Source organism: Scomber japonicus, chromosome 7 (assembly GCF_027409825.1).
Source record: "Scomber japonicus isolate fScoJap1 chromosome 7, fScoJap1.pri, whole genome shotgun sequence".
In the NCBI taxonomy this organism is placed as follows: domain Eukaryota; kingdom Metazoa; phylum Chordata; class Actinopteri; order Scombriformes; family Scombridae; genus Scomber; species Scomber japonicus.
In genome coordinates, this window is record NC_070584.1 from 414,687 (window position 1) to 486,775 (window position 72,089).

The following is a 72,089-nucleotide window of genomic DNA, read 5'->3' on the forward strand; positions in this document are numbered from 1 at the left end:
GATAAATGTAGATAAAGTAAGATTATTATACATGTTGGTGGAAATGACACCCGACTACGGCAATCGGAGGTCACAAAAGTTAATGTTGAGTAAGTATGTACATTCGCTAAAACAATATCGGACTCCGTAGTTTTCTCTGGGCCCCTGCCTAATTTGATTAGTGATGACATGTACAGCCTCATGTCGTCATTTAACCGCTGGTTGTCGAGGTGGTGTCCAGAAGAGAGAGTATAGGTACCCACTAGCTGTCAGTTTTTGATTTATGACCCTATGATTTATGACCCCTGTCATGATTTATGACCTGTTGACCTTTTGACCTTTTGACAGGATATGAGGTGATCAGGTGTGATCAGGTGTGTGTGTGTGACCTGTGTGTGACCTGTGTGTGAACTGTGAAGAGGTGTGTGTGTGAACTGTGTGTGTGAGGTGTTGTTAATGTTGTAAATCTTCTTTACAACAATAACTTTGTAATGAACAGGTGTGGTGAACTGTGTGTGACCTGTGTGAGAAAGTATTTAGCAGGAAGTCCCTCCTTATTTCCCCAGGTTCTGTGATATATATATAAGCTTCATTTTGGGGGTTTTAAAAAAACAAAGTTAAAGAATGGCTCCTCGTTTTGTACAAACTGTTTTACAAGACATGTTGTCTAACTTGTCAGAGGAGGACTATAGCAGGTTTTGGCGAGCTCTTCTTGATCGTCCTGAAAATGTTAGAAGAAGCAGGGTGGAAGGTAGAGATTATATAGACCTGGCTATGTTCATGGTTTCGTTTTTTACAGAACCTTTAGCTTTGGAGGTAGCTGCGCAGACATTGAATGCAATTGATTGCAACGAGACAGCGGCTGTGCTTCGTTTACAGGAGGTGAAATGGAAAAGACATGAAATCTTAAAGTACTGTAAAATTGACTTGAAAAACATTAGATGTTCTCAGTAGGGTGAGGAAGGGTGGAGGGAGAAGAGGGAGGGGTGAGGGATCAACCAATGAGAAGAGACGTGGGAAAATCCCTAGCGCATTTAAGGAGCGGATTGAGCAGCAGTTTTTTGTACTCACCATTTTTTGTACTAGCCATGGATCAAGTAACACTGGATGCGATTCTTATGTATGAAGCAGTTTCTAGGCCTTTGGAGGAGGAAAAAGGCGCGTCTTCTGCTACGAAGGATACCGCACTAAAGCCTGACCAATGGTCCTCTTCATTGCTGAGTCAAACGCCTGTAACCGTCTATCAAGACCCTGTGGAGGTACCGGGCGCTCCTAAGAAATGTACGATGTATCTGTGTCGTACCCAGATGCCTCCGCCATCACCTCTGCATGAAGAATGGCCTCTAAATCCCTGGATGAAAGGATCGTGGGGGTATGTGTTCAACTATGCGGCGGGTGAACTGTGTTTGTACCAGTTGGATGAGGGGGAAAGTCTGGGTCCTTTAACCCCTATGACAATACTGAACGCAGATGACTGGGGTGTGATGAAGATGATGATAAAGATAACGATTACAAAGAAGAAGAAAGAGGAGAGTGAAGAGGACGATTCCGATAAAGAAAATGTGGATGTATCGGTGTCCGAGACGTATACTTGTGTGAAAGAGGAGGAAGAGTTGGTGGATGTAACGGGGTCCGAGGAGGAGGAAGACGAGGAGGAGGACGACGAGGAGGCAGAGAAGGAGAAGGGGAAGAGAGTGGGTGGTGAAAGTGAGAATCCTCCTCAGGAAAAACGTCCGAGGATAGGTATTCAGTTTAACGACGTTAACCTGGCAAAGACAAAAACCATTTTAGGAGCAACTTGGCCCTCCACGGCCACCAGCACTGGTAAATGGTTCACTCAAGCTAGTCTGCGATCGACCGAAGATGGAGGGAAGAGATCCGTGGACATTTTTGTTTTGGAGAGATTTAATCCTGACTGCGGGTTATTTCGCACTAGCATGGTCTTACCAGCGACACAATGGCTCTACAGGATGGTGGAGATAAAGGAAAAGGTGACTTCTCTTTTTCACAACAGTCGCAGTTGGAAAGACACTGTGGTGGCGAGAAAAACTCTAATTTTTTGAGCCTCAAAAAAAACAAAACCCCACCTCTTTGAACCTCCCACTTCCAAGACACACCCCTCTCCTCTGGTATTAAAAAGAGCCCGGTTCAGGGCTTTGGCAGTTTTCGAGATGGAAGCCTCAAGACCACATCACCTCCTTCGTTCTCACTCTTTTTCCGAATTCAGCTACATCGGCTCAACGGATCAACAGATGGACATGATACCTGCCACGCCTCCATGTTCGGAGGATGATGACGTGATACCTGCTACTCCTCTTTGTTTGAAGGATGCTGATATGATACCTGCCACGCCTCCATGTTCGGAGGATGATGATGAGGATATGATACCCTTGACGCCTCCTTGTTGGGAGGCTGTGAAAGAGAAGAGGGACATGATGGACGGATGTTTGTCTTCCATCGTCTTTGACGGTATCAAATCTGCCGTCTATCATCTGCTGGACCTGACTATCCGCAATTATCGTGTGGACAGGTGTTATGGTTGCAAGATCGATCATCCTAGCCAGAAACAACACGAATGCCTGGAGGTGTTGGAGGACGACTTTTTCCAGAATCACTATTACCGTCTCATTACAAAACTCTTTACCCCTCGCTTTATTCCTGCAGTTCAGCATCTGTTGTTTAACAGACGCTACATTGTGAGTGATCGTACAGTCCGTGTGGCCGCACAGACTCTCCTACATGAGTTGAAACCGGTCAAGAGAATTTGTGAAGAACTCTCTGCTATGTATGAAAAAATGGACCCACAGGAAATTGAACTGTTGCAGGGCGTCAGCGACTGTTACACCAAGGGTTGCTAGAGTTTTGATAGCACAAGTTTTTGATAGCATGTATTTTAGAGTTAGTGTTTCTTTGAGTTCCTGTATTTCAATTTTCATTGTTTTCATGTATTTTAATTTTCATTGTTTTCATGTATTTTAGAGTTTGTGTGTTTCTTTGAGTTCTTGTATTTCAATTTTGATAGCATAAGTTTTTGATAGCATGTATTTTAATTTTCATTGTTTTCATGTATTTTAGAGTTTGTGTTGGTGTTTCTTTGAGTTCCTGTATTTCAATTTTTTTCATGTTTGTGACTATCTGACTTTTTTTTATACAAATAAAAAAAAAATTTTTTTTTCAAACAATCTTGTTTCTTCTTTTTCTTTTAAAAAGGCTAGCTCACACAGAGGTTTAGAACAGACGCTGTTAGGAGGTTGACAAGATAGGATGGCTGAGAAACGGTTGATGAAAAAAGTGTATTACGACCCGCTTCACCCAGGTAGCTTTGGAGGAGTGGAACGCCTCCGCCAGGGTGTTGAAAATGAAAAGGATGGAAAAGTCAGTGTTCACGAGCTGAAAGATTTTTTATCAGAGCAGGATGCTTATACTCTGCATAAACCAGCTCGAATACATTTCAAGAGAAACAGAGTGTTTGTCACAAAACCTTTAAAGCAATTTCAAGCCGACCTGTGTGATATGCAAGCCTTAGCCGATCAAAATGACGGTTTCAAATATATATTAACCGTCATTGACTGTTTTTCAAAAAAAGCCTACGCGCGCGTCTTGAAGAAAAAGACGGCGTCTGAAGTGGTCAAGGCTTTCGAGTCGGTGTTTCTAGAGAGTCAAGTACCTGAAAAGCTACAAACAGATGCGGGGAAAGAATTTTTTAACAAGAGTTTTAAGGCTCTGATGCAGAAACACAGTATCGTACATTTTAAGACCGCTAGCGAGCTGAAAGCTTCTATTGTAGAAAGACTGAATCGCACCTTAAAAACGCGAATGTATAAATATTTTACGGCTCACAACACCAGACGATACCTTGAGGTTTTACCCGACTTGTTGAATAGCTACAACAACAGTTACCACAAGAGTATAAAAATGACTCCTCGGGAGGTCACCTCTGAGAACGCCATTCAGGTTTTTCGTAATCTGTACAGTACAATCTCCTCTCGTCCTAAAATTAAGATGAACTTTAAGAAAGGGGATCTGGTCAGAATATCCAAGTTGAGAGGAGTGTTTGATAAAAAATACGAACAGAGTTTTACGGACGAAGTGTTTACCGTGACGAGTGGCATTCCGCGCGCACCCCCGGTATACAAACTAGAAGATTACGACGGCGAGCCCCTCCAGGGTTCGTTTTATGAAGAGGAGCTGCAAAAAGTGAAAATGACCGCGGACAAATTGTTTCAAGTAGAGAAAATCTTAAAACATCGCTTTGTCAAAGGTGAAAAACAGGTTTTTGTACGATGGAAAAACTGGCCCGAGAAATTCAACAGCTGGGTGAAAGCCTCTGAGGTGGTGGGTATATAAAAAGAAAATAATTTCGCTTCATTTCATTTAGACATTTAGAGAGAGAGAATAGTGAATCATGGAAGATACAGGCGGCGAGGGGTTTTACGTGACCCTACCCTCCAACGCCAGTAAGGAATTATTTAAGAGTAATACCAGCAGTTGTTACACTGTGGATTTGGCTAAACCCATTGAACTGAGCGGGGATTGGCTGGTGGGTCTGTGTGAATTTATCTACCCTCGTACCTGGTATAATTTACCCGAGCACTCTTCCTATTTTGAACTGAACCAAACGATAGACGGACCTCAACCCTTAATCAGCGTTAAATTCAGTAAGGGAGGGTATTACCATCGTCCTAAAGAGCTCCTGGAACAGATTGTACCGGCGGTCAAAAAGTACGACCCCTCCTTCGAAGCTACTTTCAACAACGTGACTAAATGCATAGAGGTTAAAGGCAACGGTCGCTATAAAATGCGAACCTACCCTCCTCTGGCTTATATGTTAGGATTAAAAGTCAACGAATGGTGGAATCTGTCAGGACGTTCTCCCCCCTACCCCTGCGATTTAAACGGCGGGGTATATAACCTCTTTGTATACACGGACATTGTTCAGTATCAACCGGTCGGGGATAGCTACTCGCCGCTGCTGTGTGTCGTAAACGTGAAAGGTGATTTCGGAGACGTGGTGAGTCTCAGGTACAATACGGTGCATTACCTACCGGTATCAAAGAATTACATCAAAAACATCCGCATTGAAATTAAAACAGACCGCAACAAGCACGTGGACTTTGTTTTTGGAAAGACTATCGTGAAGCTCCACTTTAAACCCGTTCAACGTTCTTTGCCTCTTCATTAAGGACAGTTATGCAAAGTCTCAAAGAGGATCCTCGTCGCTTTATCAATTATTATGAAGGTCAAGTGGGAGGGAATCTACCCGGTTTTTACGGAGCACCGGTGATGTACGGTAGAGGTATAGGCTCTATCTTTTCAAAATTATTTCGTTTTATATCTCCTCTACTGAAGACCGGTTTTACCATGGCAAAACCTCATCTTAAAACGGCAGCCACCAACATTGCCTCCGAAGCAGTCAGACGTGTGGCGGGGAAACTGTCGCAACAGGGGAATCAAGAGGGTTCAGGAGGTATGCTGGTTTTATCCCGTAGAAAGAGGAAACGCCCACCAGGAGACAGAGTTTTTTCCCTTAAAAAACGTCAGAAACAAAATAGGAGAAAATCAGTAGGGAGTGACGGGACCAAGAGAAGGAAGTCCGCGCAGAGCTCCGATATATTTTAAACTATTTAAATTTAAAGAACAACAACAAAATTAAAATTTAAAAAAAAAAATAATAATAATAAAAAATGGCTCTTTTACATCAGAAATCACCCGAGTGCACCCTGGCTGAATTGGATCTATTTTCCGCTCCCATGACACAATTACCCATAGAGGAGAAAAAATATCAAGAATGCCAACCCCTCTCAGCTCTGACCGACAACTCTCCCATAGAATTTTTCATCCCCGGAGACGGTGAAAAGTATCTGGATCTAAACGATACTATGCTGCATCTCCGGGTGAAAATTACAGAGAGGGACGGGAGCGACATTCCACCCGACGCGGGCGTGGCGCTCATCAATTATCCCCTCAATACAATTTTCAGCCAATGCGACGTTATGCTGGGGGATAGATTGATTTCACAGTCCAGCGCTACTCATCCTTACAGAGCCATGATTGAGACTCTGCTCAATTATTCAGAAGATACGCTAAAGAGTCAATTTAGCGCCGGTTTGTTTTATAAAGATAGCTCTGGTTCTATGGACAGTATAGTTATGACGAATGGTCCTAACAGGGGGGTGGGGCAGAGAGCCGTATTCACTGCTGAATCGAATGAAGTGGACCTGCTGGGTCCCCTCCACGGGGATATATTTTTTAGCGAAAAACTTTTGCTAAACTCGGTAGATTTGAGAATTAAATTAATACGCCACAGCGACTCGTTCTGTCTGATGGGGGCGCGAGACTCTGACTTTGTTCTGAAGATCACAGCAGCCTCCCTGTTTGTCAAAAAGGTCACAGTGTCCCCGGCTGTCAGGCTGGGTCACGCGGCCGCGTTGATGAAAGGAAACGCCCTCTACCCTCTCTCACGCGTGTCAGTGAAAACCTACTCTATCCCCGAGAATTCCAGAATCTGTAACTTGGAGAATCTCTTTCTAGGCGCTATACCTAAATACGTGGTTCTGGGTATGGTACACCACGACGCCTTCACGGGCAGGAGGGATCTGTCACCCTTTAATTTTAAACACAACGATCTAGAGTACCTGGCGCTCTGTCAGGATGGGCGTCAAGTTCCCGCTAAAGCCTTTCAACCTCAGTTTGACCGCGGGAATTCAGTCAGAGAGTTTTACAACATGTTTACCGCCACAGGGAGATATCTCAAAGATTTACCTCTGAGTATAGATCGTCGGGATTTTAACGACGGGTACAGTCTGTTTGCTTTCAATCTCGAACCGACCGAGGATAGCGATGCTCTGTCTCCCATTTCCAACGGAAATTTGAGAATGGAAATGAGGTTCAGGGTTCCTCTGCCTCATACCACCACACTCATCGTCTACGCCTGTTACAATTCCATTCTGGAGATCAATGCTAAAAGACAGGTGTTGGTAGATTATTACTGAGACTGAGAAAAAAAAAAAGAAAACCAAAAAATGGATAACCATCAGTTGGAAAACATTCTGCATCGTGTATTGGGAGATACATTCTGTGGGGTGTGGCCGTCAGATCAACTGGCTTTGCTAACCCGCGAGTTTCAAACCCCCTCCTACTTTATCGTCAACACTCACCCTTCACACCTGCCTGGAGAACACTGGTTAGCTCTGACCCTAGAAGAGGATGGCTCTGCCAGCTTTTTTGACTCTTTTGGATTTCCGCCTGATTTTTCACACTACCCCTCCAGCATCTTGGAGTTTCTGGAAAACCGCGCAGAGAAAATACTGTACCATAACCGTCAACTCCAACACCCTCTTTCGATGGTTTGCGGACAGCATTGTGTTTTTTATCTCTGCCATAGGGCCTGCGGATTTTCTTATAAAGAAATATTGTCTCTGTATGACGACGACGCCTTAAAAAATGATCGTATGGTGTCTCGTTTTACTCATCATTATCAACGCTGCCTCACTCGGCATCAACGAGGACAGAATTTTCATCACGGGGCATGCTCGTTAGAAATGTTTAGAGAAAACCATAATTAAAAAAACAACGCTGTAACCATAAACTTGTAATCAATAAACACGTTTTATTCTTTATTATTGATGCAATTTCATTCATTTCAATTCAATCCCACTTCATCCATTTTGGAGATAGGACTGTTCTCCTCTTACGCAGCCTCGGTGTGGCTTTTTCATCTTCAAATTGACTTTCTGTTCCCGTTTGGAGATTCAGGTATTCCTCGCGCGCATGACGGTTATTTAGCATAGATAAGGGGATGTTTACTCCGGCTAAGGTATTTAAAAAACTCGTCCAACCTTTTGGAGGAGATTGGGGTTTCTTTTTATAGGTATAGGAGAGGTTTTTGAATAAATCCATGATATGAGAGCCTTTGATCACGTTGCCCTTATCCATAAATTCACCCCTCGAGGTCCACTCCACCCCGGCTTCTGATAATTTCTGCATTATGTAGTTAGCCTTTTTACGATCTCGTGAGGGTAGGTTTTTTATCACCTCGCTCGTCACATCTTCAGGTTCTGAAGATTCAGGTTCATTCTGAACAGGTTGTGTTGAAATATCTGTTGAAATATCAGGCTGCAGCTGCAGAGTTACCCGACGTTCATCTTTCAGACCCTGTCTCATCAAAGTGAGATATCTGTGTAGCAGTGCTTCATACCTCTTCACTTTTTCATAGGAACTCAAACCTTGCTCGTTGAGTACAGCTCTCATTTTATCATCTAAATCATCTTCAGCCGTCTGTCTGATGGAGGAGGACTCTGTTCTGGTTAGCCTGTCCATCTCCCGAGGTGTAACGAGAAACATTTTGTTCACCTTGGCCATCTTTCTTTTTTTATTTTCTCTGAATCAAGCCTCCTAAAATATTCCCTAGTAGAGGTACGGCTGCTGCTAGCAGAGGAAAAATAAATCCACCCGTCTGTTTCTTCAAAACAAGCTGTTTACGTTTTAAAGCGATTTTCTTATCGGCCAGCAGTCTGATAATCTTTTTTTGACGTTTCAGGGTTTTGTATTGAGAAGGAGAGAGGGGAATGTTCCCCTTTAAAAGATTAAAAGCTATCTCACACAGCGCTTGGAGAAAGTCAGGGGAGGCGTGGGCGAGTATATCTTTACGTTTCTGAGGCGTAGAGTGATACAGAGCTTTTAGTAAGACGGCGTTCCTTTTTATACGCGGCGACATAGTGACTTACTTGGATTTAGGCAGGTAGATGACGGGTCGTTGCTGAGGAAGTATACCCGTCCTCACTCTGTAACGGTCTGGACAGGAAGGTGTGAGATCGAGGACTAAATAACCGTGGGGATCTATGGTAGCATCTTCAAAACTTTCCATGAAAAATGTTTTTTGCGAGGGGAAAACTTGCTGAGCTAGAATATTCATCTGTAATTTGTCTCTGGGATTTTTAAACAGCGTCAGATAATTGCTGTTTAAACTGATGGTACGGCTGTATTTTCCCTTGTGAAATACATTCTGAGTGAGCATCATGACCGACATATTTTTGTGATGTCTGTATTGTGTGAAAATTTTAACCACTTCAGGATGATCCGAAGCTTGAAAAATGACATCGTCCAGGATGACCAGATGACTTTGATGGGGAGGAAACAGTTTTGCATCTTCAAAAGAATCAGGCAGTCCTTCGACGAATTTAATCTTTTTATTCATTTTTTGCAGTTCAGAGTACATGGGTTGAAAAGAAGTATAAATCCACACAATATTTTCAGGCACAGTATTCATCACATGTTCACAGTTTTCCAGTACAGATTTTACAAAATACGTTTTGCCAGATCCACTAGGTCCTACTATCAGACAGGAAAAAGGAGTCTTCCATCTAGGGTCAAATTCAACCTCCTCCATTACTAATAACCAAAAGGTAAAGTTGTCCCGTCAGGCAAGAGTCTTCTTTTGTCATACACCACTCGAAACCTTTTCTGAAATGATGCGTTTTTCAGCACAAACCCTTTTTTATCCCTTCTGATACTCTGCTGAGGAGTCTGAAGCTCCGCCTCCTTCATACCTCCGAGGTAACCTTCCACCAAGTCTCTCAAGCTGTCAAAGTTAATGTGTTCACAACACTCGCGAGTCTGGGTTATACCTTTAACTTTCACAGCAACTTTTTTCTGATTCCTGGTCTGGTAGGCATAACTCTTGGGACCTGCAGCGACAAATTCCTGAATAGTGTCACCCCCCAACTCATCAGTCAAATCCCCCAAATAATGACCCATTTCGAGAGGGGCCACTCCGTCTTTCTCTACATAGATCACACTGTCTGTATCTGTATAAAGAACATTGTGTTGCAACCTTTCTAAATAGCTGTACAACTTGAGTCGACCGTAAGCGGTGGTGAAGGCTGCTAAAAAGACATTAGTGGACCTACCGGGAGGAACGACCGTGCGATCGTTATAACTCCACTGAATCAGAGCTACATCGTCATCTTTATTTTTAGCCTGTTTGGAGGGTAAGAAAGAAACGTGTCTGAGATCATATTGACTGGAAAAGGCGAATCTGAAAAACTGCTCGGGAGTTTTGATGAGGCTGGTTTGTAACAGATTGTTTCTCTGTGCAAACTTGCCCCAGAAGCTGTTAAGACACAATTTAGCTACCTGTCTCTTGGCGGGGTTGACCTCAATATTATCACGGTTTAAAGAAATCCCCTGATGCTTCTTGTATTCGCGGATGTATTTCTTCCTACTCTTAGCATCGACGGCCTCGGGAGGGTAACCTGAAGCTTCCTGTTTACCTTTTAGAAAAGTATGTATGTAGTCGACAAAAACTGTACTGCTACTACTCTCAAAATGCCACACCTCTGTGATTTTACCTACTCTGTAACCCAGCTCTAAGGCTTTGTTGAACTCGACGGTCACCCACACCCCCGTCAGAGCTCTAGCTTCCTCATTGTGAGTGCACGGACCGCTCTGATGATTGATTTCAGCGCAGGTGCGGCAGAGGGTAAACACTAATTTACCTCCGGACGTTTTATAAGGTAAAACGGGAAAAAAGAGCCCTCGAGGTGGGTGAACAACCGCTCTGATCAAACCAAAGTACTTTCGGGGGTCGGCAAAATCTTTGTAGATAATAGTGGGGTGGTGTAAAGGATATGAACGGTTGGCGTTGACGTAAGGATACAAGGAAGTGACATCTACATAACGCACAGATTCATTAGCGGGTGTACTGTAACGTAACCTCACGGCTGAAGTCCGACCTCCGTAAAGGGCAGAGCGAGGGGAGAGAGGTTCGGGAGCAACATAGCTCTTCATAAATTGTTTTACCTCCTCATTTGATTTTTTCATCTCTTTCCACTCGTGCTCCCTCATCACTCGGGTACGGACACCGTAATCATCCCTAAGCTCTCGCAATCTCGCTTCAGTAGCCGCGTGTAGTTCCCCGTAGGGAGCGTCTGTCAGAGGACATATTTCATCGTAACAAAAACAGGAAGGGCAACCGTGATAATAGCAACCTAAATACTCATAGACCCACTTCTCGCTATCTCTCAAAGCATAGCCGTCGACAAAGTACGGCCCTATCTGCATTTCCCCCTTGTTTAAAGCATGCTCGATATGGACTTTTTCAGAATGTGCTACCCACTCTAACCACTGGATGGAATCGTTGGAAAATGTTTTAGATCGACGCCTGTAGTTGTCGGGGAAAGGTATGGCCAGAGTTCTTTCTTTTAGGAAATTGGTGCGAAACACTTTCATACATGCTGAGGCTATGGTGACGCAGCTAAAAGGGTCTACTCTCGTGTCCCTGATAAACTGATTTCTGAATTTCTGACACCCCTCGAGGAGAATATCAACGTCGTTTTGACAGTAGTACAGAGCTTCCTTCTCAAAATTAAAGACACCCTGAGAGACCTCTCTGTACCAGCTGTAAAACTCTTCCTGCTCTGCAGACGACATGCGTTCTACCCCATAATCTGAGGGAGGCGGGTAAGAACCCTGGTAGTTTAATCTCTCCTGTGAGCTGAATTTGTGAGGAAAATGACCCTTTGATTTGTCCTCAAAACCTAAAGCCTTAGGCATAGCGCTAAGACGCATGGTGAGGAAAGACAGAGAGTCGATGAACCTTATTTGGAAGTCAGTTTCAGTGAAGCAGATAATTTTACTACCTTGAGCTATGATAGAGGGCGTCATACCCTCCCCCACCAGGTAACTAAGGATCAAGTAGCTGTCAAACCCTTTAGCATTGTGTGCTATAAAAGTAGCTTCCCTATACTCATCCTTCCTGAAATTTCGGATCAACTTTTCCACGCAGTCTAAACCGTAAGCGTGCCACCCTTCACCCTCGAGCGATTTTGTACACACCAGATACGGTACGTGTACACCCTCACTGTTGACAAAAGTTTCAAAATCATAAAAGAATATATTGTCATCATATTCTTCTTCCTTCTTCAGAGGTGTCATGTAACACAAGTGTTGGGCAGAGGGAATTTCAGACTTGTCAAACTCCACCCCGCATATTTTACATCTTTCTGCTCTGCACTTGTGGTCATCGACGCGCAAGACTAGATGTTTACAACTACGGCATTTGTACATCAACCGGCAGATACTGGTAGTCAAAGTAGACCCTGGTCTAGGCTGTTTGTGTTTCAAGTAACACGCGCGCGTACGGCAAGTTCTGTTGCAGTCGGTGCATAATACTGCTTCAAAATAATGACTAGGGCAGTTAGGGTCGAAGCAGAGATTGCAATAATCAGGACAGTAATGTTTCTCGTGGCGTTCGTAACCTCTGTGACAGAACATGCAAAATTGCTTGCTTCCTAAGAGACCTTTAACATTTTTTATCCCGTAGTAATGGTTTTGAAACAAGAAAAGATACAGAGGATGAGTTGACTTGGGAAAATCTGTTTGAAGAGGTGAAAGAATTTGTCTCTCGGAACTTCTGTGAAACACTACAATTTTACGGTTCAGTATCTGTTCAAATCTGCCTATGTCACTAAGGGTTACTTCCGTCTGCTCGCTCAGGCCTGCGAGACGTTGCAACTCTCTACCGCGCTCATAGGCCTGACTGTCGGTAAAATTGGGGTTAGTGAGATGAGCCAAAATAATAGCGAAGCAGAGAGAGTCGTTTTGGTTGTTTACTACATAGAGGTGACGACGTTTCTTATTGATTATTTCGCAGTCTAACAATCTCTGTTGTTTACGTTTTGTACCGCCTCGAGGGTTTCGCAGCACTTGAACGATAAATTCTAGACGCGAGCCTTCGATGTACCCGTTAGATTGTATCAACCTGGCTAACAAATTTTCAAAAGCTGGTAACATGTTATCATTTCTCTCATCATACTTGACGACTACGTGGTCTCTCACATTTTCACCTATAATCTCTAGCTGTACAATGTCATTGCGTCTGACCTCAGGTCTGACTCTCTCAGCTAAATCTGTCAGGTATTGCAACACATCTAGATACAATTGAGCAATATCAGGTACATCACCGAGGGGAGGAATGTTAAAGAAGCGTCTTATTTCTAGAGTGTTAAAACGATTGCGTTGTGTGACGGACTCGTTCTGATTTGGAGAATTTGACTCTACCTGAGACCCTCCCTGCTGTTGCTGCTGTTGCTGTTGCTGCTGCTGCTGAGAGGACTCATTTTCATTACTTTGCAGGTTTTGACTTTGACAGATACTCGGCCTAATTCCTAATTCTGTTATAGCTGCGTCTAGTAGTTGAAACGGATTTATACCATACTGATTAGTTGGGGAAGCATCATCTATATGAGGATGTGACTCAGGGGGACGTTCTAATTCTGCTATAGCGGCATCTAGTAGTTGAAACGGAGTTATATCACACTGATTAGATGGGCCTGGCTCAGGGCGATCTAATTGGTCTAACTCTTCTACAGCTGCTTGTATTTGAACCGGGATTATACCATACTGATTAGTTTGGGAAGCATCATCTGTATGAGGATGTGGCTCAGGGCGACGTTGGTCTAATTCTGCTATAGCTGCTTGTAGTTGAAACGAAATTACACCATACTGATTAGGTTGGGAAGCATCAGGAATACTACGCTGCTCTGACATTTTTTAATTTTTTTTTCTAAAAATCAAAAAATAAAAATAAACCTCGTACAACTGTCAAACTAACATGAAATCCCATAAAAACAAGCAAACAATGTTGACAAACTGTTGAATCACCTTACAACTTTCGAGCTAACATGGAAATGGCTTGAATGGCTTGAAGGATGATGGCTTCCTTGCGAGTCTGTCGTTGGTTGAAGAGATGACCGCCTCTCACACGCCTCCTTTGTTGCTGTTGACGGGTTCGCGTCAACCTTTGTGTTTGTACTGAAAAAGAGAAAAGAAATATGAATTTAACACCTATACAAGACAAAAACAAACAAAAGAAAAAACCACTACAAATAAATAATAATTACCTTCAACTCTCCTCACAGGTGACAAAGAAGTTTCAGCAGGTTCAGACTGTACCACTCCTTCTGCTGTAAAACACACATCATATCCTGTCAATCATACAGTGCACGCATATACCACTCCGCTCCATAAGGGGCGCTAGATTTGTCGAGCAAGTTGAAACATACATCATATCCGGTCAATCATACACTGCACGCATATACCACTCCGCTCCGTAAGGGGCGCTAAAAAATAAATAAATAAAAAAAAAAAAATAATTACCTTCAACTCTCCTCACAGGTGACAAAGAAGTTTCAGCTGGTTCAGACTGTACCACTCCTTCTGCTGTAAAACAGACATCATATCCTGTCAATCATACAGTGCACGCATATACCACTCCGCACCATAAGGGGCGCTAGATTTGTTGAGCAAGTTGAAACATACATCATATCCGGTCATTTAAAGTCTACACGCGCCAGCGTGTGTCATACACAGAATGTAAATAAAAACAAATTTAAATTTAAAACAAAATCAACTAACCTTCGTGTTCCTCCGACACCGGACCAGGATCTCTCGTTGGGGATGCAGGCACAGTTTGCAGAGTTTGCAGAGTTTGATTATCTTCGTTGGAAAAACCTTGGATCGTTGGGGATGCAACTGCATCAGCAGGTTGAGGAGGTCCGTCTGAAAAAACACTGATCGTTGGGGATGCAGGCACAGTTTGCAGAGTTTGCAGAGTTTGATTATCTTCGTTGGAAAAACCTTGGATTAACAGTCTTTCTTCATTCAGATCTCTCGTTGGGGATGCAACCAAAGTTTGCAGAGTTTGGATATCTTCGTCTGAAAAACCTTGGATCGTTGGGGATGCAGTTTCAGCAGGTTCAGACAGGTCTGCGGCTTGGACTAATAACCTTTCTTCAGCAGGATTTCTTGAGTAACTGTGGACTTGAATCAAACGTTCAGGAACCGGAGAAGATTCAACGATCTGCCGGCGGGATAAGACGTTCCTCTCCTCTCCTTCTGAAATTTTTTCCAGCTGCAAAGTATCATAGTATACGCACGGATTGCTGTTGCGTCTGCTCCTAATGCTGTAAAAACTTTCACAGCTCCGATCCAGCAACTCTGTAAGTAAATATCACACTATACTTTACTTTTCTTAAATGACTAAATCAAGTCATGTCAATGAAAATGTGTCAGTGAAAAATATAACGTACCGTAATCAGATTCCGTGAAATTTATATTCTCAAACTCGTCAGGAGTCACTTTAGAAGAGAGAAAGAGAGATCACAGTTTTTCACAGTCAATTTTAAATCTTTAAAACAAAGTTTAAAATTAAAAAAATAAAAAAAAATAAATAAAAATTGACTTACCACAATACAGCTGCTTATTCTGGACTGATGAAATGTCTTGCATCTTCTCTCTCTTCTACGCAGTATAAACTGATGTTTACGTTTAAAGACGAAACCGTCTTTAAAGGCGTCTGCAGCAATTGAACTTTTATTACCATAAAGAGACATGTTACCTATGAGGTGATTTAACAATAGACTACTGTTAAGGAAGTCATCTACTCTTCAAAGCTTCAGCATAGACCTCTGTGGAAATTACCCCCCACAAGCTGATTTAATGAATCACTATGTCAAAGACTTTCTCACAGGTCACACACACACACACACACACACACACACACACACACACACACACACACACACACACGATCACCCACCTGTAAACTCATTTAACACCTGCTCATATCATTCCTTCTTCAAAGCTTCACCATAGCCCTCTATGGAAATTACCCCCCACAAGCTGATTTAACGAATCACTATGTCAAAGACTTTATGTACTTCTGTTTTGGAATAGTCTTTTAGAGTATTTACAACATTAACAACAGTTCACTAAACTGTTCATTACAAAGTTAATGTTGTAAAGAAGATTTACAACATTAACAACACTTCACACACACACTTCACACACACACACCCACCTGTAAACTCATTTAACACCTGCTCATGTCATTCCTAGAAGGAATGACAGCATAACCCTCTGAGGAAATTACCCCCCACAAGCTGATTTAACGAATCACTATGTCATACTTTCACACACAGGTCACACACACTTCACACACACACACACACACTTCACACACACCTCTTCACAGTTCACACACAGGTCACACACAGGTCACACACACACACACCTGATCACACCTCATCACCTCATATCCTGTCAAAAGGTCAAAAGGTCAACAGGTCATAAATCATGACAGGGGTCATAAATCATAGGGTCATAAATCAAAAACTGACAGCTAGTGGGTACCTATACTCTCTTCCAGATAATAATGTGGGCTTCATTGAAAATTGGCAGACTTTCTGGGGAAGACCTGGTCTGATTAGGAGAGACGGCATACATCCCACTTTGGATGGAGCTGCTCTCTTATCTAGCAATATGGCTGAATTTATTGACCCAAACCCATGACAACCCAGAGTCCAGACTAGGAGACAGAGGTGCAGTCTTACACGCTTCTCTGCGCTTCCATTAAAGCAGTTACCCACCCAATTACACATAGAAACTGTGTCTGTCCCCCGACCACCTAAACCAGTAAATTCAGCTTCAAATAGAGGAGCTATTCACAAAAATCTGATTAAAATTAATACCACTTCAGTAATGGATCAAAATAAGAGAGTTAAATGTGGACTCTTAAACACTAGATCTCTCTCCTCTAAAGGTGTATTAATTAATGACATAATATCAGATTATCATATTGACTTATTCTGTCTCACTGAAACTTGGCTGCGACAGGATGAATACACCAGCCTAAATGAATCCACACCTCCTAGTCATATTAATACTCACATTCCTCGAGATACCGGCCGAGGAGGTGGAGTTGCAGCCATTTTTAACTCTGACTTAATAATCAACCCCAGACCTAAACTTAGTTATAAATCATTTGAAAGTCTTGTTCTCAGTCTTTCTCATCCAGCCTGGAAAACTTTACAGCCAGTTTTATTTGTTGTAATATACCGTCCTCCTGGCCTGTATGCCCAATTTTTATCTGACTTCTCAGAGTTTTTATCAAATTTGGTCCTGAGTACTGATAAAGTACTTATAGTAGGTGACTTTAACATTCATGTGGATGTTGATAATGACAGCCTTAACACTGCATTTATTGCTTTATTGGATTCAATTGGCTTCTCTCAAAATGTGAATGAAACCACTCACTGTTATAACCACAACCTTGACCTTGTTTTGACATATGGTATTGAAGTTGAACATTTAATAGTTTTCCCTCATAATCCTTCTTTATCAGATCATTATTTAATAACGTTTGAATTCCTATTACTGGACTATACGCCGTTAGACAAACATGTTCTTACTAGATGTGTTGTCACTAAATTTAAAGAAATAATTCCATCAGTACTGAACTCAATACCATGTCTCAATACAACAGAGATTACTCATTCTGACTTTAGTCCCCCCCCCAGATTGACTGTGTTGTTGATAGTGCTGCAGACTCACTGAGAACAACTCTGAACTCCATCGCCCCTCTAAAAAAGAAGGTCATTAAACAACAGAGAACAGCTCCATGGTACAATTCCCAAACCAGACAATTAAAGCAAACTTCACGAAAATTAGAAAGACTATGGCGTTCTACTAAATTAGAAGAATCTTACTTAACCTGGCAAAACAGTCTTAAAGCATATAAGAAGGCCCTCCGTAACGCCAGAGTCGCCTACTACTCATCACTGATAGAGGAGAATAAAAACAGTCCAAGGTTTCTTTTCAGTACTTTGGCTAAACTGACAAAGAGCCACAATACTACTGATCCATGTATTCCTTTAACTCTCAGTAGTGATGACTTCATGAGTTTCTTTAATGATAAAATTTTAACTATTAGTTGGGTCATATATAGCAGTTCCGTGACCGTAGAGAGCGAAGGTTCACTGGATTTGTCATCTATAAAGGTTAAAGAATAAAATTAGCCGGGGTGCCCCTCACAAAAATGTGGGGAAATTTTGTGAGACCCCTATATTCAAAATGGCTGCCGTCGGCCAGGCTGAAAAATTTACTTTTTAATGGTTTTGCCCACACTGCTGCATAATACATGGTTTCTGGGACTATTTGGGTCAAGAAATTCATAAATGATGTTGATTTATTGATTTGACCTATTTTTGACCCTCAAATTCAAGATGGCCGCCAATATTGGGGTCTTTACATGTCAATTTTTCAAAATCGTCATAGAGCCTTAATATTAGGCTCAAATGAAAGCTCTGCTAATACTGAGTTCAGTTATGGACAGTAACATTACAACTTACACATAGGTCATCAGATGTCTGGGGTGGAACCAATGAATGCAGGGAGACAGAGAAGATTCTTTAGCTTGGAGTTGTTTGTATTAACATTTTTAATTATGTATTTATTATGATTTATTTATTGAATTAACTAAAGAGGCTCTCCATCTGAATCTGTTGAATCTCCACACTGACTCCTCTCTTCATCACTGCTACTCTCATCTGAGCAGTCAGGAGGTGTGAGCTGCTGGGGCAAAGGGGGCAGGGTGTGACGCACTGGTCGACACTTTCCATTCACTAGTTCCCAGCTGTGACCAATGGGAGAAGGATGCTCTTGCAGGTTGTAATGGAGCTGGCAATATGTAAGGTAGTTTGTCCTTTCCATATGAAGATTCAAAGAGTCATCATCAGGTGGGAGACGGATTGTACATTTATTCTTCAGTTTTCGCCATTTGGAAACTCTGGCCTGGCCGCAGCTCACATCTGCACTCTCAGCATAAACAATGGAGAGGACAAATGCCTTCATATCCGCTCTGACTTGTTGTTTTAATTCAAGACTCTCACCCACTCGTCCCAGGAGCTCTCTTGCCTCAGAATTCATCTTCACCTTCTCCAACACCTTTTTCTTCCCATGCCCATAGAACCCTGAGGTGTGGTCACTGCCAGTGATCACATGGCGAGGTATGATGATATCTGCAACCTCTTCCGAGAGCATGGCACGGCAGTTGATTAAGGCATGCTTGTGTTTAATCAGCAGATCACCTCTGACTTGCTGCGAGACATAAGCTGCTTGGACATACACATCTGTGTCCTTGCAGTCTAGAACAACAGGTCCAGTGTACCTACTGGCTCTCACCTTTGCATAGGCAGAGAGCAGCATTGTATCTGCTTCTGGATGTCTGAAATTCATCTATCAATCTATCCGCTCTTGGAAGAGCGGAGTTATTTTGTGACCATTGGAAGTTATGAATCTGATCGAGTGGCTATGACATGTGGAGTTCCTCAGGGGTCAGTTCTTGGACCCCTTCTGTTCAGTCTATATATGCTGCCCTTGGGTCAAATTCTGCAGAACTCAAATGTAGACTATCACAGTTATGCAGATGACACACAGATATACCTAGCACTGTCTCCAGATGACTACAGTCCAATACAGTCATTGTGTCACTGTTTAGAGCAAGTAACAAATTGGATGAACCAAAATTTCCTTCAGTTAAATCGGGACAAAACTGAGGTCATTGTTTTTGGCAATAAAGAGAAGAGGATTGCTGTCAGTAAACATCTCGAGTCACTCTCTCTAAAAACTAGGGACCAAGTCCGAAACCTTGGCGTGCTGATAGACTCAGATCTGACCTTCAGCAGTCATATCAAATCAATCACCAAAACAGCCTTCTATCAGCTTAAGAACATATCCAGAGTGAAGGGTTTTATGTCTCAAACAGACCAGGAGAAGTTGATTCATGCTTTCATCTCAAGTAGACTCGACTACTGTAACGGTCTTCTGACTGGACTCCCACAAAAAAGCATTAAACAGCTGCAGCTCATTCAGAACGCTGCAGCTCGAGTTTGAACCAGAACAAAGAGATCAGAGCACATTACTCCAGTTCTAAAGTCTTTACACTGGCTCCCAGTCAGATATAGAATAGATTTTAAAGTTCTGCTACTGGTCTTCAAATCACTGAATGGTTTAGGTCCTGAATACATGAATGACATGTTAGTAGAATATAAACCCAGTAGAGCTCTGAGATCTAGTGACTCAGGTCAGATAGTTGAGCCCAGAGTTCAAACTAAACATGGTGAAGCAGCTTTCAGCTGTTATGCTGCACACAACTGGAACAAACTACCAGCAGAACTGAAATCAGCCCCAACAGTGAACACTTTTAAATCCAGGTTAAAAACATTTCTCTTCTCCTGTGCTTATGATTGAGCTCTTTTAAAGCACTTTACATTTTAATCTTTCATTTGCACTCTATGTCCTTTTAATGATTTTAAAGCTAATTTATTATTTTATGCTGCAATCATTTTATTTATGTCTTTCTATTTTTCTGTACTTTTTATTATGGGGGTGGGGTGGGGGTTAATTTTATGTTTTAAGTTTCTCAAATTACATGTTTTTCTGTTTTATGTAAAGCACATTGAATTGCCATTGTGTATGAAATGCGCTATATAAATAAAACTGCCTTGCCTTGCCTTGCCTTGAAGACATAGTCCCCATTAGCCATGCCAGTGCTCAGGTTGGTTGATGTTTCTCCCTCGCAGTATATGATGTCACCCTGCACCTGACCCACTCGTCTTTTCAGCTGTTCCTTTACAAGTTTCTGTAGTCTGACCTTGTTTCCAGAATTAATCATGAATTGGTTGAACTCAGCAGGAAGGTCATATATGTCATTGACAAGGATGATGAGGTATGCGTTGGCGTGGCGTGAGAAGATCATAGCACAGATTTTATCCAAGTAGTCACCCCAGTGATACTCTGAGCCGTCCCGCTTCCGAGACTCACGATCTTCAGGTGTGGGGGTGGCAAGTCGCCAGATCAGCCCCATGTCCACAAGGCTAACGTGGTCTCTTGGTTTCTCACTTACTGGGTCTAGCTTGAAGAGCTCTAACAATTTGCTCTTCACAGTCTTCCGCATTGACCCATCTACATTGTAGAGTGTAAGGCACTCCTCAGTCACTCTCCTCTCAAGGGCTGACTCAAGTTGGATCATTCCTGATCCCTCTGCAAGTTCCACTTGGGCTGCCAGTCCCGATCTCTCCATATGGGCAACTTTCATATGAGCACCAGATGGTGTACAGATAATTTCTCCAGCGAAATTTCGCCTCTTATTCCTGTGGATGGTTGCAGTGAGAGGCTTGATCTTTCTGAACACTCGCTCTTGCAGGAAGGTTTCAACCTGAGCTTGGCCATCTGGAAGTGCAGTCTTTAGGTCATGCACTAACTCTGGTGAGGCGACCAGGCTAGACTGTAGCGACCTCAGTGTAGGTGAAGAGATGTCAAAGGGCTCAGCTTCAAAATCCTTCATGCATGCCAGCAGGTCCTGAACTGCCTGCTCATCCTTCTTCATCCTTGCTGGCTGGCATTCAACATGCTTCCTATGGCGGTGCTGGCACTTGAGGCTCTGCTTCACTGTAGACTTCACCCTTGCAACGTTGTTTGCATTTCTAGTTGTTGAGAACAGTTGCTTCTCATTCTGTAGAAGCTGAATCCATCCTTGCTTTAGCTTCGAGTTCAGATTCATAGTTGTTTCTATCCAGAGGTCGAGTGGCTGACAGGAGTAAGGTAGCCGGTCATTGACTGGGTGAAGTGAAGGTTGAAGAATGCAATTTTCTCATCTGACAGCGAAGAGAGCATTGCCCAATAATCTGGCAACCACCTTCCATAATCATGGTTGTCATATGCCATCAGTCCAGGCAGCATGTTGTATGTTGACAGTAGGTACTCTGTACCATTTCTTGCATGACATGCATCAAGACATTGTACAAGTGGGTCGGTTATCTCTAGGAATGAGACCCAAAAGTCCCCCATGTCTGTGCCAAGTTTCGCATAAACTCTGTTGATCAGCTCCTTTACATCACCATCCTCCTCAAGATCCTTGTGAGCTTTCTGTAGAGCCTCCTGAGTTTCTGTGAGTGCATTGCGCAGGGTCTTGAGATTCTCTTTGACGTCCTCTGATAGCTCTTCACACTCAAGAATCTTTGCTAGTCGTTTATGGATCAGAGCCTCTCTCCAGAGCAGGATGCAGCGCACACCCCTCCTGTAGTGCTTCCCTCATAGTGCTTGGTCTACAGACCCCTCCACTACTACCCCTGCTGTAACCAGAGTGTCTGCCATTCCAGATCCCTTGAATCTCTTGTAGATAACATAGATGTAGGACATCTGCTGGTGAAAAGCACCAAGGATTGGGACAATGTCCTTGAACATTTGCGCATTCTCTGCCTTGAGCTGAACGATCGTCTTGTAGGTGGGCAGGTCACCAACGAGAAAGGAGAATGGAATATTCTTCTTGTGCATGGCATTCACTAGTTTAACCATAATGTCATGCACCACTGACTTGCCTGGAGGTTCATTGTAGGTTGTGTGGTAGTAAGGCTTGCTCTTGTTGTGTGGTAGATGATGGCAGGACTGAGCACCACTGTATCCTGGAACCCGCTGCTCTTGAGGTGGTGGTCTTGAACCATCAGTGTCTATGCGAGACAATGCATGTATGACAGAGCGAGCACGCTGTGAAGCTGTGCCATTCACTGGTAGATCTACCATGGGACGAGCTGGTGGCTCACTCTTGCTACCAGGTGGGCATCTGTACTGATGGACCTTTGTCAGCTCTGCACACTTCTGCCTCAGCTGTGCAGAGATTTCTTTCTTCTTGGAGAGCCTTGCAGCAGGAACTTCATCTGCTTTCTTGTTATAGCTCTCTGGCTGCACATACATAACATTTGTTCGATGAGCTCCTGTTGAGTTGCCTGTCAGGGTGTCAGTCTTGAAGTCATCATTGTCGATAATAACAATAGCTGGCTTGCCATCTGCAATCTCCTGTGGGCAGGTTGCTGATGCCTCTATATCCATCAAAGCCCAGTGGTCATAAAGGAGCAGCGTGTCTGCGTAGCTGATGCAGACACCACTCTTGTGTAGAGTGTCTACCAAATCTTTACTCCGAGTCATGCCATGGACATTTACACCCAGGTTGATAGCAGTGATAGTGCGCTGTCCAGTAATGTGGTAGGTGATCATGGAGGCCAGACTGAGTGTGGCTCGGCTGAGGTCGGCATTTTTTCTCTCAGGCTGTTTTAGCCAAGTCAAAAGCTTCAACAGCAACTCACACAACTGTTCATCTTCCTCAAGATGATCAATGCAAGGTGGCCAGGGAACAATAGGTGTGTCTTTGATCATCTTCGATAGCTGTGGTGCCAAGTTCTGGAGGAGCTGCTCATCGCTGATGCCAAGGGATGAGACCGCAGCCTCAATGTAGTCACCTCCTCCCCCAACATCATAGACCCACTCGCTTTTGTTAAGCTCACTTCTCTCTTTAAAGCCAATTTTCTCTTGATACTCATTAATGAGCAGGTCCTTGACGTAAGATGATTTCACATCGCCTACTGCATAGCCATACTCACTGACTATGCATTTGTAGTCTGTTAAAAGAGACTGTAATGAACGGATCTCACGCTCAGTAAAGATGACAGAATCAACATGTCTAAAGAACAAATTCTTTGCCTCTGTGAGTGACACACTCTGGAGATGCATTGCATCATCTGGCTTGAAATGTGTATGGTGGATGTGCTTCATCCAACAGACATGGTGGTACATGATGTCATTTGCAAAAGGATCTGACAGTGCTGATGTTGACTCAATGAGCCTTGTGAGACGGTCCCTCAACTGCTCATCTTCTATAAGGACTGTGTGGCGCTTGAAGGCGCGCCATGCTGACTGAGTGTTGATTCTGAACAGCTTGCTGCGCACTCTATTTGGATGCCTCATGTCCTCACCTTGCATGCACCACACACACTTTGTCTTGTCATGGAGAGGCCCACCCACAGATGAACGCAGGCGCTTTGGTGATGGTCCCTCTGACTCTTTGTCAGCCTTCTGAACTGAAATTTCAGAACTTGAACACTGAGCAATGTCACTTTTTTTGTTTGTGCGCCATCTGGCTTTTTCAAGCTTGTCTGAAGATGAGATTGAGATATAACATGATTGATGTATGTAATGATTCCCTGGCCCATCTTGCCACGAAATGGTGGTGTAAACATGACCAAATTTGTCAAACCCTGACCAGTTTTTGGCTTTGGATTGTAAGCTGTCCCATTTTCCTTGGTTGATTTTATCAGATGACTCACAAGGCTTGCCACATTTCAGCACACATTGATAGGACATTGGACAGGTTTCACATAAACCTGAAAAAGAGAAGAAAAAAAACTATTGTAGAGTACCAATAGAAGCTTGTCATCAGCTATCTAGCTAGGGTAGGCCTATTGGAGCTGAAACTAGCAGTGTTGCAAACCCTAATCCTAGAATAATAATAATCAGAACTGCTGGTTATGATGTTAAAGACTGTGTGAAGGCAAATAAATGATTTGCTTCTAAACACATTATACATGTTGCAAAATGGTTACAGAAAACAGGCCGCTCTCCTCAGTGGTTAACCTGCCTAGTGGCGAGTTATTGTTACTACATGTAACACTACTACTACTACTACAGTCTACAGTTTACCAGTTAGCTGAGTTAGCGGCTGAGTTAGCAGCCGAGTTAGACGCCGAGCTAGCAACTGAGCTAGAGGCAGAAAGCTCTTAGATGTAGCGTCCATGTTTCTGGTAGAGTTGGTGACTTTGATTGACAGGTGACATTTCGTAGGGGGTGGGGTTTCAGCGGACTCAGCGGCCACGCCCACAGCGTTTGGGAGAAGAGAAAAAGGCTGATTTTTATACAACTTTGAAGCCTAATTTCACATATTTGGCCTTTTTTCTTATTCATTCAAATTTGGCAGGGTGGTTAACAACACACTTTTCTGTGGTATGTCAAACTCAGAACACATTTATTCTTACTTTACACAGACTTTAATGCTAGATAAAACTAATTAGATATGTTGCTATGTAATGCTTTTTTCATGACAAGCAGTTGGATTATGTCAGTTGACATATGTCAGTTGACATAAGTTGAGACAGCTGTCTTAGCTAACACTAATTATCAATGATAACTTCTACACATAACATTATCTCTTTGCTGTCATACATTCATAATGATAAAATTCTCTTTGGACAAGTGAATAATGTTGAGTATATAAGAACTTACCTCAAACAAAGTGTCTCAATGCAGCAAGGAATTTTCCAGTGACATGAAACCATGGAAACGTAACAGTTAGAGAGTTAAGTAGCAGTTATCAGTTATCAGTTGGATGTGGACATCCAACTGACATCCATACCTCACTGATTGGGAGTGAGGTATGCTTTGTTGAATTACTGCAGAAGACAACTTTAGAGACATTGTATGATATTCGGAAGTGTTAAATTATTTTCCAGTTCATAATGAAATGATGGGACAAATTGGTCTACACAGTTCATATTATTAATAACATCAGCAAAGTTTGTTTCTCATCAACCACAAACCTAAATCTTTTTTACTTGTGAGATGACTTCTGCGTAGCCTACTTGTAATGTTACTGTCCATAACTGAACTCAGTATGAGCAGAGCTTTAATTTGAGCCTAATATTAAGGCTCTATGACGATTTTGAAAAATTGAGATGTAAAGACCCCAATATTGGCGGCCATCTTGAATTTGAGGGTCAAAAATAGGTCAAATCAATAAATCGACATCATTTATGAATTTCTTGACCCAAATAGTTGCAGAAACCATGTATTATGCAGCAGTGTGGGCAAAACCATTAAAAAGTTAATTTTTCAGCTTGGCCGACGGCAGCCATTTTGAATATAGGGGTCTCACAAAATTTCCCCACATTTTTGTGAGGGGCACCCCGGCTAATTTTATTCTTTAACCTTTATAGATAACAAATGCAGTGAGAAACGAACCTTTGCTCTCTACGGTCACGGAACTGCTATATATGACCCAACTACATTAGGGACAAAATCAATCACCTCCTGCCATCAATAAACTCTGATTTATCTTCTAACACAGAATACCTAGAAATCACTGTTAAACCTGATACTTTAGACTGTTTCTCTCCAGTCAGCCTTACAGAATTAACTTCAATGATTACTTCATCCAAACCATCAACTTGTCTCTTAGACCCAATTCCAACTAGGCTGCTCAAGGAAGTATTCCCCTCAGTTAGCACTTCCTTATTAGATATGATTAATCTGTCTTTGGTGTCAGGTTATGTACCACAGTCCTTTAAGGTAGCTGTAATTAAACCACTTCTTAAAAAGCCTACTCTTGATTCAGAGGTTCTAGCCAACTATAGGCCGATATCAAACCTTCCCTTTCTCTCTAAGATCCTTGAGAAAGCAGTTGCTAATCAGCTGTGTAACTTTCTCCATAGTAACAGTTTATTTGAGAATTTTCAGTCTGGATTTAGAGCTCATCATAGCACAGAGACTGCACTGGTAAAAGTTACAAATGACCTTTTAACCTCATCAGACAATGGACTTCTCTCTGTCCTCATCCTGTTAGACCTTAGTGCTGCCTTTGATACTATTGATCATCAAATCCTGTTGCAGAGACTTGAACATTTAATTGGCATTAAATAAACAGCATTGAAATGGTTTAAATCATATTTATCTGATAGATTTCAGTTTGTAAATGTTAATGATAAATCCTCCATGCAAACAAGTTAGACATGGTGTTCCTCAAGGCTCAGTGCTTGGACCAATACTATTTTCCTTATATATGCTTCCTTTAGGAAACATTATCCGGAATCACTCAATTAATTTTCCTTGTTATGCAGATGATACTCAATTATATCTATCAATAAAGCCGATTGAAACTAACCAATTAACTAAACTACAAACATGCATTAAGGACATAAAGGCCTGGATGACCTGCAACTTCCTGTTATTAAACTCAGAAAAAACTGAAGTTATTGTGCTTGGCCCTAAACACCTTAGAAATTCATTATCAAATGACATAACTACTCTGGATGGCATTACTCTGGCCCCCAGCTCCACTGTAAGGAACCTAGGAGTTATATTTGATCAGGATTTGTCCTTTAATTCCCACATAACACATATTTCAAGGACTGCCTTCTTTCATTTGCGTAATATTGCAAGAATTAGACATATCCTGTCTCAAAATGATGCTGAAAAACTAGTCCATGCATTTGTTACTTCTAGGCTGGACTACTGTAATTCATTATTATCAGGCTGTCCCAATAAGTCTCTAAAGACTCTCCACCTGGTCCAGAATGCAGCTGCTCGTGTTCTGACAAAAACTAGAAAGAGAGATCATATTACTCCCATCTTGGCTTCACTGCATTGGCTTCCCGTAAAATTCAGAATAGAATTTAAAATCCTCCTCCTCACCTTCAAAGCTCTTAACAATCAGGCTCCATCATATCTTAAAGAACTGACCTGCATGCTAGAACACTGTGCTCCCAGCATGCAGGTCTACTTGTGGTTCCGAGTATCTCTAAAAGTAGAACAGTAGGCAGAGCCTTCAACTATCAGGCTCCTCTCCTGTGGAACCATCTTCCAGATTTGGTCCGGGGGGCAGACTCCCTCCTACATTTAAGAGTAGGCTTAAAACTTTCCTTTTTGATAAAGCTTATAGTTAGGGCTCTTTGAGCTCTTAACTTATGCTGCCATAGGCTTAGATTGCCGGGGGACTCCCATGATGGACTGAGCTCCTCTCTCCTTCTCCCTCTCTATCTCTCTATCCATCCATCTATATCCATTAACATTCATGTTCTATTAATGCATTCAATAACCTAAACTTCTTCCCCGGAGTTGTCTGTGCTTTCTCGTCTCACAGATAATCTGGGCCTGTAGACGTCCAGATGACAAATTCCAGTCCTGGACCATCTGGCTCCATTGTTGATTTTCATTGTGCTTCTCTCCTCTATCCTTCCTTTCTCTCCTCTCATCCCCAACCGGTCGAGGCAGATGGCGGCCCACTTCTGAGTCTGGTTCTGCCTGAGGTTTCTTCCTGTTAAAAGGGAGTTTTTTCTCGCCACTGTTGCTCATGTGGGAATGTTGGGTCTCTTTAAAGTTAAAACCTGAAGAGTTTGGTTTAGAACCTGCTCTATGTGTAAAGTGCCTTGAGATGACTTTGTTGTGATTTGGCGCTATACAAATAAAGATTGATTGATTGATTGCAATGTGAATATTATGTGCATAAGATCAGACAATATGAACTAACCTGTCATTCAGTGTATTTTAAATTCAGTAAATAAAATACCACAATTAAAACACTAAAACAATACTGATTGGATTACTAAAACTTGGGGCACGTCCAAATCCACTTTTACAGCGGAAAAATGGTCAATGCGCTATGGTCCAAAAGGGTTTTTACTTAAGTCCCCTCATTAATCATAGGTGTGTTTTGGGCTGCCATTCTCCCATTCCCTTTAAAAGCCAGGAACGCTGTCACTTTGGGGGATTGCTATTATAACAGCACATTTACTAAGCAATGTTTTTTCACGTCTCATCTCAGCAGGGTTTTAATTCTTGAAAGTATGTAAACTTGATCAATGACATCTCAAGAATATGCATTAAATACTATAATATAACTGTTTAATCATGCTAACCTTATAACTGTTCGGCACTCTACAAGGTGCTGACCCCCCCAAACAAACATACACAGTAGTGAACGGCTCATCATATAAATATTATGACTAACCAATATGATGTGTATTTCTTAATATGTTGATGTAATAGGCTACTTTTTTTTTGTATGTTTGTGCCCCGCTGCATATCTGTGTGTGTGTGTAACAGGCAGAGTGTACACTCATTGTGCACTGATCTATTAAAATCTTGATAATACACCCTTAAAATAACAGTGAAATATGCGCCAGTGACTTCAGACCTGTTTTTTGTTTTTTTTTTGGTCAGACGCACAATCATTTTCCTCTGCCTTAACAACGCCCACAACGTGCACAGACCTAGGAGAGGGAAGACATTGAGAGGCAACACATTAGGGTGGAGGAGACAATCACACAATCAAACTTTACAGGAAGTGGATCTGAAATGAGACAAGAGGTAAGTTACCAAAATAAAAAAGGAAACACAAATAATAATGAAAATAATAACAAATTGTTCCAGGATAGACTGTGACAAGAAAAGCCAAGAAAGTAAAACACTTACAGTCAATCAGGCAGCAGCCAAAATAGTGTTAGAATGTATAGTCTGTATATAAAGATAGATGTCAGATCATGTTCCAGCTGCAATTACTGTAGTAGACGGGTAGTACAATGAGTAACAGGTGCATCAAGTCCCATTAAAAAACATGCAGTGTTTCCTCCACATGCGTCATGGGGTAGCTGATACAAATTGTGTTAAAAAGCACACATATATGGAATTAATAAAACACCAAAACACAAAATATAAATAAGACTTCATGCACAATATACTGCTGCTGTCACTCACTGACAAACCACATAGAAAAGTAGGCGTTTGAGTGCAGAAAGGTCACCAGCATTGAAATGAGCTGTCTGACTATAGACACAACCATCACAGGAAACAATTATAAGTAGTTACCCAGACAAATGAAAGAGCAGGGCTACAAGTGAAAGCTACAAAAGACTGTATTTAGATGAAAGATGCAGACATGCTACAAGATAAATTACAGGCATTGTAGTCTACTTTGCTTTTAGAAGTTTTTTTCCCGCTCTCATGACCAACAACACACTCCTACACACACACACGCACAGGTACGTATACTGTAACATCTTGTTTGTGGGTGGATGTCAGAGCAGGTCACATTTCACTTTTTCACTTTCAACTAGTCTTTCGACAGCAGGTGGCAGCCGCACAGGGTCTGACATGTTTTAAATACACCTCCATACACTTCTTGTGGGTCATAAGTGATGACTGAGAGGGAATGCTTTTGTATGAGTCCATATGTTCTTTTTCTTCTTGTTCTTTTCCTGCATAGTATGCCTTAAAATGGCTATTGTGTCAGAGTTGGAGTCACAGTATTTAATTTCATTTGGTGGTCTGATAGAGAATATAGCTTCTGTCTCCAAGCAGGAAGCACTTCACTGACTTCCTCTCTATGTCCTTGTGATGGTCCATTGGCCCATTTCTAGTGCTCTGTTTTCATCCTGTGTTTTAGTTTTAGTGTAGCAGGTAACTGGAGGAAGCAGTCCATTAATACCTTAATACCGTAAAGACACTGCTTTCACCACTCACCACTGATTTAACTGATACTCACACCTCATGTTCTCTCCTTAGTTCATTTGTGTTATTTCTTATGTTAGCTAATAATTTTAATGAATAAATGAATAAATAATTTGTTTTGTTATGACAGTCATTCCATATCACAAGAAACAGCAACAGAGTAAACTAAATGTATTTATGATTGAGGTTTTGTGATATAAAAATGTCAGAGAATGTAGAAATGCCTCACAATACAATAAGCTGAGTCATGTGTTTGTGCTTATATGAACTTTACTAACAGCTGTCACAGTGTAAAGACATTAACAGCTGATATTCCAGAAGATGAAAATTCAGGGGTAAAAAAAACACATTGAGTGTCATTTGGGGGGAAAAAAACACAATTCCCCCATTACACACACACACACACACCAAAAAGTAATACTTGTGTAAAATTACAATCATATCAAAGTTTAGGCTTAAAAATGGGGCTCAGTTGTATAGCAGCATATCCAACTCCAAATAAATAAATAAACTGTATCATTCATATGTCAAATGAAGGAATTTTAAAGTAGCTTAACCTTTATTTAAAAACAATGTATATAAACATTATATACATAGTACATAACCTGTACATAACCTGCTTAAAATACGAATTATGATTGGCTTTTGTTTTCTTTGAAGGATTTTTAAGTCCATAAAAGTGAAACTATCAAGTAATTTACCAAAAAACGCACAAACAAAACAGAACATAACCTCTGCTTTAAATGGAAAAACAACAACTAATCAGTACATACAACAGCACATTGGTTATTAGGCCTCATTGATCACTGAAGACTCTCTGAAGAACACATGGGGTTAGATGTTCCAATCCCTTTAATGCACCTCAGAAGAGATAAAGAGAGAGGAGGCTTGTGGAGGAGCGTAGAATGAAGAAACACAGGTGTATCCTCAGACAACCTAAACCCCTTTGATCGAACGTGTGTATTGATTATTCAGCTGATCTGGCTGGGCAGTCGGGCATATGTTGTAACTTAAGGAAAACTGAATGACGGCACCAAGAGCAGCTTTTCATATTCACATACATGGAAATGAAGGGAGATATATATATATATAAAATAAAAATGACAATCATGAATTAATCAAAAAGTGACTTGTAACTTTCTTTCTGACTTTTACTTTCTTCTTTTCCTTTGAGAACTTGAGTCTCAGTTCCTTCAGGAAAATATGACACCACACAGCTGCATGTTTCCTATAAAAGGACGTCAGACTTTCACAAACTTAAAAAATATTTTATTTAAACATTTTCTACAGACTGCAGCTGTTTTTATTGCACTTTCATATCGGTTCTGTTCTTTCAGTCATTAACAGATTTAAACTGTGTATTTGTGTCTTATTTTATGACAGACAGATGCTGATGTACATAATCAAATGGTGTTTTTTTAATAACCTGGTACACCATATGGTTTGCTCCACAGGACCATCTGAGAAGTCATACAAATTAAAACTGGGCAGGTACTTTTAAATAATTCTTGGCAGGTGATTGGATGAACCATCTGTCCATCATTCGTCTGACCTTGACCGTGAAGCAGCTGGATTAGTGATGCTGATTGGTCAGAACCACCAATACTTCCTAGCCAGTGTGTCCATGTGGGCCCCATAAGGGTTAAATGTGGGCTATTACCTTTTTGCCTGCCTATTAGGAAACATTTGCATGTTGGACTGATTATCTGCCTGTTTCTGATTAAACCCTTATGGTTCCTTCATTAGTTTGTGCCTGATATTTCTGCCTGTATTTACTCAGTTTTAATGATTTATTACATTTATTTTTTGATGTTTTAGCCTGTTGGCTTTTAGTAATCCAATCAGTATTGTTTTAGTGTTTTAATTGTGGTATTTTATTTACTGAATTTAAAATACACTCAATGACAGGTTAGTTAATTTTGTCTGATCTTATGTATATAATATTCACATTGCACTTAGGATCACTCATAAATGATACACCTCACATTTATTTTCATACAACATGCTCATGGTTCATGCAGTATTTTTCACACAGTATTTTTCTATGTAGCACACACATTCCACAGAGCCACTATAGTTCATTGTTTGTGACATTTGTCCTCAGTTCATTTTTGTAGTTAGCAGTGCAGAGAGCTGCTGCTGGTTGCTGGAGGAACATTCAAGATAAACTGTGCTGTGCTTAGAAAGTGGAGGTTATCAAGGAGCTGCAGCTTCCCAGCCAGTATGTCCATGTGGGCCCCATAAGGGTTAAAGCTGGGCTGCAAATATGGGTCCCAAGTGGGTTTGTCTGCAGTTTCCATGGTGGCCCCACATGTGTTTGCCCATATGGGCTTCAAGTGGGTTCTGACTGGGTTTCAGGTGGGGCCAAACTGGGTAAGACTCATGTAGGCCTCATATGTTTGCCCATATTGGGTCGAAATGGGATCAGAATGGACCTTAAATGGGGCCCATTTAGCCAGCCCACTTTACTGGGCTGGCTGTTACTGAAACAATATGTTTGTCCATATAGGGTCTAAGTGGGGCCAGTCCACATTGGCTTAACAAGTGGGGCCCATGTTTCTGAAACAATATGGGGCCCATACAATTTGCCTTGTTTGGACTGTATGAGCCCCATAAGGTCATGGGCAGAGCGGGGAGGTTGCAAGGGATGGATCTCGAGGACATTGGGCCATCAACCTGTCAATCACGACGTAGCCACGCCCTAATGCATACCCTGTTTTATCGTCAAATATAAAATCAGGGAGGCCAAAATTTCACAAATGAACATCATACTGCATTGAAGAAGGCTTTAAACTAGCGATTGAGACCATAAACACATTTTGAAAACATTTACTGAGGTTAGAAATCAAGTGAGAAGTTGGTGAATTCTCCATTGACTTGTATATAGACAGAAGTCCTTTTGACACCAAAACAGTCGCCCCCTGGTGCCCTTTTGCTAGAATGCAGTTCTAAGTTACTTCCGCATTGGCCTCATTTCAGAGAACCGGAACTCCCTGCCTGGTCTGGACACAAGCACATAACTTCCAGCCTGACATAGATGAAATCTCACACATTTGTCATGGTTTCGAGAATCCAGTTGCGTTTTCAAGCTATCACTATGTAGAAATGATTACATTGTACATGAATTTTAAGTTTAAACTTTAGAAACTGTTACTTAATCACTTCTAGACAACATATTGCAAACTTTTTTTTCTGTAGGTTAATTCTGTACATATTCCAGAAAGTCTGGAAAATACTGATGCCAAAATATCTCTTAGGAAAGTGCTATTAAAAGTTACTTCTTGCCGAGGCAGCAGTTAAAAATCCAACTCGTAGTAGCAACAGCTCAGATCGATTTTACAGCTTCTAGCTATCACTACTACATATGATCACTGACAGTTGAGGTGTTGTGCGTCATCACATCCTAGCCTCAAAATGACATTGGAGTGGGAGAGGATGTCTCGTATGACAAATTCAATTCCTCCGTCCTCACATCTCTCTCTCTCTGTCATCTTTGCTGGTAGGAGCTAAAAAACGAGGAAGAAGATTTGAGTGAGGGAAGCAAGGAGACATGTTAACATAATGAGAAGCACCCATGATGTCCATCATTTGTTGTCCTTTCATCTGTTGTTCTGTTCCCTCCGTTGTCTCATTATTCCATCTGGCTCTCTTGCTGTTCCTTTCATCTCCATCCTCTGCTGATCCTGTCGTCTCCCTCGTGTGTCACCTTCCCATGTCTTTGTCTTTGCTCTGTCTTTTGCTCCATATCAGGTGATGTGGTGGTTTGGATCTGGGGGAAAAGGTTCCATTTCAGTTTTCCAGCTGGGATCAGAGACCGGAAAAGGGCCGGAGAGCGCGGCAATCTGCTGATGTGACGAGAAGTCCACAGCTCCTGAATGTTTTAATTACAGAGCAAAATCTGAAAAGCACAAAGAAGAAAATGACTTCTCAATTATTCATTATAGCTCTATCCCTCAAACCATGCAGTCACACACACACACACACACACACACACACACACACACACACACACACACACACACGCTCAGGATTTCCCAATGGCAGTCAACAAACTCCCTGAAACATGAAGTGTTCACAGTCACATTCACTTTTTCACAGCATACGTACGCAAAACATGTCATACACACAGTCACTCTGAAGCACACTGCCTTACAGGAAAGCTCCTCTGATGCTGAAAACACACTGAGTTGTGATGCTGTGATTTCTAACATCATAAGAAGCAGGAGGAAGCAGAAAAAAAGGAACACCTCTACATTTTCTGCTCTCCTCTGAAGGTGGCTTTGATTGTTGGGGGTGGGGGTGAATCATATACTAAGGCATGGGTGTCAAACTCATTTTCATTAAAGGGCCACATACTGCCCAATTTAATCTCACGTGGGCCGGATCATTAAAAATATATATGGAAGGAAGGAAGGAAGGAAGGAAGGAAGGAAGGAAAATAAGACATGAAAGAAGGAAAGAAGGAAGGACAGATGGAAGGAAAGATGTAGACAGAAAGGCAAGGCAAGGCAGTTTTATTTATATAGCACATTTCATACACAATGGCAATTCAATGTGCTTTACATAAAACAGAAAAACATGTAATTTAAGAAACATTAAAACATACAATTAACCCCCCCCCCCATTATAAAAACAAAGTACAGAAAAATAGAAAAACATAAATAAAATGCTAGAATAGAGCATTAAATATAAGATCGCAGCATAAAATAGTTAGCTTTAAAATCATTAAAAGGACATAGAGTGCAAATGAAAGATTAAAATGTAAAGTGCTTTAAAAGAGCTCAATCATAAGCACAGGAGAAGAGAAATGTTTTTAACCTGGATTTAAAAGTGTTCACTGTTGGGGCTGATTTCAGTTCTGCTGGTAGTTTGTTCCAGTTGTGTGCAGCATAACAGCTACAAGCTGCTTCACCATGTTTAGTTTGAACTCTGGCCTCAACTATCTGACCTGAGTCAGTAGATCTCAGAGCTCTGGGCTCAACTATCTGACCTGAGTCAGTAGATCTCAGAGCTCTACTGGGTTTATATTCTACTAACATGTCATTCATGTACTCTGGACCTAAACCATTCAGTGATTTGTAGACCAGTAGCAGAACTTTAAAATCTATTCTATAGCTGACTGGGAGCCAGTGTAAAGACTTTAGAACTGACTGGGAGCCAGTGTAAAGACTTTAGAACTGACTGGGAGCCAGTGTAAAGACTTTAGAGCTGACTGGGAGCCAGTGTAAAGACTTTAGAACTGACTGGGAGCCAGTGTAAAGACTTTAGAACTGGAGTAATGTGGTCTGATCTCTTTGTTCTGGTTCAAACTCGAGATGCAGCGTTCTGAATGAGCTGCAGCTGTTTAATGCTTTTTTTGTGGGAGTCCAGTCAGAAGACCGTTACAGTAGTCGAGTCTACTTGAGATGAAAGCATGAATCAACTTCTCCTGGTCTGTTTGAGACATAAAACCCTTCACTCTGGATATGTTCTTAAGCTGATAGAAGGCTGTTTTGGTGATTGATTTGATGTGACTGCTGAAGGTCAGATCTGAGTCTATCAGCACGCCAAGGTTTCGAACTTGTCAAACGCAGCACTGAGATCCAACAGGACCAGAACTGACACCTTGCCTGAGTCAGTGTTCAACCTTATGTCATTTAACACTCTAATAAGAGCTGTTTCTGTACTGTGGTAAGGTCGGAAGCCTGATTGAAATTTGTCAAAAAGGCCACTGGAGTTCAAGAAATTACTGAGTTGATTAAAAACCACTTTCTCAACGATCTTGGCTATAAAAGGAAGATTTGAGATAGGTCTGTAGTTTAACATGGAAGCATCCAGCGTTCTTTGTGGCTTAATGGCGGCTACTTTTAGGAGTTTAGGAAACACACCTGATTTAAGTGAGCTATTTATTACTTGTCGCAAATCTGTTTGGACAGAGTTCACAATAGTTTTTAAAAAATCTGATGGCATTTTGTCAATCAATCTTTATTTGTATAGCGCCAAATCACAACAAAGTCATCTCAAGACACTTTACACATTCAGGTTTTAACTTTAAAGAGACCCAACATTCCCACATGAGCAACAGTGGCGAGAAAAAACTCCCTTTTAACAGGAAGAAACCTCAGGCAGAACCAGACTCAGAAGTGGTCTGCCTCGACCGGTTGGGGTTGAGAGGAGAAAAGGGAAGGATAGAGGAGAGAAGCACAATGAAAAACAACAATGGAGCCAGATGGTCTGGGACTGGAATCCCTCATCCGGACGTCTACAGGCCCAGATTACCTGTAAGACCAGAAAGCAGAACCAGAAACCAGAAACCAGAAAGACAACTCCGGGGAAGAAGTTTAGGTTATTGAATGCATTAATAGAACATGAGTGTTAATGGATATGGATGGATGGATAGAGAGAGAGAGAGAGAGGGAGGAGGAGAGAGCGGCCCAGTGCATCTTGGGGGTCCCCCTGCAATTTAAGCCTATGGCAGCATAAGTTAAGAGCTCAAAGAGCCCTAACTATAAGCTTTATCAAAAAGGAAAGTTTTAAGCCTACTCTTAAATGTAGGGAGGGTGTCTGCCCCCCGGACCAAATCTGGAAGATGGTTCCACAGGAGAGGAGCCTGATAGCTGAAGGCTCACCTCCTGTTCTACTTTTAGAGATACTAGGAACCACAAGTAGACCTGCATGCTGGGAGCGCAGTCTTCTAGTAGGTACATAAGGTACTATCAGTTCTTTAAGATATGATGGGGCCTGACCATTAAGAGCTTTAAAGGTGAGGAGGAGGATTTTGAATTCTATTCTGAATTTTACGGGAAGCCAATGCAATGAAGCCAAGATGGGAGTAATATGATCTCTCTTTCTAGTTTTTGTCAGAACACGGGCAGCTGCATTCTGGACCAGGTGGAGAGTCTTTAGAGACTTATTAGGACAGCCTGATAATAATGAATGGCAGTAGTCCAGCCTAGAAGTAACAAATGCATGGACTAGTTTTTCAGCATCATTGTGAGACAGGAAGTGTCTAATTCTTGCAATATTACGCAGATGAAAGAAGGCAGTCCTTGAAATTTGTTTTATGTGGGAATTAAAGGACAGATCCTGATCAAAGATAACTCCTAGGTTCCTTACAGTGGAGCTGGGGGCCAGAGTAATGCCATCCAGAGTAGTTATGTCGTTTGATAGTGAATTTCTAAGGTATTTAGGGCCAAGCACAATAACTTCAGTTTTTTCTGAGTTTAATAACAGGAAGTTGCAGGTCATCCAGGCCTTTATGTCCTTAATGCATGTTTGTAGTTTAGATAATTGGTTAGTTTCATTTGGCTTCATTGATAGATATAATTGAGTATCATCTGCATAACAATGAAAATTTATTGAGTGATTCCGGATAATGTTTCCTAAAGGAAGCATATATAAGGAGAATAGTATTGGTCCAAGCACTGAACCCTGAGGAACACCATGTCCAACTTTTGTTTGCATGGAGGATTTATCATGAACATTTACAAACTGAAATCTATCAGATAAATATGATTTAAACCATTTCAATGCTGTTTCTTTAATACCAATTACATGTTCAAGTCTCTGCAACAGGATTTGATGATCAATAGTATCAAAGGCAGCACTAAGGTCTAACAGGATGAGGACAGAGAGAAGTCCATTGTCTGATGAGGTTAAAAGGTCATTTGTAACTTTTACCAGTGCAGTCTCTGTGCTATGATGAGCTCTAAATCCAGACTGAAAATTCTCAAATAAACTGTTACTATGGAGAAAGTTACACAGCTGATTAGCAACTGCTTTCTCAACGATCTTAGAGAGAAAGGGAAGGTTTGATATCGGCCTATAGTTGGCTAGAACCTCTGAATCAAGAGTAGGCTTTTTAAGAAGTGGTTTAATTACAGCTACCTTAAAGGACTGTGGTACATAACCTGACACCAAAGACAGATTAATCATATCTAATAAGGAAGTGCTAACTGAGGGGAATACTTCCTTGAGCAGCCTAGTTGGAATCGGGTCTAAGAGACAAGTTGATGGTTTGGATGAAGTAATCATTGAAGTTAATTCTGTAAGGTTGACTGGAGAGAAACAGTCTAAGGTATCAGGTTTAACAGCGATTTCTAGGTATTCTGTGTTAGAAGATGAATCAGAGTTTATTGAGGGCAGGAGGTGATTGATTTTGTCCCTAATGGTTACAATTTCATCATTAAAGAAACTCATGAAGTCATCACTACTGAGAGTTAAAGGAATACATGGATCAGTAGTATTATGGCTCTTTGTCAGTTTAGCCAAAGTACTGAAAAGAAACCTTGGACTGTTTTTATTCTCCTCTATTAGTGATGAGTAGTAGGCGACTCTGGCGTTACGGAGGGCCTTCTTATATGCTTTAAGACTGTTTTGCCAGGTTACGTAAGATTCTTCTAATTTAGTAGAACGCCATAGTCTTTCTAATTTTCGTGAAGTTTGCTTTAATCGTCTAGTTTGGGAATTGTACCATGGAGCTGTTCTCTGTTGTTTAATTACCTTCTTTTTTAGAGGGGCGATGGAGTTCAGAGTTTTTCACAGTGAGTCTGCAGCCCTATCCACAACACAGTCAATCTGGGGGGACTAAAGTCAGAATAAGTCATCTCGGTTGTATTGAGACATGGTATTGAGTTCAGTACTGATGGAATTATTTCTTTAAATTTAGTGACAACACCATCAGACAGACATCTAGTAAGAACATGTTTGTCTAACGGCGTATAGTCCAGTAATAGGAATTCAAACGTTATTAAATAATGGTCAGATAAAGAAGGATTATGAGGGAAAACTATTAAATGTTCAACTTCAATACCATATGTCAAAACAAGGTCAAGGTTGTGGTTATAACAGTGAGTGGTTTCATTCACATTTTGAGAGAAGCCAATTGAATCCAATAAAGCAATAAATGCAGTGTTAAGGCTGTCATTATCAACATCCACATGAATGTTAAAGTCACCTACTATAAGTACTTTATCAGTACTCAGGACCAAATTTGATAAAAACTCTGAAAAGTCAGATAAAAATTGGGCATACGGGCCAGGAGGACGGTATATTACAACAAATAAAACTGGCTGTAAAGTTTTCCAGGCTGGATGAGAAAGACTGAGAACAAGACTTTCGAATGATTTGTAACTAAGTTTAGGTCTGGGGTTGATTATTAAGTCTGAGTTAAAAATGGCTGCAACTCCACCTCCTCGGCCGGTATCTCGAGGAATGTGAGTATTAATATGACTAGGGGGTGTGGATTCATTTAGGCTGGTGTATTCATCCTGTCGCAGCCAAGTTTCAGTGAGACAGAATAAGTCAATATGATAATCTGATATTATGTCATTAATTAATACACCTTTAGAGGAGAGAGATCTAGTGTTTAAGAGTCCACATTTAACTCTCTTATTTTGATCCATTACTGAAGTGGTATTAATTTTAATCAGATTTTTGTGAATAGCTCCTCTATTTGAAGCTGAATTAACTGGTTTAGGTGGTCGGGGGACAGACACAGTTTCTATATGTAATTGGGTGGGTAACTGCTTTAATGGAAGCGCAGAGAAGCGTGTAAGACTGCAGCTCTGTCTCCTAGTCTGGACTCTGAGTTGTCATGGGTTTGGGTCAATAAATTCGGCCATATTGCTAGATAAGAGAGCAGCTCCATCCAAAGTGGGATGTATGCCATCTCTCCTAATCAGACCAGGTCTTCCCCAGAAAGTCTGCCAATTTTCAATGAAGCCCACATTATTATCTGGACACCACCTCGACAACCAGCGGTTAAATGACGACATGCGGCTGTACATGTCATCACTAATCAAATTAGGCAGGGGCCCAGAGAAAACTACGGAGTCCGACATTGTTTTAGCGAATGTACATACCGATTCAACATTAACTTTTGTGACCTCCGACTGCCGTAGTCAGGTGTCATTTCCACCAACATGTATAATAATCTTACTGTATCTACATTTATCCTTATCCAGCAGTTTTAAGTATGACTCAATGTCGCCCGCTCTGGCCCCAGGAATACATTTAACTATGGTCCCTGGTGTCGCTAATTGAGTGGAGCTGCCAATAATCAGAGTCTGATTCTCAGCAGGTATGTTGCTGAGTGGGGAGAATCTGTTAGAAACATGAAGAGGTTGGTGGTGAACCGTGGGCTTCTGTTTGGGGCTATGCTTCCTTCTAGCAGTCACCCAGCCATCCTGGTTTCCCAGCTGCTCGGGAGGCACCTGGGGATTAGCAGCTACGCTAGTACTAGGTAGGCTCGCACCGGCTACAGGGGGCTGGCTAATTACTGGAGCTGACTGGCTTTCCGTGGTGCAGAGCCGTGCTTCTAACTCACTAAGCCTCGCCTCCAAGGCTACAAACAAACTACACTTAGTACAGGTATCAGTACCGTCAAAGGAGGCAGAGGAGTAGCTAAACATGTGACACACCGAGCAAGACAGAGCAGGAGAGTGAGAGAGAGAAGCCATGGCTAACCGCTAACCGCTACTCGCGACAATCTGTAGAGCTAACAGGGGAGCAAAAGCAACAGATGTTAAGCAGTAGGTTGCTAAAAGATCGAAAAAGCAAGGGCGCTTTAAAACAGACTACAACAAACTACAGACTAGCGTGTGCTTAAGTGTACAGTGGATAAGTATTCACAGGAATAAAGAATGATATATATCAAATTTAGCTAAGTAGAGAGCAGACACGCTATCAGTAACACAGTCGGAAACCGGAAGTGACGGGATACGCTTACCGGACGTGATCCGTTTTGAGAGTGTTTATTGTCACTGTTTACTGTCACATTGTGTCAAGACAGCATGTTGATGGTTTTAGACGCTGCACTGTTTCCTCTATGGTTTTTTGGTCAACTGGTTTAAATTCTGACATCGCAGTTGAGTTATTCCTGGGAGGTCTTAGGGATTGCGTCATTTTATTGTTTTGTTGATTTGGGTTGATATTTAACCTTATGAACTGGATTTTTTTCACTGAAAAAGTAAATTCATTGCATTTTTCTGTGGAAAGGAGTTCTGGATCTGTTGAGGGGGGTTTGTAAGCTTATCAACTGTAGCAAACAGAGTACAACGTTGATGTTCTTATTAATAATTTCAGAAAAGTGTCGCTGTCTAGCTTTAAGTAACTCGCTTTACTTAAGCTTAAGTTACTTAAGCTTTAAGTAACTAACTAGAAAGGAAGGAAGGGAAGATGGAAGGAAATGAGGAATAAGGAAAGTGGGCTGATCTGGCCCACAGGTCGCATGTTTGACATCCCTGTACTAAGGGTTCTGATTTGCGACATTTCTGTCACATGGTGCAGTGTGTGGATGCAGCAGCAGCCGAGGCTTTTTTAAAAGAAATGTACGCTTATTCTTTCCTATGTTCTGTCTATTTCTATTTGACATTGTTTTGTAAAAGAAGAACTTTTTATGTCCATATAGTATCTCAGCTAGTGATGCACACCTGAATTGGATCTCTAATTGTCTCAACATAAGTACAATTTATCTACATGGCATGAATGGAGGAAGTATGCTACTAGTGTCACTGTTCAGTCATCCAGCCCTCAGTAGTTTTCCACTGATCCTGCCTCTGCCCCACTCAGCCTGTAAGCCACACCCACCTCATCAGTTCACTCTACTCACCTGTGCACACAGCTGCCTCTCATCACATGCAATCAGCCCAGCATATACTCTCCAGCTCCACACTCACTCCTTTGCCATGCGAGACTTTCCAGCATTCTCCCGCCTGTCTTCTCAGTACCGACCTCGCCTATCCCTGATACCCCTGCTTCGTCTGCCTCCTGGTAAATCGACCCAGCCTTCTGTCCCTGACCAAGAGTTTAGCCTCTCCTCTCCTGATTCCTGTTTGCCGGTTTCTGAACTGTTTGCCTGTCTGCCAGAGTCTGAAGTAAATCGTTGTACTTTTACCACTGTTTCTGAGTCCTTTGTACTGCAATTGGGTCCATACACCACCCGTTACAGTACAATCTGGCCAGACATGGACCCAGCAGGACCACCTTCACCACATAATCGGTTTGATAGGATTGAGAACGCGTTCATGCAACATGAGCGGAGAATGTAGGAGGCTGCTGCACACGACAGACGAGCTGCAGAGGCCAACACCAATGCCGTTGCAGCCCTCTCCGCCCAGTTACAGCAGCTGATGTCCACTCGTCCTCCTGCAGTTCCAGTCCCCACACCGGAACCTCCTGCTCCAGCTTTGCCACAGCCCAGGATGATCTCTGAGCCCGGAGTGGGAACCCCAGAGCGATATGATAGGAATCCTGAACTCTGCGGTCCATTCCTGACCTCCTCCTCCTTACTCTTCAGCCTGCAGACATACACGTTTGCCACCGAGGAAGCCACAGAGGTGTACGTGATCAGCAACCTGACCGGCAGAGCCCTCCTCTGGGGAAAGCAGAGTGGGAGAGGTGGACTCCCGTCTGTGCATCATTCCAGGCCTTCTCTGAGGAGCTACGCAAGGTCTTCGGGTTGGGCGCTTTCGGTTCTGATGCTGCCCGTGATCTGCTCTCCCTGCGCCAAGGGAACCAGTCAGTGGCTGACTTCTCCAACTTTTGGACCAGGGCCCGTCGGAGCGACTGGAACACTGCGGCTCTGCGCAATGCTTTTCTGCATGGCCTGGCAGATATTAAAGATGAACTGGTTTCCTATCCTCTACCTTCCACACTTGATGAACTCATTGAGCTTACTGTCCAGCTGGACATTCGCATCCAGGCCCGGAGAAGGGAGAGGAGACAGAATACCCCTGGTTGTCTCGACCCAGTCCGCTGGCCAGGTTCCTCATCTGCTTCCGGTTCCTCTTCACCTATTACGGATAATGTTGTAGAGCCTGAGCTCATGCAGGTGGGCCGCACCAAGCTTACACCTGAAGAGCGAGAGCGCCGCTGTAAGGGGAACCTGTGCATTTACTGTGGTCAAGCTGGACATTTTGTCTCCCGTTGCCCCTTAAAAGACAGGGCTCACCAGTGAGGGAGGAAGTCCTGGTGAGTCACACAGCAGCAAGTCTTCCTCCTCCAGCTTATGGCTGAGAGCTTGGCCATACAACTGGGACTAGCGAGGTCTCCGCTTGACACCCCAATCCCTGCCAAGGCCTTTGATGGCCATCTTCTGGGGACTGTCACTCACCAGACCTCTCCTGTCCACATGCTGCTCTCCGGTAACCACCATGAGACCATCCGGTTTTTACCTCCTGTCATCCTCCAACATTCCACTGATCCTAGGCTACCCTTGGCTCCGTCGACACAGCCCCCCTATTGATTGGGCCACAGGGGCCATCCTCGGTTGGGGGAACTCCTGTCACCAGGTCTGCCTTAAAGAGGCCTCCGTACCCCAGCAGACAACGCACCCCAGTTCCTGTCCTGACTTGTCTAGAGTTCCTGCCGAGTACCATGACTTCCGGGAGGTGTTCAGTAAGGCTAATCGGCTCATCGGCTGTATGATTGCTCCATTGACCTGATGCCTGGCCCTTCACCTCCCAAGGGGCGTCTGTACTCCCTGTCTGGTCCTGAACGGGAGTCCATGGAGTCCTACATAAATGACTCCCTGGCTGCCGGTATTATCCGTCCTTCATCGTCTCCTGCTGGGGCTGGATTCTTCTTTGTGGAGAAGAAGGACAAGACTCTGCGCCCCTGCATTGATTACCGGGGACTCAATGATATCACTGTAAAGAACCAGTACCCTCTTCCCCTCATCTCCTCAGCCTTTGAGTTACTTCAAGGGGCCATGATCTTCACCAAGCTCGACCTCCGTAATGCCTACCACCTTGTCCGCATCAGAGAGGGGGATGAATCACCAATGCCTTGGGTGTGGGTGTGTTAAAAGACTTCTTTTAACACACCCACACCCACCTCCATATTAAGAAAACATTATCAATAATGGATGGAGTGAACAGGGGATTAGAGTAAACAGGAGCCAGACCAGGTATAGATTGCAGCGTAAAGGGTTGTTTAAATTGTGTCCAGATTTTAAGACAGTTTTTCACAACAATACTATCTGAGTGCACAGATGGTGATATACTCGTGGGGAAGCACAGGAGGGACATCAAAGATGATGAACCACATGAGGCCTCCTCAACCTGTAGCCAGGGTGGGGGTTGGTCATTAGTGTAACAGCAGTGTAACATTGCTCTAATGTTTGCTGCCCAGTAATAGAGTAAGAAGCTGGGGAGGGCTAGACCACCCAAGTCCTTAGGTTTTTGTAAAGTGTCTTTTTTAATTCTAGGGGGCTTGTTGTTTTGTTGTCCCATAAAATTGGGAGATTGTGTGGTCAAGTGAGTGGAAAAAAAGTTTAGTGAGGAAAATGGGTATACATTGGAAGAGATATAGAAATTTGGGGAGCACATTCATTTTAACACAGTTTATCCGCCCAGCAAGAGAGAGAGGCAAAAGAGACCACCGCTGAAGATCCTGAGTCAGCCTCACCAGAAGAGGGGAGAAATTATATTTATATAAGTCTGAGTAGTTTTTGGTTATACAGACACCCAAGTATTTAAAATGTTCAAGAGATGTTTTGAAAGGTAGGTCAGATAATGGATATGCCAAGGCTGCAGCATTAATTGGCATTTATTCACTTTTTTGGAAATTTAGTTTATAGCCTGAGATTTGGCCAAACTCCTTTTAGTAAGTTTATGACAAGGGGGAAAGCTCTGTCTAAGTCAGAGACAAACAGTAATAGGTCATCCGCATACAGGGACACTTTATGTTCGACGCCACCCCTTAAAATGCCTGGTATCTGACTGGACCTTAGGGCTACTGCCAAAGGTTCAATGGCGAACAAGAGTGGAGAAAGTGGACACCCCTGACGGGTCCCGCGCTTGAGAGGGAAGTAGTCAGAATAATCATTGTTCGTGCGAACACAAGCTTGAGGGGACGTATATAAAAGCCTAATCCATGATATGAAGGTATTACCAAAGCCAAAACGTTTTAACACAGAGAACAAGTAGGACCATTCTACACGGTCAAATGCCTTCTCTGCATCCATGGAAATAACCACTTCAGGGGTGTCGGAGGGTGTCGGTGCATAAACAATATCAAATAGACGTCTAACATTGGGGAAAGAATGTCTGTCTTTAACAAACCCTGTTTGGTCAGTACCTATAATGGTTGGTAGCACAGTCTCCAGCCGCCTAGCTAACATTTTGGCCAAGAGTTTGACATCTGCACATAGAAGAGAGATGGGGCGGTAGTTGCCACAAGAAAGTGGGTCTTTGTCCTTTTTTAAAAGAAGAGAAATAGTGGCCTGTCTTAACGTGGGGGGAAGAGTGCCATTTTGCATAGATTCATTAAACATGTTGAGTAAAAGTGGAGCTAATTGAGCCGAGAATGTCTTATACAGTTCAGCCGGGAGACCATCAGGGCCTGGGCATTTACCATTCTGCACCAGCATTAAAGCACTACTAAGTTCACCAATTGAAAAGGGTTCATCCAGTCTAGATGATGTTGCACTGTCAATGGAGGGAATCTCTAAAGGGTTAAAAAAATTGTCGTACTGTTTCTCATCTGCCACACATTCAGAGTTGTATAATTTGGCATAGAAGTCTCTGAAGTGGTTGTTAATTACCTGTGGGTCAATAGTTGTGCCGTCAGTGGTACTGATCTGAGTTATATGTTGTGATGAAGATGCTTGGCGGATTTGGTGTGCCAGCAGTTTACTAGGTTTATCTCCAAACTCATAATATTTATGACGTGATTTTAACAGTGACTCTGCAGCTTCATTGGAGGCCAGGAGATCAAATTCAGCCTTTTTCATGAGTAATTCTTTTGAAAGATCTGCATTGGGTGAGTCCACACATTTAGACTGAAGTTCTGATATATCTCTTGCAAGGCTAGCGCTTTTCTCTGAGGTGATCTTTTTCTGATACGCTGAGTAGGCTATTATCTCTCCTCTCAGGTAGGCTTTGCACGCCTCCCAGATGGCTGCTGCCGATGCATCTGGATTTACATTGGTAGAGATATAAAGGTCAATGCGGTTCTTAATAGTCAAAACAAAGTTTGGGTCAGAAAGCAATAAAGAATTAAAGTGCCAGGGGGATCTTGTCACAGATCTACCAGGTAGAGAGATGTCGACAACCACTGTTGCATGGTCGGATATCACAATGGGATTGTAGGCGCATGAACTGACAGATGGTAGGAGTTTGCTATCAATGAGAAAATAATCAATACGGGAAAATGTGTCATGCACAGGAGAAAAGAAAGAAAACTGTTTAGTACTAGGATTGAGGAAGCGCCAGGCATCCGTGACCGCATATTGCTCCATAAATATCTGAATTACTTTTGACGATTTAGATAGACCAGAGGGCTTATTGGATGATCGATCGAGTGAGGGGTCAAGACAGCAATTGAAATCACCATCAAGAATGAGTTGGTGAGAGTGTAAGTCAGAGAGAGAAAAAAAAGTTTTGGAAAAAATTATCGTTGTCCCAATTTGGGCCATACACATTTGCCAAAATCAGGCTATTTCCTCCTATTTTGCCTGTGATGATGATATAGCGTCCATTTGTGTCAGACACCACTTTGGTCACGGAGAATGGCACTGATTTGTGAATACGAATTGCAACCCCCCGGGCTTTACTTGAAAAAGAGGAGTGAAATAGTTGACCCACCCACCCCCTCCGGAGTTTAAGGTGATCCGAAGGCAGAAGGTGAGTCTCTTGTAAAAAGGCTATTTTAGTGTTTAAATGTGTAAGATGGTTAAACACTTTGTTAAGTTTGACAGGGGAGTTCATACCCCTCACATTCCAACTAACAAATCTTAAAGCGCCACCCGGTGTTCGCATGGTATTTGTGTTCGCCATTATGTGATAGGGTAATTTTGAGGGTGTGTACCAATAAGAGTCATTGATTCGCTTACCAAAGACAACGCCACCTGCTCCCATCCCAGCACCGGAGATGAGAGGTAAAGCACTTGACAAAGTTGAGCACCTAAGGTTATAAGAGCAGCATGCATGCAACAGAAAAGAAAATACACATAAAACACATAAAAACTAACTGAGATTACGTTAACCCGAGACCCAACCCCACCCCCCCTCCCCAAAATTCCAGCTACTGCATTCACTTGCAGCAACATGGAGCACTCTGATTCTCTGATCAGCATATTTTACACACTTCCTAACGCCAACGCGCTGTTCCCACAGTATTTGGAGTATGCAAAACTATAAACATATCTTAATATGCTAATGTAACAAAAGAAAACAGTTGCAACAGGCATAAACAGGCTCACATTTAGCAATTGCTCACCAGCCAGAACATTCAGAAACCAAACCACTGACCTCGCAAAAACAGGAGGGAATCAAAAAAGTTCAAGGCGCTGTATGCGGGCGCACAGTACGCAAAGCAAAGATGAATCAGCCCCGTTATCAGCGGGGCAGGAACATCAAGCCAGTGCTGGCCTGTTTTGCCAACGAGACAAAAAAGCATTGCACTCGTTGGCGCCGCCAAATACCCACACACACACCACACAAAAAAAAGGGCACTTACGCACAGGTCATTAAATGCAAAGTTCAGTCGTTTACGTGTTTGTCCATCCGCAAACCATCAACAAACTTTGTAGCTTCTGCGACGGACGGGAACCATGCCCTCTCTCCATTAGGCAGGGTAATGCGAAGCTTGGCAGGATAGAGAAGAGCTGGCTTGTACCCACGCTGGTAGAGCTCAGCCATGCAGGTTTTGAACTTGGCGCGTCGTTTCAACAGGTCGGGGCTGTAGTCATCATATAGGCAAATCTTGTGGCCGTTGTAGAGCAGGTCGCCTCCTTTGCGTGCCTCGCGAATAACTAGGTCCTTGGTTTGGAAACGGTGGAACCGTATGATGACCGGTCGTGGTCGCTCGCCTGGAGCAGGTTTTGGAGCTAGGCTTCTATGGGCACGGTCCAGCTCAGGGAGGGAGCCGAGCACCCTCGCACCAAAGACATCCAAAAGCATTTGGGAGAAGAAAGTGGATGGACGAGTGCCTTCTATGTTCTCAGGTAGGCCGATTATCCTCACATTTTGTCGCCTGCTGCGCCCCTCTAAGTCAGCCACCTTGGTCCTAAGAGACTCATTGTCACGTTGCATGGCAGAGCATTCAGTCTCCAGTTGTTGGATGCGGTGGTCAGTGTCGGTGGCATTGTCTTCCAAAGAGGTAATTCGTTGCCCATGGTCAGTGACCTTTGTGTGCAGGGTGTCCAATGTAGAAGTCAGCGAATCAAACGATGATTTGAAGTCGGCAGCAAACGCAATCCTATGCTCCTCCAGTAGGGAGCTAATCTCCGCCATGCTGATGCTAGCACTGGCAGACGACACTGCAGGTTGGCTTTTATCTGTTTTGCCCTTAGGTTTGGACATTTTGATGTTGCCAGTGTGGTCAACACTAGTTCTAAAAACTGTTGCAAAAGAATAGACTGAAAAAGGCTGGCATAAAAAGGCAAATGGAAAGCTTGGTTGTGGGAACGAGCTGCGCACACGTCTACTCCGCACGCTGCATTCCCGGAAGTTCCATCCTCAGACATGATTGACAAGTATGTTTTCGTCTATTTAGACGACATCCTCATTTTCTCAAAGTCCTGCGAAGAGCATATCCACCATGTCCAGACGGTCCTCCAACGCCTGCTGGAGAACTCCCTTTTCGTGAAGGCCGAAAAGTGTGAGTTTCACACAGTCTGTGTCATTCCTGGGTTACATTGTGGCCCAGGGTCGCCTGGAGATGGATCCTGCCAAGGTGGACGCAGTGATGTGTTGGCCAGTCCCTGTTGCAGCAGTTTCTGGGCTTTGCCAATTTTTACAGGCGTTTTATCCGCAACTATAGCTCCATCGCTGGCCCTCTCACAGCCCTGACATCTTCTAAGACTCCCTTCCGATGTCCCATTCTGCAGATACTGCCTTTCAGACCCTGAGGGACCGCTCCAGCTCTGCACCCATCCTCCAAGTCCCAGACGCCGAGCGGCAGTTCGTTGTGGAGGTGGATGCATCAGACGTGGGTGTAGGGGCTGTGCTGTCCCAGCGAGCAGCCAGTGACCAGAAGCTCCACCCATGTGCTTTTTTCTCTCGGCGTCTTTCCCCAGCCGAGAGAAATTACGACATTGGTAACCGGGAGCTCCTAGCTGTTAAACTGGCCCTGGAGGAGTGGCGGCACTGGCTGGAGGGAACCAAGCAGCCCTTCCTGGTATGGACGGACCACAAGAACCTGGAGTACATCCGAACCGCTAAGAGACTCAAGTCACCCTTCTTCACCAGGTTCAATTTCACCCTCTCCTACAGACCCGGCTCCCGCAACGTCAAACCTGACACTCTGTCACGTCAGTTCCAGAGGGAGGATGATGACGCTAGTGCTTCAGACACTATCCTTCCGTCCCCATGTGTTGTGGCATCCCTGACTTGGGAAATTGAGGAGAGAGTGAGAGCTGCCACAGTGGGTCAGCCTGGTCCTAGTGCCTGCCCAACTGGTTGCTTGTTTGTGCCTGTAGCTCTGAGGTCGGATGTACTCCAGTGAGCCCATGGTTCAAGGTTGACCTGCCATCCTGGGATCCAGAGAACTCGGGATGTCCTTTTTACAACGTTTCTGGTGGCCCACGTTACAGGAGGACACCCGGGAGTATGTCAGAGCCTGCCAGACATGCAACCAGAACAAACCATCGCGCCAAACCCCATTCGGCCTCCTGCAGCCTCTCCCAGTGCCACATCGCCCTGGTCCCACATTTCAGTGGACTTTGTGACAGGCTTGCCACCATCGGATGGGAAGACGGCCATTCTTACCATTGTGGACCACTTCTCTGAGATGGCCCACTTTGTGTCCTTGTCTAACCTCCCGTCAGCTAAAGAGACAGCCCAGCTGCTCCTCAACCATGTCTTTCGCCTTCATGGGATTCCTGTGGACGTGGTGTCGGACAGAGGGCCCCAGTTTTCCTCTGTGTTCTGGCGGGAGTTCTTCAGCCTCTTGGGTACCACCCTCAATCTAATGACCAGACTGAGAGGATGAACCAAGAAATGGAGATGGCCCTCCGGTGTATGGTGTCCCAGAACCCATCCTCTTGGTCCCAGCATCTGTTGTGGGTGGAATATGGAAGCTGCTAACTCAAACTCACCACCACAGACGGGTTGTAGCTGCTGTGGCCAAGGCCGAGTTAAAACAGAAGACCACAACTAACATGTAAATACAATGTAATCCACGATGTATTTATAACGCTTTCTTGCTGTGCATTTCTCTTGTGGTTCTTTCTTATCACTTCCAATTTTGCAATTTAAATCACCTCCTATTTCAGTATTCTACAACTTCCATGGTTGTATATTTAAACAATTGTAACCAGGGACGGACTGGGCGGTCTGGCATTTAGGCTGATGCCAGAACGGCCGCGCAGAGGTCTAGACCGGCCGAGCACGCCAAATTGATCACAGCGGCCCCTAGTGGCACTGACGCGGCCCACTCTCTCTTGCATGCTGAACAAGTTCCTAACGCGCTTCTAGGTTTCATATCTCTTATGATTTTGCATGCAGTACTTAACACTGTTGACCTGATTGGTATTTATACCACACATACCTGTATACATCATAGTCATGGTGTATTTCAAGTTTTACATCAGCCTGCTTTACTTTAGGATTTTAAAAAATGTTCATGGTTTGAAATAAAACAAATCTACTGGTATTTTGTATTTGATTGTTTGAGAAAATTAAAATGAAGCAATGCCTTCTGGGAATTTCATGGCAGTGTAGTAAATCGCGTAAAAAAGTGTAGTAAATCGCGTCTGCGCATTTGTGTGTTGGAAGTTGAACTAATGGTGGTCAAGTCATTCAGTAGATTGGTTGTGGTGGTGATTATACGATTAACTGGTTAGAAAAAATGAATAGAGGCATTAAGCGACAGAAAGGGGGAGCAGAGAAAAAGAGAGACAAGATCAAGAAAGCGCTGCTGTTTGAGGGTGAAAAATGCGCCAAATTGGATTCATTTTTGTTGTTGCGGAAAAGAGCAGGCTCCTTCGCAATTTGTTAACTGCATGACGGTAAGACAAATGTTTTTATTATGGAGCGGCTGGCTCTAACAATCTATTCATAATGGTTTATTTGCGCATTGATATGACAATTTTCTTATGAAGTTGTTTAAAGTATGGGAGTTTATCTGCACCATCATTGGGGCTATCAAAAATGCTTCTCTTTCCGTGCGTTGGGTCTGCATCTGCGAGTTGGGCCGCTTGTGGGTGCAAATGCCAGGGCCGTTTTTTTATCCCAGTCCGTCACTGATTGTAACTGCAATATATTTTCTTTGTTGAATTGCATTTCATGTAAACATAATAATAAAATGTTAATCAATGTATTTGAACACATGTGGGAGTCAGGATCTGGACCTTGGTCTGATGTCAAAGTACTGTTCTCTTTGACCTCAGTGTAATATTCCACAAACATTTATGCCTTCAGAATAATTTAAAGATGATGTGAAAAAGGGAAATTGACTGTAATGTTTAATGGATAGAGCAACAAAGTAGGGAGGAGGTCAGGGTGGTAGGATGGGTCAATAACTCAGTGGACTGTAATACAAGAGGTCATTTCACCTCCTGTTCCCTGAATTAACATTGTTTTTTTTTAAATAATTACACCCACAATCGACCACTACCTTATGTGATTATTACTGTAACCATGACGATGAAAGTCCTCTAAATTTCAGAAAGTAGTCATTGTAAGCCAATGACTGCTACCTAAATCTAACCAATCATTCTGAAGCTCATGCACTGCAACACATTATATTGTTTCATTTGGAGGACTTTGTGCATTTCACACAGGTAGAACACAGCCTTTCAGTCATGTTAGCAAAATCCCAGGCAATCACATATATAAATATTATATTGGTGTATATTGCCCTCTATTATTCTGCAGCACTGTTTCATCCCATTGTTTCAATTTAAATTGAGAATTATAGAAAAATACTCTCATTGTAAAACAGTTCTATGCAATTTACATTATGGCTACTGTATGCTCTATTGGGTTAGCCTGATCACAATGAACTATCTTCAGCTAGTCACCAGGATAATGCCTGGCTGTGAATTATGTACCAGGTGATGTGAAATTTAGAGTGTGTGTGTGTGTGTGTGTGCGTGTGCGTGTGAAGATGAAAGAATCTAAGAATCCAGCACTAGATGACATTAAGGCTGTGCAGCAGTGCAGCTGTTGCATGCAAAATGTATGATGTCGTCTAAAGCAATCAGGCGTCCTATCAGGTGGTGAGGCAAGCATCCCGAAGGCAGAAAAAAATTCTGATGAGAAACACTGATAAGACCGGCTCAAAGTGATGAGGATGGGGGGAGTGTGTAAGTCATTACATATTTACTCGTAAAAGAGAAGATGATGGCACACACACACAATCACACTTAGCATCACATTGACAGTGGCTGCCAGCTGTCAAGTATATTTTATGAAGACTTTTTAAATGTCACAAAAATTAAAATGCATCATGTGTGACATTCACATGTACCAGCCAGGGTTATTGTAATTTTTAAATTTTCATTAGTTTTTATTTTTATCTATAGTTTGTTTTTATTTCAGTTTATTAAGCAGTTTTAGTTTAGTTTTTATTTAGTTTGTCTAAGGAGGAAGGAAAGCCTTGATTAGGTTTGCTGTGTTTCTGACTGTGAGCTTATTTTAGCTGTCTCCTGCTTCCCTTTTAGTTGTATCCCACAAATGTTCCCGTCACTCTTCATCACCATCATCATCACTCTTCATCACCGCACTTTTTATCTCTAAATATTCTATTATATTTGCATATTGGGTCATAACCAATGTTTTCTGGAACTTCTTTTTCTTTCTAGAAAATCATAAATTGCAGCGTCTTCTTGTGCATTATGTGGTAGCCGCCATCTGCTACGCTGCCACCTACTGGAAGCAGCCTGCTATCACAAGAAGTCAAACTGAACAGGACACATGAAAAATCAAAGCTGATTTTATCTGCAATTCTGGTTTAGTTTTAGTCCCTTCATCCCCTTCCCTGTACACTCCATCCCTCCATCTCTCATCTCTTTATCCCCAACCAATCAACCTTTATCCCTTCATCCCCTTCCCTGTACACTTCATCCCTCCGTCCCCAACCATTTGACACTCATCCTTTTATCCCCAACCATTCAACCTTCATCCCCAACTCTTTGACCCTCATCCCTTCATCCCCAACCCTGTACACCTCATCCCTCATCTCTTTATTCCCAACCATTCAACCTTCATCCCTTCATCCCCTTCCCTGTACACTTCATCCCTCCATCCCTTCATCCCCAACCATTTGACACTCATCCCTTTATCCCCAACCATTCAACCTTCATCCCCAACCCTTTGACCCTCATCCCTCCATCCCCAACCCTGTACACTTCATCCGTCCATCCCTCATCCCTTTATTCCCAACCATTCAACCTTCATCCCTCCATCCCTTCATCCTCAACCCTTTGACCTTCAACCCTTCATCCCCTTCCCTGTACACTTCATCCCTTCATCCCCAACCATTTGACACTCATCCCTTTATCCCCAACCATTCAACCTTCATTCCTTTATCCCCAACCCTTTGACCTTCAACCCTCATCCCTTCATCCCCAACCCTTCGACACTTATACCTCATCCCTTTATCCCCAACCATTCAACCCTCATCCCTTAATCTCTCATCCCACTCACCCTCTTACCATTGTCTCAATAAATCTTTAAACTCTTATCTGAGTTTGCGTGGTTTTGTTAGTGAATTTTTAAAAATTCAATATTTAATGCAGTGCTTCATTGTGTTTCATTGAATTGCTCTAAGCACTTCAGACTTTAAAATGTAATGTTTAAAGAGTATAATGCCAGTGCAAACATTACGTGGGTACTTCAATTATTTAGTATTATACTTCCAGAAAGTTGGAAGACTTATGAGAGACAGATTGGAAGGGGAAGCCAAAATTGTGTTTTGGGTGTGTTGGAAATAACATTAAAGATGTTGAAGAAAGACTTTCAGTGGTCTACACACATCTAGCAGAGCAGACACACTGCAGACCTGGTGACTCATTTATAAAACTGTGTGCAGGATTTATGTCAAAAGGTGGTGTATGGACGAAACAGAAAGTGCTTACACACAAAAATATTGTAATTTATAACTGAGCACACAAGTCCTCTGCCAGTTTCACTTTATAAATCACAATCAACTCAAAATTTGGCACACGTGAGAGAGCATCTTGTCCACTCTTGTAACTCCCGTAGCTGCCTATAAAAAGTCAACGAAACACCAAGAATAAATATTCATTCGTAACCGACTACATCACGACAGACGTGGCAAATGCTGACAGAAAAGCCAAAAAAATACATTTCTCTCAGTGTGAAATCAAGGTTCTTGTTTGGGCGCTTGAGGCAAGGAAAAAGGTGCTGTTTGGTGGACACAGTGTAGGCATTACGATTACCAAAAAGGCAGCAGAGTGGCAGCATAGGGCAGACATCATGAATAGTAGAGGAGACACACAGATGAGCATGCAGCCAATGACCCAAGTACGTAATTTGTATGCTTTTGTTTGAAATGAGTGAACCAAATGCATTTAAATCATGTTTACACATGTACAAAACCAACTGAGTTTATTCACAAAAATTGAGACACTTTTATTTTTAGTTGCAGCAGCAGGACAGGTACTGCTGCAACTGGGTTAGGGTTACACTTCCAAATGATCAATACACACACAGGAACTGATATGCACTTATATTTTTATACCTTACAATTTTTATGTATTTAATGTATTTTAAGAATGATTTTATGGAGTTTATGGATTCTATGGTTTTTATGTAATTTCTGTTTTTCTGTTATTGGTGAGCCAAAGACAATTTTCCACCATGGTGGACAACAAAGTTTTATTCTATTCTATTCTATTACACAATGCCACTACATGTAACTTATAGCTCCCCAACACTGACCCAGGGTCTCCACTGTACCTTGTGCATCTCAACCGTCTAGCAGCAGGCATTTCCTCACAGATGCGGTCCTAAAGATGCAGAGGGACATACTTAACTCCATCAACAAGGTTACCAAGGAGTTAAAGGTAATGAAAATATGTGTTACAGTATAGAAACAAGCATTTATTTATTGAATACTGGTCTTAAAAGTGACACATCACATCCACACGTTAGTACACAGTGGCAGCCTGGGGATAGGAATTGCAGTTGGGGTCAACCAGACGATCTACGTAACAAGGTACAGGCACATTGCTTAACTTAGCTGTTTGTTATGAAGCACAGCAAAATAAAGCACACCTTTTCTGGCTTGACAGTTTTTCCTGCCTCTAGCATCGAGGCAGCACCATCTGCCCTGAAGAAACCCCGACATGCTCCGCAACAGCACATGCCTGGCTGTGGTGCACATTGCAGCTCCTCTCTTCTGTGGTCTGTGGGCTGGAGAAAAGGGTCAGCAGTCACTGCCTGAGGGGATATCCACTGTTACCTGCAAAGTCGGCACTGGAATACATGAATCATCTGTACCTAAAAACCAACCATCATGCACAGCTCCAGGCTTGAAGCTACTATAAACACTGTGGTGTCCCCATATGAACGAGTCATGGGTTGACCCAGGCCATGAGAATATTAATATAGTTACTGTTAGGAACTAAGATTGAATACCACATTACAAGATCTGGCAAACGACTGAGGGGAAAGGGCCAGTATATATAATGGGGTGATGATGGGGTAATAGGGAACAGGTGTGCAGGTGAATGGGGAAGTGAGATGATTGGAATGGTGGGAAAAAAAGGAGTTACTGTAGGGTATGTGGGAGTGTCTGGATGTGGAACGACATGAGTGCTTAGCAGAGAAAATGGCGAGAATGAATGATGAAGACTTCATCAGAATTGACTGTTGTGACGGAATTTCATGAAATGTGACGCCAAGCTATAAATCAAGAGCTCAGCTGTATTTATAGTGGTACTGTAGATATCTACTACTCCTTTTGGGCCCCTTGAAAAGATATTACATTGGGCCCCACCACACACAGGTCAGGTCTTGTTCAGTAATATATGTGTGGATGATTGGCTAAATGATTTTCAGTAGAGCCCTTTAAAAGACATCCTCAGGGCTAAAGAATAGTCAGTTACAGAGATAGTAAAAGTTCAATCATTCACTCTCTTGCTTTCTCTCCATTCATGTTTCCAGACTCAATCAGCTGACTGAGGGTGTCATCTAATTCCTGTCAACCTGTTGAAGCTGTTCCTCTCTGCTGCTGTCAGCTATCATTTCAGAGTCAGATTGATGTAAATGGCATATATGCTCTTAATCTTTTGGAGTTTCGTGTTGCTGATGGCTAAAACAATGTCTGGTTCCGACACCCGGGGCCACTGGTTTGTAAGCTGCTCATTCTCCTGGCTCTATTATCCATAAGAGATTTGAGAGTTAACCAATTGCTGCAGCATGCCATGTCTGGGGTCAGTTTTGGGAACGCAGTTGTTGGCAACATTAATCAAGGGAACTCCTCATCAAAAGACATCATGCCTTTTATGAGAAGCATCACATGGTCATCAATCTTGCAGAATTTCATCATCATTTTCAGACTTAGTTTCACCTCTCCAAAATCTAGCTTTGTCTTAAACCAAAGGCCCATTCTTAGGTATATGGAGTCATTTAAGATTAATATGAGAAATAATGTAGCATCTCCCAACTTAAAATCCTACAATTTAGCTAAGAGCACTTTTGCTAGGTTTTGTGTTTTTATTGTTATGCACAGGGATGCTGCCAAGTATTGTGGGCCCCATGAAAAGATATCACATTGGGCCCCACCACCACATGTAGGCAACATTCTGCTACGAATAATACATTTAAGGCGTTAGTTTAATTGTAAATTAAATATTTTATTAATGTCTATTAATGATGATATTTTAATAGAAAAATGGAAAAATAATGTTGTAATATTTTTTCAGGGCCCCTCTCAGTCACAGGCCCCCTTATGGCAGCCCTGCTCCTTAGTATGGGTCAAACTGCAGAAACAAAAATCCTGCATTTCCCATAATGCAATAACATATTTCATGACCCTCTCTGCCTGTAATGCACACATCTTTTAAAGTGCATGTTTCCACTTTTTGTAAAAAATGTCAATATTTTTACGGCCAAGCTGAGAGAACGACAAATCCTATCCAAAGCCACACTATATATTGTACTGTTTTCACAGCAAATGGCAATTAAGTTTTACTATGCAGCTAGTTTATTGCACTCTATGACTAGTAAATAGAGTCTGACATGCGAAACGTGCGAGTGTCCCTTTAATGGAGGCTTCTTTTAGATTTCTGAGTGGCCACCAACCTTCTTGCAAACATCCAAAGATCACTTTCCATGTCCAAATAAAAGTACAGATCTAAAAGTTTAGATGGACTGATTCCTTTTATTTATGAAGCATCACATGCTGGTAGAGCAAAATGCATAATTTATACATTCTACACCAGCAGCACAGCCAAGCAGTTTTCCTATGATTTGAGGTTCACTTTGCAAATACAGACACAGATTGTAAAACACTTAACAGTATCACCTAGCATCTGGATCATTTCAATCCTTCATGGCTGTTACAGATGGAATATCACTGCACACATGGATTGATTTTTATTTGAGCCAATGACACTTTTTTTTTTTTTTTTTTTAAACAACACAAAAATTAAGATTAAGGTGAGCTATTTTGTATTGGCATGATTGTAAATTAAATATAAATTAGATTAGATATAAGTGTCCTAAATGTCCTAGAACCTAACTTTCATGACTGCAGCACGGCAGTGCTAAAGACAATGTTTATTTAGCCTATTTCATAAAAATCAGCAATGCACTTGATCAAATCAGTTGGATAAGAACAACTTGACACCACCATCAAACAAGAATAGAGGGGTGGTTAAAATGAACCATTGTGAACTATGCTGCTCTCATTATTTCCCACAATTACCCTTGGTAATAACATCTGTTGGACAGGTTGTTCGGTCTTTGTCAGCTCTTGCACTGTTTCAGTACAACCTCTCTCAATCTCTTTTGTTCACTTTCCTTTCAATTAAATTCAGTCCACAGCTGATAGAGGACTTCACCCAGCTCTCCATCTGCACAATGTACCTGGAAGCCAGTCCCAGTCACTGATTGCAGAATGAGCTGCCTTGGTAAATTAGTAGCTAATTACACACAGACTGTGAGTTCAAATTGATTGAAGGCTTTCATGTATGTCAGTGTAGCCCTGAAGGTGTTGATTGGCATGACGGGCAAAGAAAAGTGTGTTGGTGTGTAGGTCTAGTTGTTTGAAACACAAAGTAATGGTTGTCATTGTTGTATCTTTTGTTATCATGGAGATACAAAAGCCCTGTACACGCTTTCAAAAATTATAGACCATGTCATGCCTGTTTGTGGAGGCAAACCATCTTTTTAAAGTTGTAAGTCCTGGTTGATTGGTTGATGATAAGAGGTCTTGTCATATGTATTTAAAGGCAAACAAACTCATGTTTTTAACACAAAATGTCAACAATCATTGTGGAAAACATCATGTCTTGTGCCGGTTCCCAAAGTAGGGCGCCTGGCTGAGATGAATGACTATAGACCGGTGGCCCTCACATCACACATCATGAAGACCCTGGAGAGACTCCTTCTCTGTCTCCTGAGACCTCATGTAATTTGCATACCAGGCTTGTGGGGATGGAGAATGCTATCTTCTATATGCTCCACAAGGCCTTTGCTCTTCTGGATGTGCCAGGAAGTTATGTAAGGATTCTTTTCTTTGAATTTTCAAGTGCTTTTAACACCATTCAACCCTCTGTATTGAGAGACAAGCTTGATGTGATAGGGGTGGATCCTTCCATCACCACCTGGATTAGTGACTATCTGACTGGACGACCACAGCATGTCCGCATGGGGGAAAGTGTCTCCAGGATTGTGATGAGCAGCACTGGGGCTCTTCAGGGAACAGAACTTACTCCATTCCTGTTCACTCTGTACACCGCTGACTTCAGATACAGTAGAGAGTCATGTCACCTCTAGAAATACTCTGATAACATGGCCATTGTGGTGTGTGTCAGAGATGGACAGGAACAGGAGCACAGAGGCCTCGCAGAAGCCTTCACTGTCTGGAGCAATGCCAACTGCCTCCTGCTGAACACCACCAAAACAAAGGAGATGATGGTGGACTTCCGCAGAACTAAGGCCCTATTTCAGCCTGTCATCATTCAGGGTCAGGTCATTAATGCAGAACAAAGCTATAAGTATCTAGGTGTAAACCTGGATAACAAGCTGGACTGGTCCACTAACATGGATGCAGTGTACCGCAAGGGGCAGAGCCACCTCTTCTTCCTACGCAGACTGAAGTAATTCGATGTATGCAATGAAATGCTGCATATGTTTTATCAGTCAGTGGTGGCCAGTGTCTTGTTCTTTGCTGTAGTCTGCCTGGCAGACAGCAATGTGAAGCGGCTGGATAAGCTTGTGAGGAAGGCTGGCTCAGTACTCTGCACTTACAGTTTAGAGACATTGGGAAAGGCTGTAGAAAGGGCTACAGGTGCAAAGGTAAAAATTAACAACTCCAAACACTCTCTGTACAAACACCTTCAAAGTGCAGGAGAGCAATTCTGACAGTGTGTACGACAAGATATAACTACAACTTTCACATTGTTGATGATGGTTTCTGATGCTGTCTGGATTACTGTTATTTACATTATAAAAGTGCTTGGTTATAGGGTAATCCAAATGAACTTTTCTGATATTCTGATAGCATACTTATGCTTAGAGTCTCTGTCTTTCAGCCTATGTCAAAGCAACCGCAGGTACAAGATAAATGCTACACAATAAACTTGGTGTTACAGTTGATAATTGTTTTTACGTCATACACCTTATTACAGAATTGCTAACATTCCTTTATATTAGCAAAATGGTTCCAAAAGCCATAATTTGCCCTTAAATGGTCAATGAGGCCAAGTTGTTTTTTTGTTTTTTTGTATTGACAGGGAGATGGCTTGGCACTAACCTGTCCCATATGTTGAGCCCCCCTTGAAACTGATCTTAGGGGGGACAGGAAAAACATCCCTAAGAATAGGGTCACTACTATTAATGAGATTCAAGTTTGAGTGTATTATCCTTTTTATGGGATTTGCTAGAGAACTGTATCCTGTGACAAAGTCCAAAGGATTTTCTTTTCTTTCTCTTAAAGAGTTCAGATCGAGAGGTAGACTGTGCAAAACGGTCTGACAAGATTATAGCCTGCCTTTCAAACTCTTCATTTGTGTCACAAATACGTTGAAGACATTGGAACTATGCCGAAAGGTATGTCATCCTTAAGCCAATTAGGCCAAATATACTTTTAAGTATCACACGAGCACTTCTTTACATTTAAAACATTCCAAGATAATCAGATTTATTAATGATTATTATGTATTATTAACTTACTGTAATATTTATCATTAATTATTTATTTAGATTGTTAAATAGTTATTTAAGTGTTGTATTACAACCAACAAAATGAAAAATGTAAACGTAGCAAAGCTAAGCTGAACATCTTGAACTTCCCCTTGCATATAGTTTGATAACAAAATGAACATTGTATGGGAGTTAAACATTATGTAATACATATACTGTTTTATTCCCATCCATTTTTGGTTTCAATACTGTTAAGGCAATAGAGTGAAATGTGTTTTGTTGTTTTTACTCCAGCATTAGTTAATAATGGTACACATGCCACTTTGGGATCTTCTGAAGAATACAGCATTTTATTTTTTTGTAGAACATTATTTGTACTGTATCCTTTTTTCCCCCTCAAACACACACATACTGTACACACACACACACACACACACACACACACACACACACACACACGTATACCACAAAACACCAGCAGTTATTTTATTGCTCTGTTGTTTTTGCCCTCATGTCGAAAAATACCTCATTGTCTTTTCTACGTATGGCAGCTCTAATCTCAGACTGACTTGCTGCAGTGAACACAGCCCTAACAGTTTCTGTCAGCTTTGGTACATGTTGGTGCATTTATTTGAGCCTGGCTTCTGTAATCTATTAGAACTACTTTGAAACTACAGTTGTTCTAATAAGTTTACATACCCTGGCAGAATATGCAAGATTTGTACAATTCTTCAAAGAAAATGAGTGATCAGGCAAAAAACACATCCTTTTATTTTTAATGGGGTTCAAATTAAACTACAAGGCATCACGAAAAAGCACAATCATTAAACACAGCAAGAAAGAAAATAATGAGATCCTGGTCCTTGTTCAAAAGTTTGCATAGCCTTAGTTCTTAATACTGTGTACTGCCCCCTTAAGCACCAATGATGGATTCCAGTCTTATGTGATAATTGAGGATGAGCCCCTTTATATTCTTAGGCGGTAAATTTGCCCAAATTCCTTGGAAATAAGCCACCAATTCTGCATGTTTGAGATCTGCCCTAAGTGAGTCAATGGTATTGAGATCAGGAGAGTGGCTACTCTAGAAAGTTTTTTCTCTTTTTTGCTGTAACCACTGAAGGGTCTTCTTGCCCATGTGTTATTGAATATTGTCATGTTGGAAAGTCCAATTGTGGGGACCGAAGCAGAAAGGAACTTTAGAAAAACCTAAATAAAAACCAGACTGGAAAATAAACTTGGGCAAAGAAGGATTCATAATGTCTAATAATGAACAAACAGAAGTGAGGTTTGTTACTTCTAGGCAGTAACAAATGAAGGCACAAACAGTAGTTATGGAAATCAGTTTGTTGCGTAATAGTAAAAACATAAAACCTAGCAAAAGTGCTCCGAGCTAAACTGTAGGTTTTCAAGGTGGAAGATATTAAATCATTTCTCATATTAATCTTAAATGACTCCATATACCTAAGAATGGGCCTTTGTGCAAGATTGATGACCATGTGATGCTTCTCATAAAAGGCATGATGTCTTTTGATGAGGAGTTCCCTTGATTAATGTTGCCAACAACTGCGTTCCCAAAACTGACCCCAGACATGGCATGCTGCAGCAATTGGTTAACTCTCATAAATCTCTTATGGATAATAGAGCCAGGAGAATGAGCAGCTTACAAACCAGTGGCCCCGGGTGTCGGAACCAGACATTGTTTTAGCCATCAGCAACACGAAACTCCAAAAGATTAAGAGCATATATGCCATTTACATCAATCTGACTCTGAAATGATAGCTGACAGCAGCAGAGAGGAACAGCTTCAACAGGTTGACAGGAATTAGATGACACCCTCAGTCAGCTGATTGAGTCTGGAAACATGAATGGAGAGAAAGCAAGAGAGTGAATGATTGAACTTTTACTATCTCTGTAACTGACTATTCTTTAGCCCTGAGGATGTCTTTTAAAGGGCTCTACTGAAAATCATTTAGCCAATCATCCACACATATATTACTGAACAATAAACTACATAAGTGACCATTAACAGTATTAGAACATAATAATCTGGGCTGATGGTTGGATGGATGGCTTTCTTTTGCTTTGTAAAGTAACACAACAGATGCTGTATACAGTCATTGCTGATGGTTTGAACTCTTACACACTGTTCATATTCTACACCCTCCAGTATGTATCTAAGAATCTCCTCATTAAAAGAGTCTATATCAAATGTTGAACCACAGATGTATTTAGAAAGCATCAATAGTTGATCTGACTGATCAATAAATGTGATTAAACCTTGATTAGGGTTACTTTATGGAAGTGTGGGGTTTATTGTATAACCATTAGAGCCATCAGTCTTCACTGCTACATCATAAAAAACTACTATCTTATTAAAACTATTCATTTCACTAAAACACATGTTAATAGATACAGGGTCAAATTTGACGCAGAACAGCTTCAATGGACAATCATTTGTAGCAGTATAACAAAATATTTTAATTTTTGTGCATTTTGAGCCACTTTAGTTAAAGTCATCAAATTTCAGAATAAAAGGCATTTGGGTTGTTTTTACAGAGCTGTCAAATGTCAAAATTGGATCCAAACAAATATTGTTAAATATATTGGGTTAAATATTTGTGGCACTCTGTTTTCAAAACTCAAATATTGATTTTGTTCCATTTAACCTCTCTATGAGAACAAATATCAGTTTGAGAGAGGAGGATGCCTTCCCTCTGATACCGCACATAGAAGATGTTTCATCCTTACTAAATGGTTATTGCTACATACAGCATCTATGAATCTGTCTCTGAATACTACACACACATATGTGTATATGTGTGTACGTGTGTGCCCCTCTGACAATATAAAGTTTTCCCTGGGATGTAATTAATTAGAAGCGGGTATTGTAATAATGTCAACATCTAAGTGCTTTATTCCATGCATTATAATCAGCTTTATTATCCCAGCCCTATTCCCAATTCAATTTTAGTCCTCGCTTCCCCCATCAGCAGCTCAGGGCCCCACACAACGGCAGGATAAACGATTCTGCTTTGTGTGCCGCGACTTCCTCATCAGGCGATAAGATTGCGCTGATTAAAGAGATTACTTCTGCTTGACATGTCAATAAATCAGCTTTATGGTTTGTGTTGAGAGCCGCAGTCTAGAACGGAGATCCTCTGAGCGATGGTGTTGTTTTGTGCTGTTGCTGATTTTGGTTCCTAGTGCAAACTTTATGAGGCAGGGAACTACGGAGATGTGAGGATCACTGTGTTGCTGTCATGCCCGAGGAGTAGTGCTTACTCACTCTCTCCTCCACCTGTTTGCCTCTAGCTACACACACTATGTTCTCTCTTCTCTCTGTCACTGTGTACTTCTCTGTGTGTACCCCAACAAAAACAAACAGAAAAACAGAGTATGTATACATGGGCAAAGTAAAATACCTCCTTCTACTATATCAGCAACCACACTAAGAACTAGAAACACAACATACCTAAGAGATTGTTCCTATGACTTAAAGCAGGGGTGTCAAACATGCGGCCTGCGGGCCAGAACCGGCTGCAATCCGACCCACTTTCCTTCCATCTGTCCTTCCTCCCTTTCTTCCTTCTGTCCTTCCTCTCTACCTTCCCCTTTTCCTTTCTTTGTTCCTTTCTTCCTTCCATCTGTCCTTCATACCTTTCTTACTTCTGTTCTTCCTTCCTTCCTCCCTTTCTTCCGTCTGTCCTTTCTTCCCTCCTTCCTTTTGCCTGTCCGTCCTTCCTTCCTTCCTTCCTTCCTTCCTTCCTTCCCTCCATTTCTTTAATGATCTGACCCAAATGAGATTAAATTGGTCTGTATGTGGCCCTTGAATGAAAATGAGTTTGACACCTCTGACTTAAAGCCTTTACACACCAGAGGCATGATGGATACACTACATGAAAATGTGTAATACTCATCTTTGAACACTAGGCATCAAAACTGTTTGCAGTAATATGAATTTGCTACAGAACAACTCATTCTGCTGTCAGATAGGCAGAGATGCTGAATGCAGGTTGAAGTCGCTGTGTGATGTGAGGTGGAGGAGGAAAAAAAAATCACCATCTTTATTATTATGTCAACACTAACATCTCTAACCTGTGTTCAGCATCCACAGAAGCAGCTGTCTGCCTTCACCAGGCTGACTGACAGCACAAACTGACTGACCCAAAATAGATGGCATGACGGCGGCACAAGTAGAAAGTCACAATATTCAATTCAAGGATTCAAAGATTTTATTTGTCATTCAGACATGTAGGTACATGAAAGAATGAAATACAGTTCTTACATTTAAATTTAAATGTAAAGAGTACGGTCCAAACCTGCTTTGAGTCACATCTGTGACTGCTGTCATTAGTTTTGCAGATGTTTGGTCATAAACCCAAGCTTTGAAATATTTTAAGATATTGAAGTGTGGACCAAAGTGGTGGACTGAGCCACTCTGTAAGTATGACTAAATTTACTGAACTCCCTATACTTGATTTACTTTCTGCAAATTTGGAATTTAATTCAAAGAGAGTTTAAAAGTAGAGTTTTGAACCAGTCTGTGTTCCAATCCATATAGCATTGATCAGTATTGGTTACACATTAACTTCTTGTACTTACAAACTTTTCATTGAGCTCAGTGTGTGAAGATGCAATAATATCCACTGAAACAAATAATCACCAACACACACAGCATGGTATTGATCCCTGAGCCTTTGTCCAGGTGTGTGTGTGTACTTGCTTATCTGTGTGATAAATACAAAAAGAGACTCAACAGTAAACATGATATTATAGAAATTGTATTACAGCTACACTGAATCATCCCACTTCCAACACCTCAAATACTGTTTAGGCTACTCATGTACAAAACTCTCTCTCTCTCTCTCTCTCTCTCTCTCTCTCTCTCTCTCTCTCTCTCTCTCTCTCTCTCTCTCTCTCTCTCTCTCTCTCTCTCTCTCTCTCTCAACAGAATGTTCTTTCACATTCTGTTGCTAAAGCCAAGTTACAACCAGCAGACAGCTAAAGAACATACGTTAACATACTTCTCTCACACACACCCCCCCACACACACACACACAGAGGTTTAAACAACCACATAAAATATCAGCTGGTAATTCTGCTATATTTGGTATTGTCAGGATTAGGGTTGCAAAATTCCGGGAATTTTCAAACTTGGAAACTTTCCATGGGAATTAACGGGAATTAATGGGAATTAACTGGGAATTTACTAAACTGAAGGTATGTTCTTATTAAGGAACTTAAATATAGTTGTGTAAAATAATATTTTAGCATAATCCTGACTAAAACAACCAGATATCATGCAGTACAGTTGAATATCTATGCTATCATATGCTCACATAGCATACTGTTTACTGCAGGGCTACTGAGGCCACGCCCCCTACATGCACTGTGCATTCCTCCATCACATGCACAGATGATTTCTACAATCCTAGACCACACTTTTGAGCCTGTGGTTTTGATGACATTATATGGGAATATATTTAGGGATATTTTTATGTGTAAGTGCTATATTTAGCCTTATGGTGGAAAAAATAAAACTGGTCAAAACCAAATAAACCACAATTTATACAGTAATTATCACTTTAACAGACAGGAGTGGAACTTTGATGTTACTAGTTATATCATTTGCACCTAAGTAAATAACAATAACTAATAGTTTTAAAAACATCTTGTATATTTTGGATTTTATGAGTTGTATCTCCACCAGGATACATTAGACACATCCCCCTCAGGGATGTGTAGCTTCACAGACACATTGTTGTATTTTTTCAGAGTTGTGTGTGAAACCATTAAGAATAATAACATTTAGTTGTTTTTTTTATATTAAATTATAAATAATTGTATAATTTAATATAACTTCAACAGCTCAGGGACATCAAGCGACATTGTGCACCTTTTTTTATCGTCAATTTAAAATAATGTTTTTTAATGAAGGGGTGGACTTTTTTTATCCAATTAATCAATCAAATGATACCTTTCCACTAAATTACCCTCAGTTGCCATAAATTCCCATAAATTCCCATTTAATCCCCATAAATTCCCATAATTCCCATAATTCCCATGGAAAGTTTCCAATTTGGAATATTTCCAAAATTCCCCAGCTTAACTTCCCATGGAAATTTACCGGAAACTTTCCGGAAATTTACTGGAAACTTTCCACCCCTTTGCAACCCTAGTCAGGATGTTGGGGTATTTGGGAATATACAAGTGGATTGAAGTGACAGTCTGGACATCCTAACTATCTTTAAAGGCTGTTTGATGCTGATTTAAGTTTGACACATTCACAGGTCTCAGCTGGTCACTGATAAGAACCATGGGGAGAGATTTATATCAGAGAAGATGCTGTGAAGACTTAGAGTGTATGTAACTTCATAACATGCCATGATACATGGATCTGCCTGGACTTTAATGATTATAGTCATTACAATTTCACATAAGGTACTGACATAAAAAATTATACAAAAAGGTCATATTAGGCTGTAATTTTCCCAAATATTTAATGTATTACCAGGGAAGTTCCAAGACAGATTCACTTCTGTAAAGTTCCAGGTAACACATCAAACAGTAGGGAACAGGTGCTGTGAAAGGTCTGTGATATAATGTGAAAGTAATAACCTCCTCTGAAAAATAGTATTGCATTAGAGATCATTTGCTGGAGGGATACATAATCTGAGTTCCAACCTAAAACAATAGATTACATGCAAGAACATTTTTGTATTTATCCTCAATCTCCTAAAGTATTATTATCACTCATAGCTATACACATCAAACATTTGCTCACTACAGCAAATGGATAGAGCAGCACAACAAACACCTAAATGACGAAGCCATTTCAGTGACAGAATATTACTGACAGCATATTACTATACCTATCTCTTTAATGTTCTGTGCAACTGTTTGGTAGAGCAAATTTTGAGTAACTGTAGCTCATTGAAAAATGTGTTGAACTTAACTCAACCTGATTGAGCCATCTCTACTACTCAGTTTAGTTGTGTTATGCTAAAAAAATCCACTAGATGTCACTTTGTCTTTCAATAGCATGCCTTCCCTCATGAGACCAGGTTTTGGTGGAATTTTCGAAGATAAGATTTTTTTTGGCCATACTATAGTTTCAGAGGTCTCACTGAACATAATTATGTAACTTGATGCAACAAAAAGAATTCTAATAATGGTCAAATCATTTTCTAAAAACGTGCTCTACCAAACGGTTGAATCGTCATTTTATGGTAGCGAGCTAATGTAATTAAAATGGATTATTTACTATAAAATAAAATAAAAATCTGATCATTCATTGTTGTTAAAATGATACATTTGAATGATATTCCATTATATATATGCTGAAATAAAAAGTGTGATTTTTTTTTTACAATACAAAAACATGCTTGACCAAATGGTTGAGTTGTAGTGATCAGGACAGTGATGCCAAGATAAAACATTTACTATTTTTATTAAATACATACAAAACATGAACATTCACTGTCATTGATATCAGAGATGTGCAGGATGAGCAAGTTCAATTAATTTCTTGAAAAAGTTAGCATTTTGTTTGTCTTTTTCTACATGTTTTTGGTATTTGTAAATATTTAATACTTTTACCATGAACAGACTTCTCAACCATTTGAAAGAGGCCTTTATCTTAAAAACTATGGGGTCTGTTAAAAAAAACAACAATTGATTGTTGTTATTATTAACCCAAGTACACAAAAAATACTTTATTTTTTTCCATAGCTTTTTTCTTGGTGAGGACATGAAAGGGGATGACATGCATCACCAATATGCCACAAGAGAATTAAGACAGTATTATCCCTAACAGTGACATGTTGCAGTAACTTCAATCATTGTATGTAACCGTTTAGAAGACATAAAAACACATCATAAAGTGGTACAAGATAGAAATTTTGGATGATATGTTTTATACAGTAATTATCTGACGTGAAAACACAGAAGCGCAAGGGAGGGAAAGAGTGACATAAACTCTAATGGAAACATCTTGAAACCAAGATCATAAATGTGCAAACAATAATATTAAAGAATCTCTGTGTTTGGATGTCAGATGGCAAAAACATTTTGTCATGTAGAGCATAACCAAGGTCCAATTCATCAGTTTCTCCATCATGTTCGGCCTGATCTATGAGATTGGAGGCAAACTTTCTTCTGTCACTGGCAACACAGCACAGCTCCAAGCCTCTCTGCCGCTCCATATGACACACTGATGTAGTTCTGATAAAATGACCAACAGTATGGTGTTATGAGCCACAACAAAAGAGAGACATATTATTGCAGACATTTAAAAATGTTTTTTAACCAAATTAGAAATTGTGCCTGCCAAAATAAAGTAATTGAAGTATGAGGTATGGACATCAGTGGCATGAGTAGTGTAAGGGCTGGATGATGGACACGTGAATGTGTGTGTGAGTATGTTGAGAGGTGCAGAAAGTAAAACTACTACTGCAACTGACAATGCAACTCACAATGAATTCTTTTGGTGGATTGCAATACCAGCTTTAGGTGCATACCGTCACCTACAGTATCAGAGTATGTAGAATGGGATCCATTTTATAATCTTTTTTTTAAAACAAACAAACCAAAAAACTACTTTATTGAACTACTATTGAACAGTACAGTGCTTATTAAGAATTGTATATCCCCTCTGTGAATTACCCTCTCTTCATTATATTTGCAACATTAGCATTTTCAACTGTATTACATATTGTACGTATTTGTGAATTAACTTTCTCCAGTAAACATAGTCTTATTTAAGCCAGTGTGATCACACCTTAGCCTAGATATTACAACCACCTCTCTTCTGTTTCTTCCTTTAACATTCTGTGCTCTAACTAACTTTTGTGTTTTATATGCTCTGCCCTTACTGTCCTTGTCCCACTTTTTCTCTAAAAAATCTAAGTTTCTTTTTAATTAGTGCTTTACCTTCCCCCTTTTCCAAATGGAATGTCTATTATGTGCTTCAGATTGAGTGATTTCATAGCCATCCTGTCTGCAAATTCATTACCTTTTAATCCCATATGTGAGCCTCACAATGACTGAGACAGACAAGTAACAAATAAGCTACATAGCACCGGGTCCAGGTGCCCTGGGTTACAGTAATCAGCCTCCGCTCATTAACTTTTAAAGGGAGAAGACTTAAGCCGTCCACACTGAGAACGATAACCATAATGATAACTATAAATATATAGTTTAAAATGTCTTTCTAATTCTAGTGGATGCAGGAGTCCACACCATAACGATAACAATAACGATAATGATTACGATAGAGGAGAACAATATCATTGGAATAACTTTAGAGCAATTTGATGAACGATAAAAACACAAAATTCTCATTTATTTATTTGAATGCAGTTTTACTCCTCTCTCATCACAGGCTGATGCGCTGTAAATTAAAGCAGGATGATTTCTTTACATAGGTCTTTCTTATTATAAAGATGCTGGAACTTTGGTCTCTATTATAATGTAAAAAAAACAAAGTTAGTGGATCTTTGATCTGTGCTCATACTGTGTGTGCATTTTTACACACTGCGCTTCAACAAGTGCGGGTCAGTTTGGTCTGTAACTAGAGAAACATCACAGCAGCTAGTGTCTGAAATACTTCTGATCAACACACTGAATCAGCACACACCTGAATTCTTTTGCTTTTTGTTTTTATTTCTTTGTACAGCGTATTACAGCAGTAACAGCTCATCATTAATTAGCTGCAGACACAACTGGACACCGCTGTTTACAAGGCGTTATCGTTCTGTTGTTGTCATAGTTACAGTTATCATTCTCAGTGTGGACGGCCTTTTAGCCACACCCAAGACATGACCTCACAGGGGCATTACATATGGTTGCACTTGATTTTGTGAACTACTGTAAGAGTAACGCCGGGAACACACCAAAGAGGGGCGAAAAGCGGCCTGCGTCAAGTTGCCATGCAATCTCCACTGCAAGTTTACATAGAGATTGCATGGCAACTCGACGCAGGCCGCTTTTCGCTGCTCTTCAGTGTGTTCCCGGCATAAGGCAGCATTTCTGACAAAAATCCTACCTATGGAGACTGATCGTCAGCCAATTAAAAGCTGTTGAACCTGATAGTTGTGTGAATAATTCATGAGGGGGTGCAATACCAGAGACTCACCTCCACGGGCCTGCTGTCTTGATACACAGGTTTTACATAAATTCTGGTATTTGTGAAGTATGGAGACTTCAAGACAGAGAAATTAGGGATATTAACTATCCATACCTATACAAGTCATAATAGACATTATGACTATGTCTCTGTCCTCAGTGCCCCTGTAGTGCTGCCTGTATTCAGATGAAAGTCTTTCTGAAGCACACAAATCAACAAACACACACACACACACACACACACACACACACACACACACACACACACACACACACACACACACACACACACACATACACACCACTTATCCCAGTGAGATTGATGTACAGGTTGTCTTTGTCTGGCATATGGCTCCAGTCAGACTCCAGCTGGCTGACTCTGGTAATGGTGTGTGTGTGTGTGTGTGTGTGTGTGTGTGTGTGTGTGTGTGTGTGTGTGTGTGTGTGTGTGTGTTTCACTTTATTTGTACTTGCAAGGACCCAAGACTAGACCCCAGTAGATGGGGTTATTGTGCAGAAAAATTTGGAAAAAATGTAATTACTTACAGATCAATGCTTTTAATTTGAAGTACCACATCCTGTTTACTAATTAGAATGCTACAACATACAGCTTGACAGTACCAGTAGCCAGTGTCGACTTTGTGGGTCATGTGACCCTCGCCTTGCACGTACATTGACTGCAGGAATCTTTTGAAAGACAAACGAAATAGAGAGAAATGGAAATATACACAGTAGGCGTTAAGATGGTCAGTGTGTGGACTGTGACCCGATGGACCCAGAGGCAAGACCAGTTTGGAACCACTGCTCTAGTTCACTAAATTCAGGCATTTTTTAATAATTTTTTTACTGAGTGAGTGAATTCCTCTCTAAAGAAACATTATGATTCACAACCCTAATTCAACAAACTTTTAGATAACATTTCTAGCATCTATGGAGGAGGAAGGCACAAAACAGGTATCAGATTCTAATTTATTTCTGTTTGCATAGTCACAAGCACTGAGATATCCTGCAAATCACACATGGTGATCATGTTGGCTACAGGCTGCCAGGTGTCAACTTATTTTATGTGAATTCCGCAGCATTTGTCGCCTTCTTCTCTAATTCACCAGAAACTGCCACTCTAACCGATGCATCAAACCTGCTGTCCAAATTTAATGACCAAATACGTGGTTTGACCATGCACTCCAGAACAACACAGCACCCTGATCTATCACTCCTGCCTGTCAGTAACTGACAGTACATCATTTGTATGTGCTTTCCAAAACCATTACAAGTTACTGTTATAAAATAATGTTTTAGCATGTCACAAAGCCATGGTTAAGGTATGGTTATGTTTAGGCACAGAAACCACTTGGTGAGATTTAGGGAAATATTATGGTTTGGGTTAACTGATGCCAATGTTCAGGTTAAGATGCATTTAGTGTGTTTTTAAGTTGTCATGGCACCAATAATAAGTTTCAAAATCCAAGTTCGGGATACACTATCCATCCCACCTTCCATCTCTGAATGAGGAATTTTGTCAATTTATATAAGAAACTGCACCACTGTTACATGTCATAATTATTACAGTCACTAGATGGCATCTGTCACTCAAATATGTTCACGATCTTTTGTGTCAATTTCCTTGAGAGAGCTTGATGGAGACCATCAAACAAGTACATCCCTAGAACCCCAGGAATCAAAGGGTAAAAACAGAACCATCAATACTATTCAGTCAAACTAAGTGGAGATAAAGAAATGTCTGGAGAACATCTGCATAGAAAATGGACAGAG

The 72,089-nt window shown here is 41.6% G+C and overlaps 1 protein-coding gene across 1 annotated transcript; it reads right to left on the reverse strand.

Annotated features, from left to right (window-relative positions):
* Nucleotides 1–21,387: 21,387 nt before the first annotated feature.
* On the reverse strand, nucleotides 21,388–40,364 carry LOC128361707 (uncharacterized). The gene is given in 8 exon segments (XM_053322251.1): nucleotides 21,388–21,861; nucleotides 21,946–23,729; nucleotides 33,302–33,431; nucleotides 33,632–33,796; nucleotides 36,419–36,531; nucleotides 36,534–38,486; nucleotides 38,489–39,406; nucleotides 39,845–40,364. Coding segments are annotated over 8 exon segments (6,057 nt in total).
* Nucleotides 40,365–72,089: the final 31,725 nt, after the last annotated feature.